This window comes from Protomyctophum parallelum (assembly GCF_964188405.1).
Source record: "Protomyctophum parallelum genome assembly, chromosome: 9".
Lineage (NCBI taxonomy): Eukaryota > Metazoa > Chordata > Actinopteri > Myctophiformes > Myctophidae > Protomyctophum > Protomyctophum parallelum.
This window is the reverse complement of record NC_139706.1, coordinates 36,592,645-36,664,733: the sequence shown is the minus strand read 5'-3', so window position 1 is coordinate 36,664,733 and position 72,089 is coordinate 36,592,645. Positions and strand designations below refer to the sequence as shown.

The following is a 72,089-nucleotide window of genomic DNA, read 5'->3' as shown; positions in this document are numbered from 1 at the left end:
AGGTTAAAAAAAAAATCAAAATTTCAAAAAACGATGGGCTATAACCCATGTTTTTGAAATTTTGAATTTTTTTCAAATCCTCAAAAATGATGAAAAACGGCGTGCTATAGTATGCCGAACGGTAGGGGCTATAGCCCATGTTCAAAAATGATGAAAAATGAGGTAATTTTTTTTTCAAATTTTCAAAAAACGATGGGCTATAACCCATGTTTTTTGAAATTTTGAATTTTTTTCTAATCCTCAAATATTATGAAAAACGGTGTGCTATAGTATGCCGAACGGTAGGGGCTATAGCCCATGTTCAAAAATAATGAAAAACGAGGTTAATTTTTTTTTCAAAATGTCAAAAAACGATGGGCTATAACCCATGCTTTTTGAAATTTTGAATTTTCTTCAAATCGTCAAAAATGATGAAAAACGGCGTGCTATAGTATGCCGAACGGTAGGGGCTATAGCCCATGTTCAAAAATGATGAAAAACGAGGTTAAAAAAAAAATCAAAATTTAAAAAAACGATGGGCTATAACCCATGTTTTTTTTTATTTTGAATTTTTTTCAAATCCTCAAAAATGAAAAAAAAACGGCGTGCTATAGTATGCCGAACGGTAGGGGCTATAGCCCATGTTCAAAAATGATGAAAAACGAGGTTAAAAAAAAAATCAAAATTTCAAAAAACGATGGGCTATAACCCATGTTTTTTGAAACTTTGAATTTTTTTCAAATCCTCAAAAATGATGAAAAACGGCGTGCTATAGTATGCCGAACGGTAGGGGCTATAGCCCATGTTCAAAAATGATGAAAAACGAGGTTAATTTTTTTTCAAAATTTCAAAAAACGATGGGCTATAACCCATGTTTTTTGAAATTTTGATTTTTTTTCAAATCCTCAAAAATGATGAAAAACGGCGTGCTATAGTATGCCGAACGGTAGGGGCTATAGCCCATGTTCAAAAATGATGAAAAATGAGGTTAAAAAAAAAATCTAAATTTCAAAAAACGATGGGCTATAACCCATGTTTTTTGAAATTTTGAATTTTTTTCAAATCCTCAAAAATGATGAAAAACGGCGTGCTATAGTATGCCGTAGGGTAGGGACTATAGCCCATGTTCAAAAATGATGAAAAACGAGGTAATTTTTTTTTCCCAAAATTTCAAAAAACGATGGGCTATAACCCATGTTTTTTGAAAATTTGAATTTTTTTCAAATCCTCAAAAATGATAAAAAACGGCGTGCTATAGTATGCCATACGGTAGGGGCTATAGCCCATGTTCAAAAATGATGAAAAACGAGGTTAAAAAAAAAATCAAAATTTAAAAAAACGATGGGCTATAACCCATGTTTTTTGAAATTTTGAATTTTTTTCAAATCCTCAAAAATGATGAAAAACGGCGTGCTATAGTATGCCGAACGGTAGGGGCTATAGCCCATGTTCAAAAATGATGAAAAATGAGGTTAAAAAAAATTCAAAATTTCAAAAAACGATGGGCTATAACCCATGTTTTTTGAAATTTTGATTTTTTTTCAAATCCTCAAAAATGATGAAAAACGGCGTGCTATAGTATGCCGAACGGTAGGGGCTATAGCCCATGTTCAAAAATGATGAAAAACGAGGTTAATCTTTTTTTTCAAAATTTCAAAAAACGATGGGCTATAACCCATGTTTTTTGAAATTTTGAATTTTTTTCAAATCCTCAAAAATGATGAAAAACGGCGTGCTATAGTATGCCGAACGGTAGGGGCTATAGCCCATGTTCAAAAATGATGAAAAATGAGGTTAATTTTTTTTTCAAAATTTCAAAAAACGATGGGCTATAACCCATGTTTTTTTAAATTTTGAATTTTTTTCTAATCCTCAAAAATTATGAAAAACGGTGTGCTATAGTATGCCGAACAGTAGGGGCTATAGCCCATGTTCAAAAATGATGAAAAACGAGGTTAATTTTTTTTTCAAAATTTCAAAAAACGATGGGCTATAACCCATGTTTTTTGAAATTTTGAATTTTTTTCAAATCCTCAAAAATGATGAAAAACGGCGTGCTATAGTATGCCGAACGGTAGGGGCTATAGCCCATGTTCAAAAATGATGAAAAACGAGGTTAAAAAAAAATCAAAATTTAAAAAAACGATGGGCTATAACCCATGTTTTTTGAAATTTTGAATTTTTTTCAAATCCTCAAAAATGATGAAAAACGGCGTGCTATAGTATGCCGAACGGTAGGGGCTATAGCCCATGTTCAAAAATGATGAAAAATGAGGTTAAAAAAAATTCAAAATTTCAAAAAACGATGGGCTATAACCCATGTTTTTTGAAATTTTGAATTTTTCAAATCCTCAAAAATGATAAAAAACGGCGTGCTATAGTATGCCATACGGTAGGGGCTATAGCCCATGTTCAAAAATGATGAAAAACGAGGTTAAAAAAAAAATCAAAATTTAAAAAAACGATGGGCTATAACCCATGTTTTTTGAAATTTTGAATTTTTTTCAAATCCTCAAAAATGATGAAAAACGGCGTGCTATAGTATGCCGAACGGTAGGGGCTATAGCCCATGTTCAAAAATGATGAAAAATGAGGTTAAAAAAAATTCAAAATTTCAAAAAACGATGGGCTATAACCCATGTTTTTTGAAATTTTGATTTTTTTTCAAATCCTCAAAAATGATGAAAAACGGCGTGCTATAGTATGCCGAACGGTAGGGGCTATAGCCCATGTTCAAAAATGATGAAAAACGAGGTTAATCTTTTTTTTCAAAATTTCAAAAAACGATGGGCTATAACCCATGTTTTTTGAAATTTTGAATTTTTTTCAAATCCTCAAAAATGATGAAAAACGGCGTGCTATAGTATGCCGAACGGTAGGGGCTATAGCCCATGTTCAAAAATGATGAAAAACGAGGTTAATCTTTTTTTTCAAAATTTCAAAAAACGATGGGCTATAACCCATGTTTTTTGAAATTTTGAATTTTTTTCAAATCCTCAAAAATGATGAAAAACGGCGTGCTATAGTATGCCGAACGGTAGGGGCTATAGCCCATGTTCAAAAATGATGAAAAATGAGGTTAATTTTTTTTTCAAAATTTCAAAAAACGATGGGCTATAACCCATGTTTTTTTAAATTTTGAATTTTTTTCTAATCCTCAAAAATTATGAAAAACGGTGTGCTATAGTATGCCGAACGGTAGGGGCTATAGCCCATGTTCAAAAATGATGAAAAACGAGGTTAATTTTTTTTTCAAAATTTCAAAAAACGATGGGCTATAACCCATGTTTTTTGAAATTTTGAATTTTTTTCAAATCCTCAAAAATGATGAAAAACGGCGTGCTATAGTATGCCGAACGGTAGGGGCTATAGCCCATGTTCAAAAATGATGAAAAACGAGGTTAAAAAAAAATCAAAATTTAAAAAAACGATGGGCTATAACCCATGTTTTTTGAAATTTTGAATTTTTTTCAAATCCTCAAAAATGATGAAAAACGGCGTGCTATAGTATGCCGAACGGTAGGGGCTATAGCCCATGTTCAAAAATGATGAAAAATGAGGTTAAAAAAATTTCAAAATTTCAAAAAACGATGGGCTATAACCCATGTTTTTTGAAATTTTGATTTTTTTTTTCAAATCCTCAAAAATGATGAAAAACGGCGTGCTATAGTATGCCGAACGGTAGGGGCTATAGCCCATGTTCAAAAATGATGAAAAACGAGGTTAATCTTTTTTTTCAAAATTTCAAAAAACGATAGGCTATAACCCATGTTTTTTGAAATTTTGAAATTTTTTCAAATCCTCAAAAATGATTAAAAACGGCGTGCTATAGTATGCCGAACGGTAGGGGCTATAGCCCATGTTCAAAAATGATGAAAAACGAGGTAAAAAAAAAAATCTAAATTTCAAAAAACGATGGGCTATAACCCATGTTTTTAGAAATTTAGATTTTTTTTCAAATCCTCAAAAATGATGAAAAACGGCGTGCTATAGAATGCCGTACGGTAGGGACTATAGCCCATGTTCAAAAATGATGAAAAACAAGGTTAATTTTATTTTTCAAAATTTCAAAAAACGATGGGCTATAACCCATGTTTTTTGAAATTTTGAATTTTTTTCAAATCCTCAAAAATGATGAAAAACGGCGTGCTATAGTATGCCGAACGGTAGGGGCTATAGCCCATGTTCAAAAATGATGAAAAACGAGGTTAAAAAAAAATTCAAATTTTCAAAAAACGATGGGCTATAACCCATGTTTTTTGAAATTTTGATTTTTTTTCAAATCCTCAAAAATGATGAAAAACGGCGTGCTATAGTATGCCGAACGGTAGGGGCTATAGCCCATGTTCAAAAATGATGAAAAACGAGGTTAATTTTTTTTTTCAAAATTTCAAAAAACGATGGGCTATAACCCATGTTTTTTGAAATTTAGAATTTTTTTCTAATCCTCAAAAATTTTTAAAAACGGTGTGCTATAGTATGCCGAACGGTAGGGGCTATAGCCCATGTTCAAAAATGATGAAAAACGAGGTTAATTTTTTTTTCAAAATTTCAAAAAACGATGGGCTATAACCCATGTTTTTTGAAATTTTTAATTCTTTTCAAATCCTCAAAAATGATGAAAAACGGCGTGCTATAGTATGCCGAACGGTAGGGGCTATAGCCCATGTTCAAAAATGATGAAAAACGAGGTTAAAAAAAAAATCAAAATTTCAAAAAACGATGGGCTATAACCCATGTTTTTTGAAATTTAGAATTTTTTTCGAATCCTCAAAAATGATGAAAAACGGCGTGCTATAGTATGCCGAACGGTAGGGGCTATAGCCCATGTTCAAAAATGACGAAAAACGAGGCTATTTTTTTTTTCAAAATTTCAAAAAACGATGGGCTATAACCCATGTTTTTTTAAATTTTGAATTTTTTTCTAATCCTCAAAAATTTTGAAAAACGGTGTGCTATAGTATGCCGAACGGTAGGGGCTATAGCCCATGTTCAAAAATGATGAAAAACGAGGTTAATTTTTTTTTTCAAAATTTCAAAAAACGATGGGCTATAACCCATGTTTTTTGAAATTTTGAATTTTTTTCAAATCCTCAAAAATGATGAAAAACGGCGTGCTATAGTATGCCGAACGGTAGGGGCTATAGCCCATGTTCAAAAATGATGAAAAACGAGGTAAAAAAAAAAATCAAAATTTCAAAAAACGATGGGCTATAACCCATGTTTTTTGAAATTTAGAATTTTTTTCAAATCCTCAAAAATGATGAAAAACGGCGTGCTATAGTATGCCGTAGGGTAGGGACTATAGCCCATGTTCAAAAATGATGAAAAACGAGGTAATTTTTTTTTCCCAAAATTTCAAAAAACGATGGGCTATAACCCATGTTTTTTGAAATTTTGAATTTTTTTCAAATCCTCAAAAATGATGAAAAACGGCGTGCTATAGTATGCCGAACGGTAGGGGCTATAGCCCATGTTCAAAAATGATGAAAAACGAGGTAAAAAAAAAAATCAAAATTTCAAAAAACGATGGGCTATAACCCATGTTTTTTGAAATTTTGAATTTTTTTCAAATCCTCAAAAATGATGAAAAACGGCGTGCTATAGTATGCCGTAGGGTAGGGACTATAGCCCATGTTCAAAAATGATGAAAAACGAGGTAATTTTTTTTTCCCAAAATTTCAAAAAACGATGGGCTATAACCCATGTTTTTTGAAATTTTGAATTTTTTTCAAATCCTCAAAAATGATGAAAAACGGCGTGCTATAGTATGCCGAACGGTAGGGGCTATAGCCCATGTTCAAAAATGATGAAAAATGAGGTTAATTTTTTTTTCAAAATTTCAAAAAACGATGGGCTATAACCCATGTTTTTTTTAATTTTGAATTTTTTTCTAATCCTCAAAAATTATGAAAAACGGTGTGCTATAGTATGCCGAACGGTAGGGGCTATAGCCCATGTTCAAAAATGATGAAAAACGAGGTTAATTTTTTTTTCAAAATTTCAAAAAACGATGGGCTATAACCCATGTTTTTTGAAATTTTGAATTTTTTTCAAATCCTCAAAAATGATGAAAAACGGCGTGCTATAGTATGCCGAACGGTAGGGGCTATAGCCCATGTTCAAAAATGATGAAAAACGAGGTAATTTTTTTTCCCCAAAATTTCAAAAAACGATGGGCTATAACCCATGTTTTTTTTAATTTAGAATTTTTTTCGAATCCTCAAAAATGATGAAAAACGGCGTGCTATAGTATGCCGAACGGTAGGGGCTATAGCCCATGTTCAAAAATGACGAAAAACGAGGCTATTTTTTTTTTCAAAATTTCAAAAAACGATGGGCTATAACCCATGTTTTTTTAAATTTTGAATTTTTTTCAAATCCTCAAAAATGATAAAAAAACGGCGTGCTATAGTATGCCATACGGTAGGGGCTATAGCCCATGTTCAAAAATGATGAAAAACGAGGTTAAAAAAAAAATCAAAATTTCAAAAAACGATGGGCTATAACCCATGTTTTTTGAAATTTTGAATTTTTTTCTAATCCTCAAAAATTATGAAAAACGGTGTGCTATAGTATGCCGAACGGTAGGGGCTATAGCCCATGTTCAAAAATGATGAAAAACGAGGTAATTTTTTTTTTCAAAATTTCAAAAAACGGTGGGCTATAACCCATGTTTTTTGAAATTTTGAATTTTCTTCAAATCCTCAAAAATGATGAAAAACGGCGTGCTATAGTATGCCGAACGGTAGGGGCTATAGCCCATGTTCAAAAATGATGAAAAACGAGGTTAAAAAAAAAATCAAAATTTCAAAAAACGATGGGCTATAACCCATGTTTTTTTTAAATTTGAATTTTTTTCAAATCCTCAAAAATGATAAAAAAACGGCGTGCTATAGTATGCCATACGGTAGGGGCTATAGCCCATGTTCAAAAATGATGAAAAACGAGGTTAAAAAAAAAATCAAAATTTCAAAAAACGATGGGCTATAACCCATGTTTTTTGAAATTTAGAATTTTTTTCAAATCCTCAAAAATGATGAAAAACGGCGTGCTATAGTATGCCGAACGGTAGGGGCTATAGCCCATGTTCAAAAATGATGAAAAATGAGGTTTAATTTTTTTTCAAAATTTCAAAAAACGATGGGCTATAACCCATGTTTTTTGAAATTTTGAATTTTTTTCCAATCCTCAAAAATTATGAAAAACGGTGTGCTATAGTATGCCGAACGGTAGGGGCTATAGCCCATGTTCAAAAATGATGAAAAACGAGGTTAAAAAAAAAATCAAAATTTCAAAAAACGATGGGCTATAACCCATGTTTTTTTAAAATTTGAATTTTTTTCAAATCCTCAAAAATGATAAAAAAACGGCGTGCTATAGTATGCCATACGGTAGGGGCTATAGCCCATGTTCAAAAATGATGAAAAACGAGGTTAAAAAAAAAATCAAAATTTCAAAAAACGATGGGCTATAACCCATGTTTTTTGAAATTTAGAATTTTTTTCAAATCCTCAAAAATGATGAAAAACGGCGTGCTATAGTATGCCGAACGGTAGGGGCTATAGCCCATGTTCAAAAATGATGAAAAATGAGGTTTAATTTTTTTTCAAAATTTCAAAAAACGATGGGCTATAACCCATGTTTTTTGAAATTTTGAATTTTTTTCCAATCCTCAAAAATTATGAAAAACGGTGTGCTATAGTATGCCGAACGGTAGGGGCTATAGCCCATGTTCAAAAATGATGAAAAACGAGGTAAATTTTTTTTTCAAAATTTCAAAAAACGATGGGCTATAACCCATGTTTTTTGAAATTTTGAATTTTTTTCAAATCCTCAAAAATGATGAAAAACGGCGTGCTATAGTATGCCGAACGGTAGGGGCTATAGCCCATGTTCAAAAATGATAAAAAACGAGGTTAAAAAAAAAATCTAAATTTTAAAAAACGATGGGCTATAACCCATGTTTTTTGAATTTTTGAATTTTTTTAAAATCCTCAAAAATGATGAAAAACGGCGTGCTATAGTATGCCGAACGGTAGGGGCTATAGCCCATGTTCAAAAATGATGAAAAACGAGGTTAAAAAAAAAATCAAAATTTTAAAAAACGATGGGCTATAACCCATGTTTTTTGAAATTTTGAATTTTTTTCAAATCCTCAAAAATGATGAAAAACGGCGTGCTATAGTATGCCGAACGGTAGGGGCTATAGCCCATGTTCAAAAATGATGAAAAACGAGGCTAATTTTTTTTTTTTTAAACGATGGGCTATAACCCATGTTTTTTGAAATTTTGAATTTTTTTCAAATCCTCAAAAATGATGAAAAACGGCGTGCTATAGTATGCCGAACGGTAGGGGCTATATAGCCCATGTTCAAAAATTATGAAAAATGAGGTAAAGTTTTTTTTCAAAATTTCAAAAAACGATGGGCTATAACCCATGTTTTTTGAAATTTTGAAATTTTTTCTAATCCTCAAAAATGATGAAAAACGGTGTGCTATAGTATGCCGAACGGTAGGGGCTATAGCCCATGTTCAAAAATGATGAAAAACGAGGTTAAAAAAAAATTCAAATTTTCAAAAAACGATGGGCTATAACCCATGTTTTTTGAAATTTTGATTTTTTTTCAAATCCTCAAAAATGATGAAAAACGGCGTGCTATAGTATGCCGAACGGTAGGGGCTATAGCCCATGTTCAAAAATGATGAAAAACGAGGTTAATTTTTTTTTTCAAAATTTCAAAAAACGATGGGCTATAACCCATGTTTTTTGAAATTTTGAATTTTTTTCAAATCCTCAAAAATGATAAAAAACGGCGTGCTATAGTATGCCATATGGTAGGGGCTATAGCCCATGTTAAAAAATGATGAAAAATGAGGTTAAAAAAAAAAATCTAAATTTCAAAAAACGATGGGCTATAACCCATGTTTTTTGAAATTTTGAATTTTTTTCAAATCCTCAAAAATGTTGAAAAACTGCGTGCTATAGTATGCCGAACGGTAGGGGCTATAGCCCATGTTCAAAAATGATGAAAAATGAGGTTAATTTTTTTTCAAAATTTCAAAAAACGATGGGCTATAACCCATGTTTTTTGAAATTTTGAATTTTTTTCTAATCCTCAAAATTTTTGAAAAACGGTGTGCTATAGTATGCCGAACGGTAGGGGCTATAGCCCATGTTCAAAAATGATGAAAAACGAGGTTAATTTATTTTTCAAAATTTCAAAAAACGATGGGCTATAACCCATGTTTTTTGAAATTTTGAATTTTTTTCAAATCCTCAAAAATGATGAAAAACGGCGTGCTATAGTATGCCGAACGGTAGGGGCTATAGCCCATGTTCAAAAATGATGAAAAACGAGGTTAAAAAAAAAATCAAAATTTCAAAAAACGATGGGCTATAACCCATGTTTTTTGAAATTTTGAATTTTTTTCAAATCCTCAAAAATGATGAAAAACGGCGTGCTATAGTATGCCGTAGGGTAGGGACTATAGCCCATGTTCAAAAATGATGAAAAACGAGGTAATTTCTTTTTCCCAAAATTTCAAAAAACGATGGGCTATAACCCATGTTTTTTTAAATTTAGAATTTTTTTCGAATCCTCAAAAATGATGAAAAACGGCGTGCTATAGTATGCCGAACGGTAGGGGCGATAGCCCATGTTCAAAAATGACGAAAAACGAGGCTATTTCTTTTTTTCAAAATTTCAAAAAACGATGGGCTATAACCCATGTTTTTTGAAATTTTGAATTTTTTTCAAATCCTCAAAAATGATGAAAAACGGCGTGCTATAGTATGCCGAACGGTAGGGGCTATAGCCCATGTTCAAAAATGATGAAAAATGAGGTTAATTTTTTTTTCAAAATTTCAAAAAACGATGGGCTATAACCCATGTTTTTTGAAATTTTGAATTTTCTTCAAATCCTCAAAAATGATGAAAAACGGCGTGCTATAGTATGCCGAACGGTAGGGGCTATAGCCCATGTTCAAAAATGATGAAAAACGAGGTTAAAAAAAAAATCTAAATTTCAAAAAACGATGGGCTATAACCCATGTTTTTTAAAATTTTTAATTTTTTTCAAATCCTCAAAAATGATAAAAAACGGCGTGCTATAGTATGCCATACGGTAGGGGCTATAGCCCATGTTCAAAAATGATGAAAAACGAGGTTAAAAAAAAAATCAAAATTTCAAAAAACGATGGGCTATAACCCATGTTTTTTGAAATTTTGAATTTTTTTCAAATCCTCAAAAATGATGAAAAACGGCGTGCTATAGTATGCCGAACGGTAGGGGCTATAGCCCATGTTCAAAAATGATGAAAAATGAGGTTACATTTTTTTTCAAAATTTCAAAAAACGATGGGCTATAACCCATGTTTTTAGAAATTTTGAATTTTTTTCAAATCCTCAAAAATGATGAAAAACGGCGTGCTATAGTATGCCGAACGGTAGGGGCTATAGCCCATGTTCAAAAATGATGAAAAACGAGGTTAAAAAAAAAATCAAAATTTCAAAAAACGATGGGCTATAACCCATGTTTTTTGAAATTTTGAATTTTTTTCAAATCCTCAAAAATGATGAAAAACGGCGTGCTATAGTATGCCGTAGGTTAGGGACTATAGCCCATGTTCAAAAATGATGAAAAACGAGGTAATTTTTTTTCCCCAAAATTTCTAAAAACGATGGGCTATAACCCATGTTTTTTGAAATTTAGAATTTTTTTCGAATCCTCAAAAATGATGAAAAACGGCGTGCTATAGTATGCCGAACGGTAGGGGCTATAGCCCATGTTAAAAAATGATGAAAAATGAGGTTAAAAAAAAATTCAAAATTTAAAAAAACGATGGGCTATAACCCATGTTTTTTGAAATTTTGAAATGTTTTCAAATCCTCAAAAATGATGAAAAACGGCGTGCTATAGTATGCCGTACGGTAGGGGCTATAGCCCATGTTCAAAAATGATGAAAAACGAGGTAATCTTTTTTTTCAAAATATAAAAAAACGATGGGCTATAACCCATGTTTTTTGAAATTTTGATATTTTTTCAAATCCTCAAAAATGATGAAAAACGGCGTGCTATAGTATGCCGAACGGTAGGGGCTATAGCCCATGTTCAAAAATGATGAAAAATGAGGTTAATTTTTTTTTTCAAAATTTCAAAAAACGATGGGCTATAACCCATGTTTTTTTTTATTTTGAATTTTTTTCTAATCCTCAAAAATTATGAAAAACGGTGTGCTATAGTATGCCGAACGGTAGGGGCTATAGCCAATGTTCAAAAATGATGAAAAACGAGGTTAATTTTTTTTTCAAAATTTCAAAAAACGATGGGCTATAACCCATGTTTTTTGAAATTTTGAATTTTTTTCAAATCCTCAAAAATGATGAAAAACGGCGTGCTATAGTATGCCGAACGGTAGGGGCTATAGCCCATGTTCAAAAATGATGAAAAACGAGGTAATTTTTTTTCCCAAAATTTCAAAAAACGATGGGCTATAACCCATGTTTTTTGAAATTTAGAATTTTTTTCAAATCCTCAAAAATGATAAAAAACGGCGTGCTATAGTATGCCATACGGTAGGGGCTATAGCCCATGTTCAAAAATGATGAAAAACGAGGTTAAAAAAAAAATCAAACTTTCAAAAAACGATGGGCTATAACCCATGTTTTTTGAAATTTTGAATTTTTTTCTAATCCTCAAAAATTATGAAAAACGGTGTGCTACAGTATGCCGAACGGTAGGGGCTATAGCCCATGTTCAAAAATGATGAAAAACGAGGTTAATTTTTTTTTCAAAATTTCAAAAAACGGTGGGCTATAACCCATGTTTTTTGAAATTTTGAATTTTCTTCAAATCCTCAAAAATGATAAAAAAACGGCGTGCTATAGTATGCCATACGGTAGGGGCTATAGCCCATGTTCAAAAATGATGAAAAACGAGGTTAAAAAAAAAATCAAAATTTAAAAAAACGATGGGCTATAACCCATGTTTTTTGAAATTTTGAAATTTTTTCAAATCCTCAAAAATGATGAAAAACGGCGTGCTATAGTATGCCGAACGGTAGGGGCTATAGCCCATGTTCAAAAATGATGAAAAATGAGGTTTAATTTTTTTTCAAAATTTCAAAAAACGATGGGCTATAACCCATGTTTTTTGAAATTTTGAATTTTTTTCTAATCCTCAAAAATTATGAAAAACGGTGTGCTATAGTATGCCGAACGGTAGGGGCTATAGCCCATGTTCAAAAATGATGAAAAACGAGGTTAATTTTTTTTTCAAAATTTCAAAAAACGATGGGCTATAACCCATGTTTTTTGAAATTTTGAATTTTTTTCAAATCCTCAAAAATGATGAAAAACGGCGTGCTATAGTATGCCGAACGGTAGGGGCTATAGCCCATGTTCAAAAATGATGAAAAACGAGGTTAAAAAAAAAATCAAAATTTTAAAAAACGATGGGCTATAACCCATGTTTTTTGAAATTTTGAATTTTTTTCAAATCCTCAAAAATGATGAAAAACGGCGTGCTATAGTATGCCGAACGGTAGGGGCTATAGCCCATGTTCAAAAATGATGAAAAACGAGGCTAATTTTTTTTTTTTTTTTTTAAACGATGGGCTATAACCCATGTTTTTTGAAATTTTGAATTTTTTTCAAATCCTCAAAAATGATGAAAAACGGCGTGCTATAGTATGCCGAACGGTAGGGGCTATATAGCCCATGTTCAAAAATTATGAAAAATGAGGTAAAGTTTTTTTTCAAAATTTCAAAAAACGATGGGCTATAACCCATGTTTTTTGAAATTTTGAAATTTTTTCTAATCCTCAAAAATGATGAAAAACGGTGTGCTATAGTATGCCGAACGGTAGGGGCTATAGCCCATGTTCAAAAATGATGAAAAACGAGGTTAAAAAAAAATTCAAATTTTCAAAAAACGATGGGCTATAACCCATGTTTTTTGAAATTTTGATTTTTTTTCTAATCCTCAAAAATGATGAAAAACGGCGTGCTATAGTATGCCGAACGGTAGGGGCTATAGCCCATGTTCAAAAATGATGAAAAACGAGGTTAAAAAAAAAATCTAAATTTCAAAAAACGATGGGCTATAACCCATGTTTTTTTAAATTTTAAAAAATTTTCAAATCCTCAAAAATGATAAAAAACGGCGTGCTATAGTATGCCATACGGTAGGGGCTATAGCCCATGTTCAAAAATGATGAAAAACGAGGTTAAAAAAAATATCAAAATTTCAAAAAACGATGGGCTATAACCCATGTTTTTTGAAATTTTGAAATTTTTTCAAATCCTCAAAAATGATGAAAAACGGCGTGCTATAGTATGCCGAACGGTAGGGGCTATAGCCCATGTTCAAAAATGATGAAAAATGAGGTTACATTTTTTTTCAAAATTTCAAAAAACGATGGGCTATAACCCATGTTTTTTGAAATTTTGAATTTTTTTCAAATCCTCAAAAATGATGAAAAACGGCGTGCTATAGTATGCCGAACGGTAGGGGCTATAGCCCATGTTCAAAAATGATGAAAAACGAGGTTAAAAAAAAAATCAAAATTTCAAAAAACGATGGGCTATAACCCATGTTTTTTGAAATTTTGATTTTTTTTTCAAATCCTCAAAAATGATGAAAAACGGCGTGCTATAGTATGCCGAACGGTAGGGGCTATAGCCCATGTTCAAAAATGATGAAAAACGAGGTAATTTTTTTTTCCCAAAATTTCAAAAAACGATGGGCTATAACCCATGTTTTTTGAAATTTTGAAATTTTTTCAAATCCTCAAAAATGATAAAAAACGGCGTGCTATAGTATGCCATACGGTAGGGGCTATAGCCCATGTTCAAAAATGATGAAAAATGAGGTTAAAAAAAAAAATCTAAATTTCAAAAAACGATGGGCTATAACCCATGTTTTTTGAAATTTTGAATTTTTTTCAAATCCTCAAAAATGTTGAAAAACTGCGTGCTATAGTATGCCGAACGGTAGGGGCTATAGCCCATGTTCAAAAATGATGAAAAATGAGGTTAATTTTTTTTCAAAATTTCAAAAAACGATGGGCTATAACCCATGTTTTTTGAAATTTTGAATTTTTTTCTAATCCTCAAAATTTTTGAAAAACGGTGTGCTATAGTATGCCGAACGGTAGGGGCTATAGCCCATGTTCAAAAATGATGAAAAACGAGGTTAATTTATTTTTCAAAATTTCAAAAAACGATGGGCTATAACCCATGTTTTTTGAAATTTTGAAATTTTTTCAAATCCTCAAAAATGATGAAAAACGGCGTGCTATAGTATGCCGAACGGTAGGGGCTATAGCCCATGTTCAAAAATGATGAAAAACGAGGTTAAAAAAAAAATCAAAATTTCAAAAAACGATGGGCTATAACCCATGTTTTTTGAAATTTTGAATTTTTTTCAAATCCTCAAAAATGATGAAAAACGGCGTGCTATAGTATGCCGTAGGGTAGGGACTATAGCCCATGTTCAAAAATGATGAAAAACGAGGTAATTTTTTTTTCCCAAAATTTCAAAAAACGATGGGCTATAACCCATGTTTTTTTAAATTTAGAATTTTTTTCGAATCCTCAAAAATGATGAAAAACGGCGTGCTATAGTATGCCGAACGGTAGGGGCGATAGCCCATGTTCAAAAATGACGAAAAACGAGGCTATTTCTTTTTTTCAAAATTTCAAAAAACGATGGGCTATAACCCATGTTTTTTGAAATTTTGAATTTTTTTCAAATCCTCAAAAATGATGAAAAACGGCGTGCTATAGTATGCCGAACGGTAGGGGCTATAGCCCATGTTCAAAAATGATGAAAAATGAGGTTAATTTTTTTTTCAAAATTTCAAAAAACGATGGGCTATAACCCATGTTTTTTGAAATTTTGAATTTTCTTCAAATCCTCAAAAATGATGAAAAACGGCGTGCTATAGTATGCCGAACGGTAGGGGCTATAGCCCATGTTCAAAAATGATGAAAAACGAGGTTAAAAAAAAAATCTAAATTTCAAAAAACGATGGGCTATAACCCATGTTTTTTTAAATTTTAATTTTTTTTCAAATCCTCAAAAATGATAAAAAACGGCGTGCTATAGTATGCCATACGGTAGGGGCTATAGCCCATGTTCAAAAATGATGAAAAACGAGGTTAAAAAAAAAATCAAAATTTCAAAAAACGATGGGCTATAACCCATGTTTTTTGAAATTTTGAATTTTTTTCAAATCCTCAAAAATGATGAAAAACGGCGTGCTATAGTATGCCGAACGGTAGGGGCTATAGCCCATGTTCAAAAATGATGAAAAATGAGGTTACATTTTTTTTCAAAATTTCAAAAAACGATGGGCTATAACCCATGTTTTTTGAAATTTTGAATTTTTTTCAAATCCTCAAAAATGATGAAAAACGGCGTGCTATAGTATGCCGAACGGTAGGGGCTATAGCCCATGTTCAAAAATGATGAAAAACGAGGTTAAAAAAAAAATCAAAATTTCAAAAAACGATGGGCTATAACCCATGTTTTTTGAAATTTTGAATTTTTTTCAAATCCTCAAAAATGATGAAAAACGGCGTGCTATAGTATGCCGTAGGTTAGGGACTATAGCCCATGTTCAAAAATGATGAAAAACGAGGTAATTTTTTTTCCCCAAAATTTCTAAAAACGATGGGCTATAACCCATGTTTTTTTAAATTTAGAATTTTTTTCGAATCCTCAAAAATGATGAAAAACGGCGTGCTATAGTATGCCGAACGGTAGGGGCTATAGCCCATGTTAAAAAATGATGAAAAATGAGGTTAAAAAAAAATTCAAAATTTAAAAAAACGATGGGCTATAACCCATGTTTTTTGAAATTTTGAAATGTTTTCAAATCCTCAAAAATGATGAAAAACGGCGTGCTATAGTATGCCGTACGGTAGGGGCTATAGCCCATGTTCAAAAATGATGAAAAACGAGGTAATCTTTTTTTTCAAAATATAAAAAAACGATGGGCTATAACCCATGTTTTTTGAAATTTTGATATTTTTTCAAATCCTCAAAAATGATGAAAAACGGCGTGCTATAGTATGCCGAACGGTAGGGGCTATAGCCCATGTTCAAAAATGATGAAAAACGAGGCTAATTTTTTTTTCAAAATTTCAAAAAACGATGGGCTATAACCCATGTTTTTTGAAATTTTGAATTTTTTTCAAATCCTCAAAAATGATGAAAAACGGCGTGCTATAGTATGCCGAACGGTAGGGGCTATATAGCCCATGTTCAAAAATTATGAAAAATGAGGTTAAAAAAAAATCAAATTTTCAAAAAACGATGGGCTATAACCCATGTTTTTTGAAATTTTGAAATTTTTTCTAATCCTCAAAAATTATGAAAAACGGTGTGCTATAGTATGCCGAACGGTAGGGGCTATAGCCCATGTTCAAAAATGATGAAAAACGAGGTTAAATTTTTTTTCAAAATTTCAAAAAACGATGGGCTATAACCCATGTTTTTTGAAATTTTGAATTTTTTTCAAATCCTCAAAAATGATGAAAAACGGCGTGCTATAGTATGCCGAACGGTAGGGGCTATAGCCCATGTTCAAAAATGATGAAAAACGAGGTTAAAAAAAAAATCAAAATTTCAAAAAACGATGGGCTATAACCCATGTTTTTTGAAATTTTGAATTTTTTTCAAATCCTCAAAAATGATGAAAAACGGCGTGCTATAGTATGCCGTAGGGTAGGGACTATAGCCCATGTTCAAAAATGATGAAAAACGAGGTAATTTTTTTTCCCAAAATTTCAAAAAACGATGGGCTATAACCATAGACTGTAAAAAATATGGACAAAGCGTTCCCCGGGTCTAACATGAACGTAAAATGAAGCCTGTAATAATATGCTAATTCCTGATGTAAGTCGCCATCTTTGGTACCAGCTGGCCATTGGCTGGCTCCGTTTTGTATACCAGCTGGTCATTGGCTGCCCAGACAACGAGGCGGGACTTCCCCCCTTCTTCTCCGTTGGTTTTTATTTTGACTCGAGTGGGAGGGGAATCCCGATCATAGACTGTAATGGTAGCCACGCCCCTCAGAACATACGCGATGGTTTTTTTTCTTTATGGTCATTTTTTTAATTAATGGGACCATAATTTTCCAAAAAGAATATTATGACATTAGAAATGAGACTTTAAACTAGTGACTGGAAGAAGAAAGTATTCATGACCATGTTTATTAAGGTAATACAGTCTAGGTGAAGTTGGGCCAAAATACATGGGCCTCTATGGAGCTATGGGGCTTTTTGGGTCCGGTCCAGCGCCACAACAGGCCATTATATGAACTACCGATTTCAAATGAGGCTTCACGAAATATCTGGCTGACTGCCCCCCTGGCTATAACCCATGTTTTTTAAAATTTTGAATTTTTTTCTAATCCTCAAAAATGATGAAAAACGGCGTGCTATAGTATGCCGTACGGTATGGGCCATAGCCCATGGTCAAAAATGATAAAAAACGACGATTTAAAAAATTTCTAAAAATCTAAAAACGATTGGCTATATAACCCATGTTTTTTTCCTTTTTTTTCAAAACCTCAAAAATGATGAAAAACTGCGTGCTATAGTATGCCGTACGATATGGGCTATTAGACAAGTGTCTAAAAATGGGATAAAAAACGTCTAAAAATAGACGTCTAAAACACATCTAAAAATAAACGTGTTTTAGACGTCTATTTTTTGATGTCTATTTTTACACGTTTTTTATCCCATTTTTAGATGCACGTCTAATAGCCGGCTATTGCTCAGTGGGATGGTCAAAAATGATGAAAAACGAGGATTCCAAAAAATCAAACAACGATGGGCTATAACCCATACGGTATGGGCTATTAGACGAGCGTCTAAAAATGGGATAAAAAAACGTCTAAAAATAGACGTCTAAAACACGTCTAAAAATAGACGTGTTTTAGACGTCTATTTTTAGACGTTTTTTATCCCATTTTTAGACGCACGTCTAATAGCCGGCTATTTCTCCGTGGGATGGTCAAAAATGATGAAAAACGAGGATGAATTATTTTTTTCAAAAATTCAAAAAACGATGGGCTATAACCCATGTTTTTTTGTTTTTTTCATTAATTTTTTTCGTCCTCAAAAATGATGAAAAACAGCATGCTACAGTGCCCTAACCCTAACCCTTGATCGTAGGAGATATCTGCTATCCAGTCATAAAGTTTGAACACTTGAAGAAACTACTACAGAAAACTGGAAACACCGCCAATGTGGCGCACTGCATCCTATCCGTAGGAATGAACAATCGACAGCAGGTGACAACAGAAACAGGACGGAAGACAATGAGGGCGGACACAAGTGTGGCCTACATGGGTCACATATAATTCGCCCAGCTGGTACCCACTTAAGGCCCAATCAGATCCCAGTTCAAACCCATATAGGCAAACACAGGTGGCGCACACACATGGTTCTGAAATAAAATGGCCCATTTGGATACCACCTAAGATCCAGTTAGAAACCCACGTAAGCCCATATGGGCTGACACGGGTGGGCCCTTTGTGAAAACTGGTTGCACGGCCCACTTGGAACCCATGCCCCATAGCCCATGTCAAAACCCAATTGGGCCCAGATGGACATGTTAGCTGGGGTATTGTCCATCATCAACAGCTCCCTTAGCTCCGGTTGTGTCCCTGATTATTTTAAACATGCCGTCATCCAACCACTTTTAAAGAAACCCAACCTTGATCCCTCCCTTCCTATTAACTATAGACCCATATCCAAACATCCTTTTATTGCTAAGATTTTAGAAAAAGTGGTATGCGAGCAGCTACTTTTAACAGTGGAAAATAACTCAACTTTTGATCAATTTCAATCAGGTTTTCGCCCAAAGCACTCGACTGAAACAGCACTACTCCGGGTCTCCAATGATATACAAATGCGTGCTGACTCTGGTGAGTGCTCGATCCTGTTGCTCCTAGATCTAACCGCCGCGTTCGACACAATAGATCACTCTATTCTAATCAGTAGGCTTGAGACATGGGTAGGTCAACGGGGGACGGTGCTCCAGTGGTTTGCCTCCTATCTATCAAATAGAAGTGTTGCGGTCTCCATAAATGACCATGTTTCTGCCTCTGCTCATTTAAATTGTGGCGTGCCCCAAGGTTCGATTCTTGGCCCGGTTTTATTTTCCCTTTATATGTTACCTCTTGGTGTTTTAATCAGTCGTTTTAATCAGGTCTCGTATCACTGTTATGCTGATGACACCCAATTATATTTTTCCTTTAAATCCCCTAATCATACTAAGCTGTCTATTTTAAAAGAGTGTCTAAATTCCATCAAGGAATGGATGGCACAGAATTTCTTACAGTTAAACCCGGATAAGACAGAAATCCTGATCATAGGACCTGAGAGCATCCAGGCAGAAATACAGCAGTCTATGGCTATTACGGCCAATTAAGACCTCTAAGAACTTAGGCGTTATTTTTGATCACCAATTTACCTTCGAACCTCATATTAAAAAGGTCGTCCAAACATGTTTCTTTCAATTGAGAAATATCTCAAAAATCTAATCTTTATTAACACCACAGGATCTCGAAAAACGTATACATGCTTTTATTTCATTCCGTCTGGATTACTGTAATTCTTTGTTCACCACCCTGAGTCGCGCCTCAATACACCGTCTCCAGCTCGTGCAGAATGCCGCTGCTAGACTAATGACAAATACACACAGAAGGTCACATATTACACCTGTGCTCGCTGCCTTACACTGGCTACCAATAGACTCCAGAATTGTTTTTAAAATATTATTAATCACTTACAAATCCCTCTTTGGGCTGGGTCCATTATATTTGACAGAGCTACTTCACCCCAGGGTATACACAAGGCAACTTAGGTCTTCTGATAAAGGCCTTCTTGTCATCCCTGCAACTAAGATGAGAACTAAAGGCGATCGAGCCTTCTCAGCTATGGCACCCACACTCTGGAACGAGTTACCTATGAACCTAAAAAATGCAGAGTCAGTCGACACTTTCAAAAAGCTACTTAAGACACACCTATATCATAAATATTTTGGTCCATTATAGTGAGTATCTCTATTGTATCTTGTTCTGCCTGTATTTATTTTTATGAATTGTTTTCTGTTGCTTGTTTCTTATTGTTTTCGCTGTTTTGCTGTTGACTGTGTTTTTCGTGTTTTACTTTTATTATTTTACTGTGTACAGCACCTTGTAACAAAGGCGCTTTACAAATAAAATTACCTTACCTTACCATTCTAGCCTACTTAGGTTCATCTTACGGTGGACATGTTTGCCTTAAAAGGAATCTTTGAAATGTGTCATTGTTTTAGAAATATAGTGCTTTCAAATTTGAAACTTTCACCTAGAAACTCCATTCACACTTTGTAAAATTCAGCTTACTGTGGAGACACATGCTGAATGCATGAGTGGGGTTTGAATCCACAACCTCCAGATCATGAAGCCAGTGTGCCAAGTCACTGATCTACTTGCTACTTGGCACAATGCAGTCTGCTGTTCCCTTTGAGTAACATTGATACAAAAATAAAATACATTCTTTTTTAATAAAATATTATATAAAATACAATCAATGCAGCCTAATCTGATTTCTTAGATTTTTACTCAAATAATTACAATCAATAGAAAGCTGAATTTTACCAAGCTTGTAGCCTTTACCCACAGGCTGCTGAATGAACAACCTGCCACCCGCCTCCCCCCCATCGCCGAGCCCCCTCTATAGTATTAAAAGGGTACTGAAAATAGACTTGGTCTTGCACTGAACTTTGCACTATTACATTGCACCAGCACTATTGCACTTGGGTTACTGTACAGTATGGATATTTATTTGATGCCAGTGGTGAAGCTCTAAACTGAATTTCATTGTTTCATGCAAGCAATGACAAATAAAGATATATCTATCTATCTGTATAATTTCTAACTTCGTCCCTTATAAATGAAATAAAATTTGTTTGGAATGGATACCAAACAAATTGTGTCACTACATTGCTGAGAAATGCTTGTAAAACACATGGTTACGCTTTTATTAACAAGCAGTACAATGGCAGATATGAACAAAGTTGACTAGATATTCTCACATCAGGTTTATGGCATAATAATGTACACATTGGGGATTTTTAGGCTTGGTACATACATGGTGATTTACAATGGTTAAAAGCAAACTGAGTGAGTGGTATCCCATATTTTCCCTGAGTGCAAATGCAAAACCTGGACTGGTTTTCATTTGTCCCTTTCTGAACTGGCAGCTGTTCTTATGGTGCAGGATTGTGTCTACTGTACATAACATCTAGCTCTGCATCTGATCAGGGCCAGCACAGTGGGTTTGATGGGTGGTGCTATCACCTTACTCTGACCACCCTTCATTTAATTTATTTGGACTTAAAAATGATGTACGCTGACAAACAAGTTAAGCCACAGCTGGGAAAAGACACACACACACACACACACACACACACACACACACACAAACACACACACAAGATTCTAAGGGGTATATTTGTATATTTACTCTACATCTGGCAAAGGCACCTATGCTCAAGCCATATGCCAATGGCCAATGCCTGGCTATCATAGTCACTTACTGTATACGACACATTTGATGAAATTAACCTGCTATAGAAAAATACACAATAGATTATCTTCTGTAAGCCAACACCACAGATGGAAATATATAAACAATATGGACAATCTGACATTGCCCAGATGAGCTTTCTAATGAGATATAATTAATGGTCCTCTCCTATTTACACAAAGTGCTTTGGGCTTCTGAGAATGGATGGATTCATTTCATTTCCAATTCAACATAAACTACATTCAGTTGTTTAACAATGTCATATACAGTACATACATAGCTATGCATGCTGTTGTACATGATATGTGGGGGTGTATATATATATATATATAAACAGATAGCTTCTCATGCACATCCAGGTGGTGCTTCTCATGCACATCCAGGTGGAGGAGGTGCTGGTATATATATATATATATATATATATATATATATACATACATATATATATATATATATATATATATAAGCCGATATGTTCATATAGAAAACTCATTTCATGTTATTGGCTTATTTTCACCAATACTATATCATGACATAACATATTCATAACCTCATATACAGTATGTCACATATCATCTGCCTGGGTGGAAACCTCATGTCCAAAACTAATGCTTTTTATGATTCAAAATGTATTAGTAGCAGATCGACAAGCTCAAAAGGTGTTGATTCGCTCTGCTACTTTTGTGTGACCTTGTAGTATGATCAAGTAGGGTATTAATTCACGAAGAAACACAAAAAGTTAAAATATGGAGATAAGAGGTTTCTGCCCAATTGAAACAATATCTGACACACATGGCCTATGAGCCTTATGAGTCTTTATGAGCCGAATGAGTCTTTGAGTGGTACGAGTCTTTATGAGCCGAATGAGTCCTTATGAGTTGTATGAGTCCTTATGAGCCGAATGAATCCTTGAGTCGTACGGTAACCTCCTCAGTGTCCATTTAACTTCAGGTCCAGACAGATATATTAGCACTGAGGACTGTACTGTGCCACAGTGGCACTGTAGTTGTACAACTGCATTTGCGCACCACTCCAAGCACGCTTTTTGGCAGCTGATGTTTCCAAAAACGTCCCCAAGTGTGAATGATATGAATCCCTCCTGAATATAGAAGAATGACAATTAAAAGTAGCCGGCCCATCCATTGTTCTTCTGGACACAGCTTTTCACATGAAGCCACAGATGACAGACTGCAACATTGAATCCCACCCAAGGATGGAAGACTGACCATTAAAAGAAGCAGGTCCAATCCATTGTTCTTCTGGACACGGCTTTTTGCTTGAATTCACAGCTGACGGACAGCAATGGATGCCTGCCATGTCGGAAGCAGACAGTACTGTAACCCTTTACTGCCAAAACAGTCACCAATGATGGTTTCAGCATGCTAGAGTGACAAGCTAGGTGCTAGTCAACACAGACAGCAGGTCACTGCCACTATTAAATGATGGAACAAGCTCATTAGATGGGTGTTGTTGAATGTGGGTCATACGGGCAGAGCTAGTGCTCACCAACTGAGAGCTCTTACAGCGGCAGACTCTCTTAAATCATACAAGCCAATCTTGTTGGGTTCACACGTTGGTCTCTACACCCTGGAGGCGGTCCATCCTCTGCATGTTGCGCTCAATGGTGGCCTGGCACGTGATCGGTTGGGCACATTCCGACAGGAACCATCCTCTTTCCCCGTCACGTAGTCTCTCACCCTCATACCAGCCTGAAAGAGGAGAGCTCAAATTAAAACAGTGAAAAGAGATATGTGTGTGTGTGTGTGTGTGTGTGTGTGTGTGTGTGTGTGTGTGTGTGTGTGTGTGTGTGTGTGCACTGCCGGAGCTAAAGATGACTTTTCTTTTCATCTATGGCATAGGGAGATCAAGCAGCATAGATTCTATGCTGCTTGATCTCCCATTACCCTTTCAACATGAAAGACAGTTGCCATGTATGGACACATACAGGGATGTGACCTTTGGCCTCAGAGTGTGGTGTATGCGTGTGTGCGCGCGCGTGTGCGCATTAGGAACGTGCACAATGACTAATATCACTCAACATGGTGAGAGAGTTTTTGAAAATGGGGGAGTCCTGTTAGAAGAATGGGAACAAAGAATGTGGATGAACATGGTAAATGAACACAGTGGAAAGAGGTGGGAAGGCATACCATCTTCTACTGTCTCTGACACGAGAACCACGTCAGCCACCTGCAGGGACAACTCATCAGGCTGCTTGGCTGTGTATGTCCTGGTCACTTCCACCTGCATGGCATCTAGGACACGCAAGAAGGAAATCACTTTACAATTTAGGCATTTAGCAGACACTCTTAATCCAGCGCAATTTACATTAAGCAAGATCAAAACATGGCGAGACATCATAAAGACTAGTCATCATGAAACATACGTAAGCTACGATCATAACAGTGGAATATATCTATAATATAATGAAACTATGCATATACACTATATGGTGATATGTCTACATAAAATGCAGCAGACCTTATTTGGGTGAAATGTAAACTTGTCTTATTATTACTGTATATATAAAATAGATCAGGGGCACTTTGATTAAACCACCACACGGTGGTGCTGTAGGCTACAATTACTGCAAGTTAGAATGCTTTGTGAAGTGAATGGTGTGTGTGTGTGTGTGTGTGTGTGTGTGTGTGTGTGTGGGTGTGTGTGTGCTCACTCACTAGTTCTGTCCTGGTTTTTCTTGTCATTGTTGCTCTGACCCAGGGCTCTGATCCATCGAGCACGCTCATTCCTACACAGATATTGGACACAACACATGTTTCACACTTGGGTTACACCTTTGAACTAAAGTACTGGAACAGTTACAGTATGAACAGATGCCAAGAGGCTTTATTGACCTACAGTGACATCTCTCCCACCATGTGTCCTCATTACACATTCTTAATGTATTCGCCTGTCTCTCCCCCTCCCCTGTCTGAACCAGTCTATGCTATGCCCAGTCACGACTGTTCTGTGTGAACATGCATACACACATAGGCCATTCAGAAATGAAGAAGAACCGTCTGGCAACAAGAACTATGTCACACGGCCCGGACGTTTAGCTCAACCGTCTGGGCACCTACTGTAGGTTGCTGAGCCAGTCTAACGGTGGGCACCTAGGCTGCTGAGCCAGTCTAACGGTGGGCACCTAGGCTGCTGAGCCAGTCTAACGGTGGGCACTTAGGCTGCTGAGCCAGTCTAACGGTGGGCACCTAGGCTGCTGAGCCAGTCTAACGGTGGGCACCTAGGCTGCTGAGCCAGTCTAACGGTGGGCACCTAGGCTGCTGAGCCAGTCTAACGGTGGGCACCTAGGCTGCTGAGCCAGTCTAACGGTGGGCACCTAGGCTGCTGAGCCAGTCTAACGGTGGGCACCTAGGCTGCTGAGCCAGTCCCTCCTGTCTGTCCACAGCACACAGTAAGTGAGAGAACAGAGGTGTGTTTTGAATCGGAGAGCATTCTGCAGGACCAGGAACAAAAGGCCAATTCTCATGAGGGACAGACCTGCTTTTGCTCACTCACACACAATCTTGTGTGTGAGAATGGGTGGAGACTGGAGAGACACAGGTCATATTCCAGGTAACTCTAGAGTACCTCTAACCCATAGAGAGAGAGAGAGAGAGAGAGAGAGAGAGAGAGAGAGAGAGAGAGAGAGAGAGAGAGAGACAGAGCAACAATGAAGATGAGATTAAACGGGCGAATAGACAGAAAGGGCAAATATATACAATGTACAGGAAATTATATGTATACACACACACAGCTGACGACTGCAGCACAACACACTTGATATAGAGGCCACAGTGAACTGTCACAAAGTAAGACTATGACCTCTCGTGGAGCTGAGCAATAATGTAAGTTTACAGCCTTTCCTCCCTGTGCAAAGGTTGCCTATTGAATTGATGGCAGATTCCTCAGCTCTGCAACAATCGGACATATTTCCTTGTGGCTTTTACGAGTCATTCATTCATTCTACAGCCATTTGGGCAGCTGTGGATCAGGAGGCCTTCCAATGTTATTCATGTCCTCACTGTATTGCATCATGTCCTCACTGTATTGCATTACTGCTCTTGTTTTTTAATGTTTATGCCTTGCTTTTCTTTTCTTTTCTTTCTCCATTGCTCTGTAAAGCACTTTGAGCTGCATTTCATGTCATGAAAGGTGCTATACAAATACAGTTTTATTATTATTATTAATAGGGATGCACCGAAAGGGAAATTCTTGGCCGAAACCGAATACCGAATATAGGAAACAGTTGGCCGAAAACCGAATACCGAATAGCCGAATACATCTTTGTTGTAAAGCTACCTGATTATGGCAAAATACATGATTATGGCAAAACCTAACTTAAATAATAAACACTTATGGGTCCATTAAGAAAACATCTAATTAATTGGAGGCTTTGTGATTAATTAATCTCAATTAATCACATTTTAATCACATATCAATAGGCCTATTTGACCTGAGCAGTGAGCTTTTTTTTCTACATAATCATAGGCAATAAAACAAGTAGTAATAATAATAGTGATAATAATATTATTTATATAATGCTTCTCTGAGTACTTAAAGATGCTTTTCAAGGGGAACATGAGAAAACAAATAAAAACAACTTTATTAGGGAAAAACTAAGACTATGGAATAAAATAAATGAAAGTGGAATGAGATAGCTGGGGAAAGTAATATTCAAGAGGTGGGTTTGAACTTGTGGACACTGAAACTAAACACGGGCAGACGCAAGGATAGTCTATCATTCATTTATAATGGAAACCAGCAACATGTTGATGCAAAGACGTGTAGCTGCTCCAAATGATATTCCCATTCGTCTTTGTGTCTGCCCGTGTAAACGCATCGAGTGTGAGGGGTTTAGTTGGGGAACGGATGGAAAGTAGGCTACTATAGTGTTATTAAGGAGGACTCCTTCTAACGATATGGACCAGAGCTAAACTAATGTTAGCTCCCATGCTAGCTATAGTAGCTACCCTCGTCAGACAACACCACCACCATCCAGATCGGGTGGAAGGCAGCTGCTGATATCACTTTGCTTGTGCCCGTGGATGGGAAATAAGATTTAAAAGGCTATGGAAGCGTGAATGAAAGCACAGATGTGTGCAGTAAAGTTGTGTCGGACTCGGATCTGTATGTGCATTCCGTCTGCTGACTGCTGCGTGTGTTGTGTGAGTGACTGTCTTAAAGAGCGTCATAAGCATGCGCCCTTCCTGCGCTGGAAGTAGCAGATCTACAAGTTATCTACCCGTCGCAATGCACAGCACTTTGGGCTTGTACATCTGTGTTTTTCCCGCAGTTTAGTTGAATTATATCGATTCACAACTTTAGGACCACTACTACTATTCGGTGATATTTTTCGGCTTATTTGAGCCGAAACCGAATAGGCCGAAAATACATTTTTAGCCATTTTCGGCCGAATATTTTCGGTGGCCGAATTTTCGGTGCATCCCTAATTATTAATGATCCATGGGTCGGCGGTTCGAATCCCAGCTCCTCCTGTCAATATGTCGAAGTGTCTTTGGGCAAGACACTGCACCCTACATTGCCTCCACTGAGTCGGTCGGTGCCTCACATGGTAGCGTGCCACCTTTGGTGTGTGAATGTGGGAAGTGAGGACGCTGGCCTTGACTGTCCGCCGCTTCACCTCCCAGTGTATGAATGGACCATTGTAAAGCGCTTTGAGTGCCTAGAAAAGCACTATAAAAATGCAATGAATTATTATTATTTCAGTGTCATATAGTAAGTCCCTTAACACATGGAATAACAAACATATGGATTAATTGAGAAATGGTTTGCTTACAGTATGTTCAAGTAGTGTATGCCTATCTCCTCTCCCTGACTACAGGAGAACACAGCTTTTCATCGAAACTGCTTAAACGTGGGAAAGGCAGCAGTTGTCCTTGACAGCCAGGCACACATGCAAACACATACAGTACATTGTGTGTGCACACGCATACACGCACACACGCACACACACACACACACACACCTGCCAGAGTCTCATGGAGGACGTGAGACACACACAATGAACCAAGTTGGTACGACACATGGATCTCCATGTGGAGCTGACTATCATCACCTGGATCTCCATATATGAAGATCACGACACTGACTGGTATTATGGACTATGAACTTTAAACAAAAATGTCCTGTGTAATTTTGCAGAAACTGCGATTCCCTCTTATTGCGACCATACAAAAACCTGTCAGTCCGTCACACCACCATATATGGCCTGTGTGAGTACCAGATCTTCTCGGCTGCAAGAAGTTCCCGGCAGTCCGTCATGCACGGGCAGGGCGTCTTACTGGTATATGATACTGTAGTGTGTGTGTGTGTGTGTGTGTGTGTGTGGTGTACTGAACATGTAGGCGTATGAACCGTGCATAAGCGCAACCAGGTGTTTGTCTTCCTCTCCCACAGATGGAGCGGTGTCTGTACAGGACCTGGCTATTCAGGGTAGAGAGCCTCCTGTCTGTCTGTACAGGACCTGGCTATTCAGGGTAGAGAGCAACCTGTCTGTCTGTACAGGACCTGGCTATTCAGGGTAGAGAACCTCCTCTTTCTGCCCATTCATCCCTCTGAACAGAAGAAGTCCATGCATCATAATTCTATTCAAGCTCTATTGTCAAAGGGTCCTATTTCACCTCTGAGAGCATGTGAGAGGGGAGGCCTGGCTGCAATATGAGGCTCTCGCACACAGCCATAGAGAGGCTGATGACATTGTCTGTCTGTCTCTCCCTTCACTGCCAACTCCAAATCACTTACAGACTGATGTTTTTCATCAGTTCCTCCGCCCCCCTCCCCTCCCCTCCCCTCCCCTCCATAGCTCCCCTGTTCCCCCGGTCTTGTTTGTTTACTCTCAACCACGTTCCTCCTTCCTTCCTTCATACACTTAACCAGCTGAATTCCCACTACGAGAGACCAAAACACTCCACTCTGTTTTTACATACAGACCATAGTTACTACACATTAAAATCCTCAGTCCATTTGGCTACATTTGTAACTCTCAAGATACATGAACAATGAGGATTTTACTGTGTAGCCAAGAGTAGTGTGCATGTTTCCAGTTTAATGGTAACTAATCTTTTATAAAAAAGGCAGGTCTCGGGTAGGCCGAAAGAGGGAGTGATTTCAGTCAAGTTCTTTAATAATTGAAAGCAGACATGCTTTTGTTTGTGATGTGCTGAATGAAATGCCACAACAGTGTGTGTGTCCAACAGAGAAGGAGAGCTTGGCTGTTATGTAAGCAGGGCTGCACTGTATCTCTCTGACCCATGGTTGTTTTGAGCAGACTTCTGTGGCTGTACTGTTCTCCTAATAGAGAAGCACTGTCGACTGTCTCAAGTCAACAACAACAGGGTCAGCACACACACACACACACACACACACACACACACACACACACACACACACACACACACACACACACACACACACACACACACACACACACACACACACACACACACACACACACACACACACACACACACACACACACACACACACACAGTATAATTGTATAAATGCTTTTTTTACTCTTTTTGCCATGTCTGACCCTCACCAGCTTTAATCCAAAGCCCTTAATTTACATAGATTGTGATATACTTGTGTGTGGATGTTGCGGATCAAAAATAGATCTAAAAGCTCACAGCGTGTTGCAGCTTGTAGATCTGGTATTTACGGTGTACGACAACAGCACACGACTAAGTACAAATCAGGCATAACACTAACCCTAGCCTTTAAATGCCTAATGTGAATATCTTAGTAAATGTAAGCCTAACTCCCCAAATGCTTATAAACTATAAAACAACGTGTATGTGTGCGCGCGCACACAGTCACACACCTCACTTTTACTCTCTCTACCTACTAAGGCCAGTATCTTCAGACTGGCCATTGTTTTGTCCTCTGTGTGTGTTCTGAAGTCCTGCTGTTTTTGTTATTTAGATACTTATCCTTGTGAAACACACACACACACACACACACACACACACACACACACACACACACACACACACACACACACACACACACACACACACACACACACACACACACACACACACACACACACACACACACACACACACACACACACACACACACACACACACACACACACACACACACACACACAAATAGAGCAACACACACACCACAGGAAAGGAACCCGGATACATACACAGACCAAAGAACAAAACAATGTTAAACAGGCTGTCTGGGCCACAGAACAGAGGCATCCTTGTGCCAGTCCTATTCCAGCTGTCTGTTTGTCTGGCTTAGTTATTATGTCACTGTTGTGGTCGGTGCCAAAACGAGTGGTCTACTGCAGTTTAACATTTGCAGTTGCTACAGTACTTCCCAGATAGCCTACACAGCCTGGACCCTCGGCCGCACACAGCCCACACAGCCTGGACCCTCGGCCCCACACAGCCCACACAGCCTGGACCCTCGGCCCCACACAGCCTGGACCCTCGGCCCCACACAGCCTGGACCCTCGGCCCCACACAGCCTGGACCCTCGGCCCCACACAGCCTGGACCCTCGGCCCCACACAGCCTGGACCCTCGGCCCCACACAGCCTGGACCCTCGGCCCACACAGCCTGGACCCTCGGCCGCACACAGCCTGGACCCTCGGCCCCACACAGCCCAGACCCTCGGCCGCACACAGCCTACACAGCCTGGACCCTCGGCCCCACACAGCCTGGACCCTCGGCCCCACACAGCCTTGACCCTCGGCCCCAGACAGCCCACACAGCCTGGACCCTCGGCCCCACACAGCCTGGACCCTCGGCCCCACACAGCCCACACAGCCTGGACCCTCGGCCCCAGACAGCACCATACAGCCTGGACCCTCGGCCCCACACAGCCCACACAGCCTGGACCCTCGGCCCCACACAGCCTGGACCCTCGGCCCCACACAGCCTGGACCCTCGGCCCCAGACAGCACCACACAGCCTACACAGCCTGGACCCTCGGCCCCAGACAGCACCACACAGCCTACACAGCCTGGACCCTCGGCCCCAGACAGCACCACACAGCCTACACAGCCTGGACCCTCGGCCCCAGACAGCACCACACAGCCTACACAGCCTGGACCCTCGGCCCCAGACAGCACCACACAGCAAACACAGCCTGGACCCCAGACAGCACCACACAGCCTGGACCCCAGACAGCACCACACAGCAAACACAGCCTGGACCCCAGACAGCACCACACAGCCTGGACCCCAGACAGCACCACACAGCCAACACAGCCTTGACCCCAGACAGCACCACACAGCCTGGACCCCAGACAGCACCACACAGCCAACACAGCCTGGACCCCAGACAGCACCACACAGCCTACACAGTCTGGACCCCAGACAGCACCACACAGCCTACACAGCCTGGAACCTCGGCCCCAGATAGGCACAGACAAGTACAATACAGCAGTGGACGAGCTGAAGGCAGTCAACCACCAATACATACAGGGAAACCACAAAGTCAATAAAGTCCAGCTCTGTGAAGAACAGCGGAGCCCCGCCTCCTGTCAGAATGTGTGGAATTTCACGTTTGAGCCACAAATGCTCAACAGCACTCCTTTTCTCGTCCGTTGTGGCAGTATTTGGGACTGGTCTCTTAATACCTTTCGGTATGAACTTGGCATTGCTGTTTAGAAATGTTTTGAGGCAAAACATCTCAAAAGTAAAAAGAAAATAGCAGACTTAAATCAAATTAATTCGAATTGAGTTTGCACATTTTGACAAAGTATCGTCAAAACATTGGTAATCAGTAGGACAAAATCAGGATCAGATCCAAAAATCGGGCACTGGTCAGGCTCTACTTTAAACATCCTCTCTCTGTGAGAGTGCTCGACGCTGGATAATGTGATGCCACTTGCACCCGTCATGTTAGGATTAGACCAGTCATCTGGGATGAAGTGCTGGAGGAAGACAGAAGTTATGCCACGGCTATTAAGAAGACAATACGTATACAGAGCACAGTGTAACAGAGGAGACAACATGGGGCACGATGGGACAGTCATAAAAGGGGAAGTGGGGACAGTCGTGGGAACGAGCCTGCTCGACAATGGTCCGGTGCTAGGCAACCAATGTAACAATGCCTAGCAACCGCTATATAACAATGGACGGTCGCCAGGGAGTCCTTTTGTCAACTCATTCAGTCAGCAATATAGTGCTTAGCTCCATTAAACAACACACACACACACACACACACACACACACACACACACACACATCTTAGCCAGGGGCCCCACCAGACCCTTGCTTTCCAAGGGGGTCGAGGGGCTTTCCAGGCCAACAAATACACTTGTACTGTAGGGACAGTTAGAAGAGACCCCCCTACCCCATCCTGTATGACTCAGGGTTCTGTCACACAACCTAATTTCCTCACTTGTTAACCCCCGGTTTTCCCCTCTGCAACACTCTGTCTGACTCACATCAGTAGCCCCAATTACCAAATCAATATACACCCCTCACATTCTTTCTACAGAAAACGTCCTCCCAGAGATATATAGATGCCACATCATACACAGGGTATAATTAATATATAATCAAATATATAATTAAGATCTCGTGGCGACTTCAGAGCCAACAGAAAGTTGAGACACGTTCAACATTGTTGTGGTTTGTGAGGGTAGGATTACTGTACTGCGTAGCCCTTTAGTAATGAGCACACTGAGGGAGGTTCTACATCCTTAAAGGAATGAGGAGGAACAGGCCCTGCGTGTGAAAACACTTCATAACAAAGACACCTTGAACCACAGCAAATACACAGTAAAATCATCAGCGTTCATTTAAAGGTATTATGACATGATTTATAACATAATTTTAACAACATTAAAAGTCTTGGCCATGGTCCTTCAAACGTGTCTAAAAAGTTTGAACACTCAACTCCACTCCAGTATTTCTTGACACGAGTGTTTGTGCATGTGTAAAGTTCATCCTGAGAAGCCATGGAAAAACACATTATTTTAGCCTGTAGATGTCGGTAATTCCCCCTTTCCTGTCAACCCAAGATGCGCTTCTTTGACAACGTGGTAGGAACGTCGTCAAAAATAAAAGAGTCATCTAGGCCAGTTGGTATCCAGTGTAAGTTGGTATCCACAGCCAACAACAGAGCAGATTGAGTTTTCTCTAGAAGCCATTATTAGTAAGTATTACAAAGAAACAAAGTCGCGGTCACAATGAGGAAGCGAGGGTAGGCACTAGGCAGGGAGCAGAGGGGAGGGGGTGGAGATTTAGCAGGGATCTACGTATATGCCTGCCGTCCAACCAGATGAGACATTTTTGCATAATTATTCACAAAAGTCCAGACAGCAGAGAATACACTGAATGTTCAAATTTCGGGGTTTTTTGGTGAAATTGATGTCAAGAAAAGCCAAAAAAGCCAAAAAATCTACAAAAATGTGTTTTAAATGTCACAATCCCTTTAACTCTGAGTGTCAAAATGAACACATACTTGTACAGTTAACCACTTAAACACTATACTTCATTGTACGAGTGCCCCAGGAGTCTATACTAGGCTGCCATATTCTTTTCCCCCTCTACACCATATCCCTTTGCCAAAAATATCCAATCTACAAGCTCACAGTGAGCTTGTAGATTGGCTCCATGTGGTTAGATTAACACTGAGGATTTGACTGTGTAGTTACAGCACAAAGCAGTGCGTGTGCATGTATGTCTGTGTGCGACAGATTACACATTACAGTACTGTACAATGCCTGCTAGTTTATAAACAATAGATAGAACAAACACACCCAGCACTGAGTCTAATAAAAGGACAGATCTGTGTTTGTTGCTGTGCGTTACATAATCTGTGGATGATTGTTCAGACAGATAGAGCCGTTTAAGCTTCACCAACACAACCAAATTACCAAACCAAACCGAATGTCAAGGAAGTAAAGCACAAGCTGATTTAATTTCTAGCTCATATGTGCAAGTAATCATTCACACCCTGCTACAAACTTCAGCATATGCCAGCCAACTTTAAACAGTCTTGCTGCCTCTGGGGAGATTCCTGGACTGTGGAGACGCCCAATCAGACAAAACCATTACGGTGACAACTTTTTGATAACTTACAAATGTCTCCGTATATCATGCAGCTAGTACACGGACGAATTATTTCAACCTCAATAGCATGGTTTAATGGTTATATGTTGGTGTCATATTTTGAAGTGAACAAACACATCACATTGATTTGTATTTGAACGTACACATGAAAAAACGTAACTAAACTAAAACTAAAAAATAACGCAGACAAGTTGGAGAGGAAAAATAAACACTCACATCAGTTCCACCCCCAGGATCATCAGCACTTCACCAGAGTGGTTGCTGTGGAAACGCAGGCGGAAGAGGTGGTTGGTGCCAGGCTGTCGTGAGGTCAGCATGCTGGCAGTAGTTCTGATTGGTGACAGACAGAGATCCTCCGGCTGGCAAGGACCCACCGAGATCTGGTCCCTCAAGGCGTAGTCTATCACTGTATAGTTGTCTTCGCTGGGAAAGAGAGAAGGGAGGCTAGATAAGATTGAGTCCAGTGTATTCTAGCTATCAAGGGACGAACAACAACTATTCGAGTGAAAAGTGGACCTTGCAAGATTTGGTCTACAAATGGCCACTTCTCCACTATGGCTGTTACCTTAATGCTTGACTACATTTCCCATAAGCACCATTTTAACATGATCATCCACCCAACAGTTATTCCCGTTAGCTGGAGACATCTGGAATGCATAACAAAAAAACTCCCATGAGACCTCTAATTCATTGCTGTACTGAGAAAGAGAGGGAGAGTATTCATTCCATGTGGCCCCACTTCATGATAGCTGAAACCTACCTGTGTTATGTCATTCAGGAGTCCAGAACAGCAGTCGGGCAAAGAGAGTGCTGGACAGGAACTAGCTTCCTGTGAGCCAGCATATGGCATGCACTCTACTGCACACGCACACATGCACTGCACTACACACGCACACATGCACTCTACTACACACGCACCCAAGGCTTTTGTTTTCAATGCAGTTTAGTTTCAGTGTGACTCATTGGTGGCTCTGCTAGTTTTAGTTTTAGTTGCGCTTCATCCCCCTGCTTGCTGTATTGACACATTTGATGACTTCTGAATTTAAAAAATATATATAAATCTAAAAACATATTTGGTATATATCGTTTCAATATAATTTCAATTAGTTCCCCCCCCCCCCCCCCCCTCCTAGTCTTTTATTTATGTTTCAGTTATCTATTTATTTATTTTTTCACCTAGCTTTAGTTTGGTTTTAGCTAACTCACACAGTCGCACACACACACACACACACACGGTCACCAGGCTTGGGAATCGATCCTGTGGCTCACTGACAGGTTGCACTGGAGCCTATGTGTGGTATGCACCGTAACCGCTAGGCCATCAGCTGCCATGAAACAGGTTGAGTTAGTGGAGGTGAAAAGGTGAATGGACTGGAAGGTGTGGAATACAGTACTGGACACAAGCCTGACAATGAAACAGAAAAGGATATTGTCCCCAGATTTAGTCAACCTGTCTCTGATCAGCTTTATAAAGAAGGACCAAGAAGGGTATATTTGTCAGTCAGTCACACAAGTAGCAAAATGTAACATACCGGTATTATCCGTAAAACTGTATGTTTGTTTAACAATAGAAGCAGCATAATATACAAAAGACAAGACTGCATTTCAAATAAACAAAAATAACAAGAAAAACAGGAGAAGATTAAGACTGTTACTGTTACATGATTCTCTCACCGACTCATCCGGTCTCCATTCCTAAAGCTTATTAGTTTTGAATGAAAGAGAGAACCAATTGAAATGAGGAATAAAACATAAGACATAAACAATACTTTCTGCAACAGAGGCTTCGATCACGGATATGACATTTCAAACTTCAAGTTTGTCTCCTTTTGTGCCACAGAAACGTTTAAACAGCTGGTGCATGGCATCTCTGACTGAGTGTCAGATTCCTTTTGGGGGTCTAGGCATTTCAGGCTCATACAGCCCATGTATGCAGACCCTCCTTGCAAACCCTCCAGCCCAAAATGTCTGGAATGCCATTTACATTACACTGTGGAATGGGATGGGTGGATATTCTACATGTGGGATGTGTGTGGGTGTGGTGGTGGTGGTATGTGTGTGTATGTGTGTGTGTGTGTGTGTGTGGGGGGGGGGGGGGGGGGGTGGGGGGGCAAAGGTATGAAAATGTGATGTTTTCCAGAGAAATAGGGAGAAAGAACAGAGAGAAAGTACTCAGCACAGGTCAGGAACGAGTAATATAAACGTGTGTGTGGTTTTTTGTTTGTTTTTTACAAAAATGTGCCTCCTGGTGGCACTATAATAGGGCAATGTTAAAAGGCCCAAGGGTGGCATTAATTGTTCCTCAACATAGTAGAAATGTGCGTGCAAAGTTTCACAGCAATTGGACGCTGCGTTCATGATTTGAGGCATTTTGTTCAAAACGGGCCACATGTGTAAAGTTTAGATGTAAATCGTAGTCAACCACAATGGAATATTATCATGACACAGATCTGTGTTGATCACATGACTATAGAGATCATGTGTACCATCATGTGTACCGATTTGCATGACGTTTGGATAAAATCTGAAGGAGTAATATAAAAAATGTGTTTTACATAAGTCAGCCTCCTGATGGCGCTATAAGGGGCAATTTTTCCTTGTCCTCTAGGGGTGGTACATACAAAGTTTTACACAGATCTGTGCTGTTATAGGTAAAAACACGAATCGGCCTGTTATAGCAACACCATGAGGATGATCTGAAAATTCGTAAGAAAATTATGAAAAACCTCTTCCTCGGCCTAGAGGGAATGTGCGTGCATAATTTTACGGAAATCGCACGCTGTGTTCATGATTTGAGGCATTTGATATAAAACCATGCCATTAGCAGAGAGGAATAGAATGGGAGTGATAAAGAAAGAAAGGAGAGAGAGAGAGAGAGAGAGAGAGAGAGAGAGAGAGAGAGAGAGAGAGAGAGAGAGAACTGTTCCACACATCCTCAACAATAACAGTGGTTGGATGTGAGGCCCAGCAGTATGAGACAGGAGGAAAAGGGGGTGGGCTGAGTAAAGATGAGAGAGGGGCCAGCTGGTGTAGTCAGTGTTATATAAGTGTTCCAGAGTGCCAGAGCTCTGCAGCACATTGTCCTGCCGTGAGACGCCATCACAGTGGAGTCTATTCTCACAGGACACGACTAACCATAACCAAGCTGAGCTTACTGGTTCTCAAACATTTTCATGTCAAGGACTTTTATGGTTACGGTTTTCACGGTTTTAAATAAGACCAGCCCCTGTGCTGTGAGAAGTCGGGATCATGGTCATGTGGTGTTTCAAGTTCAAATAAAGGAGGGGTTAGCTCAAAAGTGACTATAAGGCCTCAATTATAAGAGGCTCTGGAATATGAATTCCTTGTCAGAGAGACAATTAAATAAATAATAAATGAGCATTGGGCCCGTCACAGACATGCGCAGAGCAAGTTGCTGCCGGCCGTTAATTGGGCCGCCTCAGCATCACGTTCTCATTCACATGATTCACTTCATCCAATCACGCACTCATTCCAGTTCCATACCGGCTATTTAAACTGGAAGTTTGCTCTGCTCAATCTGCTTGCTTACTTGCTGCTGCACACTGATACTGCTGCGCTGCTGCCTGCTTAAACTTTGCTGCTCACCCACCTCCACCCCAGCTACCACCTGTCATTTTGGATCTTCTGTTTAGGTACGGGGGATTTGGAGTCCCTATGGTTGGGACTGATGCACTTGATCTCAGTACCTAAAAAGCAGATTCATCGCCAAACCATAATAAATATATTGCTAATTTTATATTCAATAAATATATATTCCATCCATTCTCGAGTTGTCCTGACTGAAATAAAATATTGGCACTTTGGCTATTAGCATGTGCGGCCTTTCTTGTTTATACAAGATTCCCTCTGCATTTCATTGTCATTGACCATATCATTGATTCTGGTGACGCACGGTTATAGATTCATGTTCGAGGAAAATTTGGGATTCCCTTCTCGCGTACCAGTGGTACATGTCCTGCGTACCAGCACAGGTATACGTACCAGTGGTCACTGGTTGGTAACCTCTGTTCTAGGAGAAGCGTTTTGGGCAAACACCATATAAGACATCACACTCTTGAACCTCTGACAGGCCAGGCAGAGTGTACCTTTCTGCAGTGGAATAAAGCAAGATACATTTTACCTGCATTGTTCTTGCTTTTTGCTTGGCTATAGTTCTACAAACTTAGGAATGTTTATATCTATTGTCTGTGTCCTGTGGTTTTGGGCCCTTGAGAGATTTAATCTTATTCAGTTGTTCCACTCGTAAGTCGCTCAGCTAAATGCCTAACATGTAAATACAAATGGGACATGGAATCCCACAGAGCTATTAAGTTGCTTTTGGCATCCATGTGGGTTTAGCTGCAAAGTGGCTTTAACTGCTCAAGTCGAAATGCCAAGGGAGAGAACAATTATGCATTCTCCGACCTGTGCTTGCCCAACCTGCTCTATAGCCTCATGTACCCCTGGAGTGTTTTGGTTTTGGTTCCTGCAGATGGAGTGCAGTGCAGTAGAGTAGCGTGCCACAGCAGGACTTCCTTTTCTCCACGGAACAAACCAATATTATAACAGCTTCTCCCATTCTCAAGCATAGAGCACGCACACATACACACTCTAATTCCGGAGCATTCCCTATCCACAATCCCTCCTCCAAACACGCGACTGCCACCGCACACTGCTGGAGCCTGCTATTGCGTATCAGATTCCCAGAAAAATATCATATGGAATGTTTTTTATGATTCTTAGGAATTCTGAGTAGCGAGTGGCAGGACAATCAGTTCCAGGCACTGTGGGGGATGGAGGGGAACTTTCCCCCCCCCCTTGTTCTTAATGGAGAAAATAGACACATGTGTGGACTGTGCATACCACGCACAATCGAAAAATGGCATTTCAAGGCAGCCCTCTTATGTGGCTTACTTCTTAACGTTGCAAGAAACTATGCAAAACGCGGGGGATAAACTCCTTCTGACAGGGCTGACAATGAACAGCTCCACTCAGCTCACACATATGACAGCACATGTGCAAAGCTCTATGTCTGTCTTGACTGTCTATCACATGAAAGGTTCTCCAAAAGAAGCCCATCCATACAGGCAATCGGGCACACATTCCAAACAGCAGCACTGCACTAGCAGTACATACAAAGAAAGAATCAATGAAGACATCCATAGAATCAATAGGCAATGCTGGAGCATGTTCAGGTGGAATGACAGTCCAAGGCCTTATATAGCGCCTGTTCAACAGTCACACACCTGTGCATGAGTCTACAATACAGTGTTGAAAAGTACTTACATTTACCGTCCAGTTCGCCAAAACGTTGCTCAAAAGGAATGTTATTGCCGTGTTACGGCCTTCGCGCCATGTCTGTGAAATGACGCATTTTGCGCTTTCTTGACGGTTCATATGTTTCAAGGGTCTCACACATTGAGTGGACTGGAAAGTTTAGTCCGTCTAAAAACAACCAGGCACACATGCACTCGTTTCCCAGGACCAGGTCCAAACCCATTCGGTGAATGGAGACAATATGACACACCAAGACCAAGACCTTAGTTCTTACCACAACATAATTGTGCGCATATGGTAAATGGTGCATTCATATAGCACTTTTATCCAAAGCACTTTACATGTGCATGTACATGTGCATTACATTCACCCATTCATACACCGATGGCAGAGGAAACTATGCAAGGCACCAACCTGCACATTGGGAGCAATTAGGGGTTCAGAGTCTTGCTCAAGGACACTTCGACACCGACTCTGGGGAATACCGCGATCAAACTCTATCTGCCTGCTCTACCGGCCACTCTATTCCTGAGCCACCATCACTGCAGTGCCACCCCTATACATACGGCACACATACCCACCCACATCCATACAGGTACAGGCTTTAGTTCCGACACGATTATTGATCCGACAGTCATTAGACCGACAACCTACCTCAAACCCTAACCTAACCATAACCGCAAGCACAGGAGCAGCACATGTTCGAGCGCTAGTCCGACCGTTCCCGCATGTCGGACTAATGCTCCGTCGGAATTACCATCAGATCCCCACCCAAACACCCACCCCCACACACACACACACACACACACACACACACACACAGCCGTTATCTCTCGCTAGGCTAGTAGTGAATAGCTGCTGAGTGAATATAGTTGCCAGTAGTGATATAGGCTCACCTCTTCTTCCTGGTGATGATGAGGACGTCATTGAAGAGGAAGAAATAGACTTGTTGTCGTGACACCCTTTTGGAGAAGATGCCATTCTCCTCCCCTAAAGCTGTGAGCTCGCCTCTCTTCACCATCCACCTGGAGGACGAGACCAGAGGGAAAGCCTGGGGGCAGCAAAGTGAGAGAGAGTAAATTAAGATTAGATCAGAATTATAAAAGCTCTAAAACCAAACAAAAAAAACATGTATGGTTATGTGGTAAGCACGATATAAATTACACACCACTTGGGCAACAGTGGCTCGGGTGATAGAGAGAAGCCGCTTGGGAATCGGAAAGTTATAATTTCGATCCCTGGCTCACCCTGGATTAGTGTTGAAGTGTCCTTGAGCAAGACACTGAACCCCTCCCGATGAGTAGGTTAGTGTCTTGCATGGTTTCCTCTGCCATCCCCACATCGATGTGTGAATGAGTGTATGTATGGGTGAATGCAATGCACAGTGTCAATAACATTGGATAAAGAACCTTTTACCATTTATCTATATAAGGTTTGGTGTTTTGTTCAGCTATGTGTTTAGCTACGAATGGCACTGGACCACGTGGACGGACCACATCAGAAATGTCGTCCTCTATGGGGACGTTCAACAGGTCTCAGACAAAGTCGGAGAGAGAAGGATGAGGCTGGCAGGGCAATGCATCGGGCACCTGGAAGTGGAACTAGAGTAAAGGAAATACTATGGGAACAAACCCAGGACATAGCCAGGACAGAAGCGCACCACCTACATTATAGAAGCACTGCGGTGGCGTGACAGCTTAGCTGACAACACTGTAGAGATCAATAACCTGATGTTAGATATCTATGGACTCCTATCCTGGATCGCTGCCCTCCACTCTCTCCTATCATAGGAGAGAGTGGAGGGCAGCGATCCAGGAGTCCCGAGTTGGTATTGACTAGACCGCACTCTCACATCGCGCATTGTGTATGGCTGCGTGCACGAGTGCATGAACAGCTGGCTATGCAGTTTGAGGATATGTTCAGACATCTGTTAATTCCAAATGTGCCAAGAGGTTTTTCCCACAGTGCACACATGCGCACACACACAAACACACACCTGTGACTGTCTGTATGTGCACATACGTGTGACCATGCTGCATATATGTTCTTCTACATGTGTTATGTTGTACATGTGTCTGTGCATGGTTGTATGAAATAAAACACTCCATGTCCGTATCACAATATTAGAGACACCTGTCAGCACATCCATGCCAATTGCTAACAAGAATGAATAATATGTACCGGTATGTTTCAAAAAGAATGCATGGGAAACAGCTTGGGAACAGCCTGTGTGTGTGTGTGTGTGTGTGTGTGTGTGTGTGTGTGTGTGTGTGTGTGTGTGTGTGCGCGCACACGCACATGCATGTGCCCGATTGCAAACCACCAAGTGTACCAAGTACAGAAAGGCAGAAAGAACCTTTCATGTTTTTTGTTGCATTTTCCTGCCTGGTGTATTCTAGCCTGGTTAATAAACCAGACTAATATCGCACGGATCCACGGGATATTAGTCTGGGGAGGCTCAGCTTGGATTTCATTTCCAGGGAAACATTTTCTCTTTGACGCAATTGGTCAGAGCTACTGTCAGTCAAAGGTCTCAAGCATTGAACGTCACTGTACCAAAGCCCGCCCATATTGCATACCGTGTCCCTATTGGGCGCACACGTTTTCGTGTGTAGAAAATGGGCGTACAATTGAGCCTCTCCAGACCGAAATCCGCCGGTAGGCAATTTTTTTTTGCCAACGGCTGATTCGGCTAGGTGTATTCTTCACCCCGCATCCTTACCTTGATCTTGAATTCCAGCTGGGAGTTGATGGTGTACATCATCTCTGTTCTCTCCATGGTGCGAGCTCCTTCATTACACTTCCTTACCACCTACACACACACACGCACACACTTTAGTTCTTTATTTGATTCCACAAATTACAATTAATTTTACAAGGAAAACAAAAATAACGGGGTTGACAGTTCATGTTCACGTAAGGGTACGGTACACATGGCACCTCCTCCTCCACACAGACAAACTGCCTATAACAGCCAAAACAGAACAGTATTTACTATTTGGCAAGTTGTTTGGCTTTGCTCTTTGTCATGCCAGCTATTCTTAGGCCACTCATGGTCAGTTTATGCACATAGCCAGGCTTCCGAATATCAGTATGGCAAATCTACAACTAAAATGTTCAAACATTTTAACCATCCCATTGGTGAGTGTGTATGAACATCTAAAGTTCACCCCTAGCTGATTTCCGAGTGACTGACCTTGCTGATTGCTTGTAATGCCTTCTTACATTCCTCATATCGAGGAGAGTCTTTTGGCGTCTTCTGACAAATAGTCTGCAAGAGAGGGAACAAGGGAACAGGTCGGGTATGTTGATATTCCACCCTAAAAGAATCATGTTGGTACATTTGCACGGCAAAACCTTCAACATTGAACGCATGGAATTTCAGGGCTCAACACGCCTTGACGTTATCAAAATACTGATAACACATTGAAGCCTAAATAAAGTGAAATCTAAAACTTTCTCAGGGTCCACAAAGCCTCTGAGGAAGTCTACAAGCTTTACAAACCAGAGTCCCCGGGGAGCCTCTGACAGAGCATGAGAATGGAGACGGATGAAAGCAAGGAAAGGAAGAGCAGGAGTGAGAATATGAGGGGTAGAGGCTAGAAGAAATCAGATAAAAGGAGCGTGATAAAAGGGGAAGTAAAGGAGATGCAGTTCTATTATTCTGGTCTGGAAAATGGAGGGATAAACTAAAGTAAAAGCTACTTTGTCTAGGTATGGGATGTTGGATTGATCGTAGGGGAACGAAATGTGCAGACAGTCTTTTTGGAGGAAGTGTTCAACAAAGGATGCCAAATTGTCTCCGAAATGTAATAGTCTTGGAGAGGAAAGGGGACTTAGGGGGAAAGTAAATGCCAGCGCAATGAATGATGCTAAAAGAAAAAAATAACAGATTGGAGAGCAATATAAGTCATCAACTTCTATAGTATAGTAATCGTTGCGCAAGTTGAGAGTCCACAGAGCCAACATCCTGGGCTGTGTCTGGCAGTCAAGTACAGTTGAATCTGTGTACTCACGTCCATGAGTAGCGGCAGCCGTGTGATCCTCTGCATGGGGAGGATAAGGAAGGAGATCATGGGGAGGTTCTTGCAGTCAGGGTGGCCTTCTATCCTGGTCAGAACCTCTTTAAACGCTGCGCTCTTAGACCTGCAGTGGGAGGAATTCATTGGTTGGAAAATAATTCTGGTTCAAAGGCTCAGAACAGTTCACAGTGTATCTGTGTTATCAGTCACTGATAAGATAACACATCGCTGAGGGATATAATAAGGGCAAACGTGTCGTGCATCATGCATGCGTGTGTGCATGTATGTGCATTTGAGTGTGCATGTTCACTCACACTAGCCTCTGCAGGCTCCTCTGTTGGTAGACCTCGTTGGAGCAGTAGGTGATGTAAGGATCAAAGTTGGCCTGGGCGTGTTTGAAGACGATGTCACTGATGTCGTCAATCACTATGTTCTGCTGGTGTCTGTCTTCCAACTCGTTAAAGAACCTGGGTGGTGGGGACAGAGTGGTGGCTAGTAGGGTTAGTAGCAGTGTTGGAACTAACTCCCTTACATTAAGTTACTTTACATAAAGTAACTTGTAACGTAACTCTTTACATTTTTCCATTCAGTAACACCATTATAGTTACTGTGTTTTCAATGGGTGAGTTATTAGTTACCCACGTTACGTAATATAATACAAAAGAACCGTCTCCTTCTCCTGCCAGTGCAGAGTCTGTCATGTAAACTGACATGGTGCGCTGAGTGCGCTCCCAGAGTGAAACACATTCCACCTGAGAAAGAGGCTTCCACAGGGAAATTCCCCTCTGTCAGGTGAAAAGAAGCAGCTTGGACTCCTCATGCATAGAAGGAGGCATGAGGTCAGTCCGCCGCCCCCCCAGGTTGTCAGAGGAAGTGTAGCGCCCAGGATTACATTAGATAATTGGCACTGGGTGAAAAGAAAACTGGGTTACAAAATCGTGGGATAAAACTTTAGATAAAGTAGAGTAAAGTAACTAGTTACTTTTATAATTTAGTAACTAGTAATGTAATTAGTTACTTTTTCAGACTAGTAACTATAACTATAACTAATTACTTTTTAAAAGTAACTTGAACAACACTGGTTAGTAGTAGTACAGTATGTCAGAGATGTGCCATACATGGAAAATACATTAAGTCAAAAGCACCGGACCACTTTCATCATCCCACTAAAGGAAAATGAATATAGGATACATGGTCAGACACAAAGTCAGGAAGCGTAGTGTCAAACATGTTTCTTCTAACCCCCCGTTGCCCGTTATAAGATCACAGAAGAGGAACTCCTCGGCCGCCTAAAATAGGAGGGAGCGGCTATTAAACGTGTAACACCAAGGCTTTCCTCTTCCTGCACACGGACAGATGGCTCGTTTAATAGCACGCCATTCCAGCCACCCTGCAAGTGAGTATGTGTCGCTATGTTTCAAGGTGACAAACAGGAAACTCTGACACAGGCACAGGAAGCTGACCTTGACCAGATGGAAGTTGGTTTGAGCTCATCTGTAGAGCTAGGACCCATTTCATCACTGTGTGCACGCACATGCAAACACGCACACACACGTTTCCATCACTGTGTGCACGGCACGCGCATGAAAACACACACACACACACACACACACACACACACACGGTTCCATCACTGTGTGCACGCGCATGCAAACACGCACACATCACTGTGTTCACGCGCATGCAAACACGCACACACACGGTTCCATCATAAGTCATGAACCAGGCACCTATTTCTAGGTAACAGTTGTGTAACATATTATTCTCCTGACATGACCTTGTGCACACATATGACCCTATAGCCTCTGAACTTTGATCTTCCTAAAGATGTCACAAGGCCCCATGATAGCCATAGCACCACACACACACACACACACACACACACACACACACACACACACACACACACACACAAGGGAGGAGGATGGGGGTGATAGAATGAAGGGAGGAGAGGTCAAGGCTGCTATGGGGTAGTGGTGGTAGGCTGAAGTCAGACTAAAGTATGTCAGCCCTCAGGAGAACATTCTCCCTGTGACATTCTGCCCCTCCAGTAGTAAAACGTGCTGTGAATGTGATTGTGAATCAAGTTTGATAAACCCGGAGGCTGCCAGTGAAACCTGATCAAGCAAACCACCTGGCATTATAAAATGATAACCCGCCCGGCGCCCACACACACACACACACACACACGAGTCTGCAGCCTGCAGCCAGAGAGGAGGAGCTGCTGTTTAGTCTGAGGAGCTGCGTTCTAACCATGGGATACAAGTCAAACATCCTGTTGAACCAGTGCTACAGGCTACTGACCGAGGCATCCTTCTATTGTCTTCAGTGTCTCTGTATCCGTCTACCTACCCATCTACACTCTAAATTTGTTTGCTCTTGTTTTGGTTTTTTCCATGGGGAGGGCAGGGTAGAGATTTGATGCAAATGGTGTGAGAGCACCAACCCTGATAAGTAATTAGTGGACCATCACAATCTCAGAACATAAAACCCTAAAGGTAAGGATGCCAAACACAGAGCAGAGAAAGTGACACACAATAATGGTATTATGTTTGTTTGCTTATTGCGGCCGTAGGTCGCATATACTATGAAAACCTGCATCTGCCGTCCGTCCGCCACCCCACGTCTCCATATATGGTCACGCCTCATGACATCATGGAGACCCTTAGATCTCCATATTGTGACATCATATCGTCTCCATATATGGCCGTCTCCATATATGAAGATCACGACACTGACCGCTCCAAAGTTATTAGTAGAGTTCTCAACAGGCCCAGCCCTACCTGGGCCCCCTGTACTCAAGACACTGTCCCCACTGCCACCCTTAGATGTCCATATATGGAGCTGACCTGTTATGACATTCAATATGTTGATCTGACCTTATCAAACCCTGTACACTCAAGATACGCTCCATATATGGCCAGTACATAATTCATGCCATATGTTGATCCCCCCCATGCCAAAGCGCAAATTGATGAAAAGATATATCCCCCCCCCCCCACCCCCCCAAAAAAATAATCCAGTCTAATATTCTGTAATTGGTGGGCTAGGACTCTGGATTGGCATCAGACTCAAAGGTCTGGCATCAGTCGATCTCTAGAAATTATGACTTAACATTAGTGGGTGATTCAGGCAGTAGCAGCCAATGTGGGGGAAGGTTCAATAGACAGTGGCACGGGAGGGAAAGGGTGTGGTGTGGAGGAGGATGTCACACAGCAGTTGTTGGAGAGTTAACAAATGTTAAAGAACAGTTGTGGTCCTGGTCCTGCATGCACAAAATGTTACAGCACATCACCAAAGTGAACTTGATAAAAATGAGTCAGAGCCTCACAGAAGACTTTTAACAGCTTTCAGCAATGGGAGAGCATGTTCCATGACATTAATCGCTGAAGCAGCAGTCCTCATCTGGACTTTCATGTTCTCTCATGCGTGTGTGTTTATAAGATCCATGGAAACTAATGACTAACTGACCAGACCAATAAGCCGGCAAATATAAAAAGGACATGTGTCTTGTAAACAACACACATATAAAACAATTTCATGATGACTCATAATAATGCATGGATATAATGTATGTTATTTTTTTCTACATGATTTGCCCCTGGTTTCTTGCCTGGCTCTGTACTGTGTCTATCACCAGATGCAGCCGAACGGTGACATCACCCTCCACCAAGAAAATACCACTTCAATTACCTCCGAAAACAATTCAGAGGGGTACGTGAAGCGTCAGGCTTAAAGAATGGTCTCATCATCAAAAACAATGAGTGTTTACACATGGACAGGAAAAAACAAACAGACACACACACACACACACACACACACACACACACACACACACACACACACACACACAGTTGAATCAACAGTCACACTCATTAGCGGAAACAGTGCAACAGCCTAGGAAATATGCAGGCATGATAAAACAAAGACTTCAGCACTGCATGCTGATAATAAATTCACAAGACATACTACAGTATATAAACCTAACATGTGCTGCCAGGCATAAAGGTGACAGCTCTGTAAATTGCATGTCACAAGAAGCTATAGGACTTTCTTGCACATAAAGCCAGACACCCAACCAACCAACCCACCCACCCACACACACACACACACAAACATACTTCTTGCTGGCCTCGCTGACGTCTGTGATGTTGGAGAAGAGGTGGTGGCACTCTGTCTTGGTCATGGCGTCGCTGAGCTCCACAGAGTCCTTGAACATTCGGATTAGGATCTCCAGACTGTGTAGGTAGGAGTGCTCTGAGGAGATGACTTCAAAAATGGCCTAGCGGGGGGAGAGTAAGACAAAAAGTGAGACTTGCACAAAGGAGAAAAGCAAGAGAGTATAGGTGACAATGTCACCTGCCAAAAATCAGCTAAGTTATAAATAAAAAAGTATAAATGAGACTTGAGTGTGTGTGTGTGTGTGTGTGTTCATACTAAGCAGTTTCTTTACATCCATTCATGACTTCCTGGCATGAATCACGTGGCAATAGGCTGGTCTCCATCTTTACCATGCTTGACATACCTGCATTCTACTACAGTACATTCATGTTCCTGGCATGTTAATGAGCAATCCCATTTGCCTCTAAAACATTTTTTATCACTGTGATTGACTGCAGGTCATGCACATGCACAGTAAAACCCACTGAGTTCATTTAATTCTGAGACTTCATTCGCTGGGGATTTTATGTCTAATGAGCTTGTTGTTTGCTGTTTATTGCCTTAAAGGGCTTTGTTTACTGGTCTGGTGGAGTTTACAGCAGCCAAAAGGATGGTCATATACTACTTTACCGCCTAGAGATGCTTCACTGTGTGTGTGTGTGTGTGTGTGTGTGTGTGTGTGTGTGTGTGTGTGTGTTGTGTGGTGTGTGGTGTGTGTGTGTGTGTGTGTGCCCAGATTCCCACCTCTTGTCTTTTGCGTTCCTCTTGACTCAATTTGTCAGCCAGACCACATTTCTTCACCTGAACAGAAAATATGATGATATGGTATAGCATAAAAGTCACAGGTAAAGAAAAAAATCTCCCCCCCCCCCCAAACGATGAATCGTTAATATTGAATTATACTAATCGATTTTCATTTTGGACACATTTACACATCCCTAGTGTGTGTGTGTGTGTGTGTGTGTGTGTGTGTGTGTGTGTGTGTGTGTGTGTGTGTGTGTCACTAACAAAGGAGCACTTCTCATACCAAACTCAAGGAACTGAACTAGAGCTCCACTAAGCCGCTTTAGACAAAAAGGGGAGGAGAGGAAAGGCCTTCACACAGAAAAACAGAGAAAAGAGTGGGAGGGTATACAACACAGAAATATTGTAGGGCTTCTTTTTTTTTTTTTTTTAATCGGCAGCCTTTGTAATGAAAGCTCTTGTTTTTTCTCTTTCGACTAAATGGTTTGTCAGGGAGACAATGTGTGTGAATTTTACAAATTCTGTCTCATTCATAAATACAATACCTTCTTCAAAAGTAAGATTTTGATCCAGTTCCAGAGAGCTCTCCTGTGACGACACACTACTATTTTCACCACTGACTAAAATGAATGTAATATCTGTTTTCTTAAGAAAATAATGTAGTTGCAATTCAGTATTTTATAATTCCAAGAATCTGACCACGATGGTCTTTCCCCTGAGAAGAACAATCCTCCAACACCATAAGACTGACCCAACCCCCCACACACCCACAAGGGGGGCACAAGGAAGCGATACTGCTTCATTAGTAAGGTACTGCTCTCCAGTCTCTGCCCTGTAGCCCTTTGCAAACACTGAGAACAAACAAGACTTTGGACAGACTAAACAGCTCTCCAGGTCTCTTCCACTTGTTTTCTATCTCACCAGTTAATTCACCAAACTTGTTCCAAGACCAATTCCTGATGGAACAAGCTATCCATGAGAATGTGTATGATTACATTTTTCAAGAAGCCAACCAGAATGACTGGCATCACTTCCTGCGTAGGAAAAACAAGTCACTGGAAACCAGATATCTCTGGGACACTGTGTGTATTGTAGTCAAAAGCGAAACCTTAGTCAACAGAGAAGTAAGTAGCCTACCTATCAGGTGCCAGCGAAACGGAAGGGGTCAGTGTGTGTGTGTGTGTGTCTGTGTGTACAATTAGCTTAATATTGTGCGTGAGACTATTTTGAACGGCAAAAGCAAGGACTGTGGCTCTCCACTCCATGTTTATCCATTTCACATGCAATTATCAATCTGAATCAGATTCCAGTAAAGCCTATCTTATGTGAGGAACCCCTACCCCACAGTTACATAATTTACTGGCCAATCATAGTGTCAACAGCTGCAGAAGAAAATGAAAAAAACCAGACAGTGGTAATCGACAACAGAAGCAGAGCAGCTCCCCTCGCTCAGTAATGTCTGCTGGTGCCCACTGTTCTGTGTTCCCTGCAGTGCCTTTACTTTACTTGCTGAGACAGCCAGACACACGGTAAACAAAGATGCCCTAAGACATTCCCTGAATATTATCCATTCTGAAGCCAATTTCCACTTCATTCGTGTCATCCTCCAGTTCTCTGCCCCTGGAATTTGGCAGCTCAACTTTGCAGTCTCGGTCGCACTGTTCTTCTATCTCTCGTCCCGAGCTTTCCCTCGACAGCAACCCCAGATAAGACTGAGCATCAGCAGGCTGAAAGGAACTCCTAAGTAGACAACTACATTAGTCAATTACCGCTCTATATTCTATCACTCCATTCTGAGCCTAAACTATATTATGCAATGCAGAGCCACCAGACTGCTGCTCTTGTTAAAAAAACAACATTCTTTCACTCTAAAGAATATCAAGTTTGCCAAGAGACTAGATTTGTGCCCCTAAGTCTTCCTGTATTTTTACTGTATGTCTGTCTGTCCCAGCCCCAGACTGGACCCTGCGTCTTCACTCCGAACCATGAGGACAGTGAGATACAGAGAGAGAGAAAAAGAGACAGAGGGAGGATGGAATGGGCTGTTGCCAAACCGGATAGGACGGCATTCTTCACAGCACTGGCATTCCAAACCAGAGAGCTATGTGTTTGTCTGTGTACTGAGATACAAGTGGGATAAGGAAGAGGCAGCAGTTGCTACATCCATTCTGTGTGGCATTGTGCCTGTGCTATGGCTCACCACACTAAGCTGGGCCCAGGAGATCCGTATGGGCCGGTACTGCACCACGATGCGCTCATCCGGTTTGGGCTCTCTAGAATCGGCATCCTCGTCCGAGTCATTGTGCAAGGCCTTTTCCTGGTAATTTTGATACAGCTCCTCCTCTGTTGATCACACATATAAGAGATCTTTTAAAGTTTTGATTATAAGCCACATGCATCCTAGCATCCTTAATATGGGCATGTTATAATAGGCAACCATCCGGCGAAGATAACCATCTACAAGTTCACAATGAGCTCGTAGACAGGCTATTTTCACAATTTGATGTACAACAAGGGTTTAAGTGGTTAAGACTATTTTGTTCATGCAGTTTATTAAGATGGGACAGCATATAGACATGAAACAGAAGGGGAAATGAACAACACCAGGGGACATTGTGATTATGTGGTGAACAGATAATCCGGTTAGCCACCAGCACACTCCCTAGATATCAGACAAACATGAAAACATGAAAGCATGGCCAATTTAGGCAGCAAGGGAGAGTAAGATGTTAAGAGACATTCAGGGAGCATCAGGTATGGAGACAAAAACAGACAGGCAGACAGGAAGGAAGGACGATTATAAGAGAAAAGCTGAGAGAGAGGGTGTATCTTTCACCTTCACTGTCAAACGTGCGCTGACTGGTTAATACTTTCTTCTTATCAGGACTCTGAAAGAGAAACAACAATGGAACCACTGGCTATTTCTGAGGCACAAACCTCACCTAAGTGTTTTCTTTATTGTGAAAACACCGATATTACAGGGTTGACAACGTTTTGGCCATTGTTGACCTTCATCAGGTGAAACACTGGAGCAGAGCTGTGTGCAGACTTTTTATCCTTTCGTACGGTTATCTAGTGTCCAGCACCAGCAAGGAACTGGATGTGCGTAACTTACTTGTTTTGAACAAATCTCCCGTAAAACACATACAGTACACTCACAATTACACCAATTATTTACAATTACACAATTAAACATTAACCTAAAAGAAAACATGTGCGCGCGCACACACACACACACACACACACTCACACTCACCTTGTACGTGTCGTGTATGAATACATGTAATGTGATACTGCCCCTCCTCTGTCCAGTATAGTGTGTGTGTGTGTGTGTGTGTGTGTGTGTGTGTGTGTGTGTGTGTGTGTGTGTGTGTGTGTGTGTGTGTGTGTGTGTGTGTGTGTGAGAGAGAGCATTACTTTTCTCAAACAATTGCATCCACCGTCTCCTGGTCAGGACTGTTTCATTGTTTGATGGGATGCTGCCTTGTTTGTTGTATTATATTTCACACATATTGCTGGTGGATACTGTATGTTTAGTTCTGAATTAGCCATGATTCATGACTCTCGTATTCATACGAGAGTCATGACGCAACTTCACCCTGGTTTTTGCGAACGCTACATTTACAAATAATTTAAATATATAAACATTCGCATTTCAAATATAAAGTACTCACAAAGTGTCCCACGGGTGTTGGTTAGTAGCAGTGCCAGCGATTAGAATTTCTGCATCCCCGTTGTTTAATAAAAAGCATTTTTATCCGAGGTGTTATTTTGCCATTGGCTTTCAACTACGCGCCCCTATCGGTCGGGAGGAGGGTGGCACTCGGTGTGTTCGATATAGGTAGGCTGACCGCCCTGCCAATACAGACTAATAGGCGAGTGCGCTCCCGGTGTGCAACTGTGGATTTCCCAAACGAACCCCGTTTGAAAAAAGTAGCCGGGGAGCTCGGACAAAAATGCTTTTTATTAAACAACGCAGGACGCAGCAATTCTAATCGCTGGCGCTGCTACTAACTAACACCCGTGGGACACTTTGTGAGTACTTTATATTTGAAATCTGAATGTTTATATATACGGAAATCTTGTAAATGCAGCGAGCGCAAAAAACAGGGCAAAGTTACTACATGACTGTCATGATAATCATCATGGCAGTCATGTTCCAGGGCTAAGTTCTGAATCTGATTTTAAATGTTTTACTACCCTTTGCCTGTACATTTGTTAGGCAGACCATGACAAAGCTTTAGTGTCTGTCAGACACTAAAGCTTTGTCATGGTCTGACTAACAAATAATGAAAAGATGCAGTATACAAATCTAATCTGCTTCAGAATTCTGTGTAAAACAGAACATCTGTGCTATTGAACATTCTGGTGCCTACTTCAAATATTATGTAGTACCAACCTTGTTCTTCGCAGGGCTTGTAGACTTAGCAGAGCTGGGACTGCTGGCTTTGACAGTACCAGGAGGACATGTAGTCTTAGCAGGGCTAGGAGTGCTGGGTTTGGCAGAACCGGGAAATGTAGTCTTGGCAGAGCCAATCCAGTGGCAAGTGCTACTGGATTTGACACAACCAGAACCTGCAGGCTTGGCAGAGCCAGGGCTGGTGGGGCATATTAGTTTATTATTTCCTTCTTCTTGCAGCCCTTTGAGGGCAGGCTGGGACAGACGATGGGCCTTGGGGTCAACAGATGGTACCTCCAGGTCTACGCCACTAACCACTGCCCTCCTGTAGGATGTACTTCTCAGCCCCCTCTGTATAGTTCCTGGGCTGTCACCCTCAGCATCTGTCCCCTCTCCACATACCCGAGAATCTCCCGTAGAAAAGAATGCTCCCGTCTCCACCATGCTGAGGGATTTCAAGGCCCGCTTTGAGTGATCTAGCCCAAGCAACCCTGCCATACCTTGGCCCTGGTGCACAGCAGAAGCTGACTTGTGGCGAGAATCGGAGGCCAGTCCTTTGGGAATCAGCTGCTGGGTGCCCATCTTCAGGGCAACCGGGCTGTGAGTGCTTAGGACAGGCGGGGAGACGGACATGGACGGGGTCAAGGAGGGGGAGGGAGAGGCAGTGCACGTAGCATCCTGAGAGGAAGCCAGCGAGGACGAGGACTGTCTGTGGCTCACTGACCACCTGTCTGCTGGGGATGGCGAGCGCGGGGTAGGGGGGTCCGAAGAGTTGAGGGAAGACAGGGAGGGGATGCTGGACGTGGAACTGTGAGAGGGTGTGGGGGTGCAGCTGCCAGGGGGAGAGGAGTCGCTGTGCAGGTACTGATGATTGTGGTTGTAGTTGTTATTAGAAGTGAGAAGAGAGAGGACAGCGGAAGACTGCTTTGGAGGAGCAGATTCAGAGCTCGTTCCTAAAGCCATCTGGTCTCTCCGGGAGTCAAGTGACGTGCGCTTCTGTTGGTGGTCGAGCAGACGTCGGTCATGCCATGTTGAGACTCCGTTAGTGCCTTTCCCATTGTACACCTTATTGTCCAGGGACGCCGACCTGGTGTCCTCCGTCCTGAACCTGGACAAGGGGAAGCGCTCATTGCCATTGGACACATGTCCAATACTGATACTGCCATTGGACATATGTCCAATACTGATACTGCGAACCACTCGTGACTTCTTGGCAGGTTTGTTCAGAATGTGTTTCAGCACTGCAATGTTCCCACTCACTCGTGTGGTCACCAGTCTCTCGGCAGGCTGGGTCAGGGTGAAGGAACACCTGTCCTCCACAGGGAAATCCGTCACCATAACCCCATCAATTTGGTAACTAAGGGGTCGCGGTTTGGGCTTCCTGGAGTCCCGCGGGCCAGTCCCAATGGCTGTGCGTCGTTTCCACAGTGGAGTGATGTTGTTGTTGGACAGATCCACTTCATTGCTGCCATCCATGGCTCTACTGTCTGCCGCCTCTTATTCTCTGTGTCGCTGCTCAAAGCAGTCCTGTCCAAAGCCACAAATCACAATGTAAACATGGTAGCCCTGCAGGAAACTGATATGACCTTTGGAGGTAAACAAAGCCAGGGACATCATTTAGAAGTTAGAACCTAAACCCCAGTCCCCAGAGCCGTGTTCACAGTGAGTGCAGTCCAAAAGTTTAGGCTACTGATTAACGCAGAGTGCTGACCCAAGATACTCAACTTCAGGGTGTAACTGTCTGAATAAATTGGGGAATACTATATTGAAATGTAATAAACCCTAGAAAGACCAATTCGTGCCAAACTCGTAATTCTGTTTTAGCATATTCGGTCAGTTAGTGGCTAATACCAAATCACAATAACAGAAAACAAACATTACACTAGTAGTTGACTAAAGCAACGTGTCTTTATTATACTTTAGGCATTCAACTTACCTTTAATCAATCGTTGTTTGACAGCAGACTGATCATGATTGTGCCTGCGCTGTGTGGACAAACTTTGTTTCGCGAAACAAAAAACAAAAACAAACTAATTGTTCTTTTCTGCTGTGTCAAATATATATACGAAGTTGTAAACCGAACACGCGCTTTGGGCTTGGCTGAAAGTTAAAGTTTAATTAATTCAACTTGGCAGCGGAGTTGAACTGCTGTCTGTCTGCTCTCTCTACACTAGCCTACGGACGGACTGAATAACGCTTGAGTAGCGCGGGACCTTGCATGGGAGGAGGAGGTAGGAGGGGAGGGGAGGGAAGGAGGAGGAGGAGGAGGAATGCCATACTAGAGGGGCAGACTCCCAGTGGTCCAGACCGTTGAAGCCAAGGCTTTCCAAGTTAAGTAGCGAAGTACACCAGGTTAAAAATGTGCTTCTTCTACAACTTATGGCCCAACCCACAGGCTCTCAGGCTTGGGTAAATTACTCAAAGAAAGTCATAATAGCTTATAGGCTACTGTTGGTGGGAGAATTAAGTAAGAATGTGGACACGCAATGAAATAAATGGCAGTGAGAGTGAGCTAGGTTGCCTGAGGTTAAATAAATATTTCTCTACTGAGAACACTACTTTACAGAACATCCCATCATGCCGAGGAATCTTTTTTAATATAACTTCCAGTGATTCCTGTGTGTAGGCCTACACTGACAATCTCAATCTGAGCTGCCAATATGTGGCTGCCCTGCATGTCACCAAGATAAATACATTCCTGTAGTTATTGGTTGTACATGAATCATTCATTGTCATTCAATAGCAGATGATGCTGCACTCAAGAATCTGCTTTACGCAATGAGGTTCAATTTAGGCTGGTAGCCTAATAATCAGTGTCACCACCACAGTCCACAGAGATGTTACGCAACGCGTTTTAACGAGCATTTTAAAATTAAATCACATAAATAACACTGCTCCTATTGCTATTTGTCCACAGCAAATGAACGGCATAGTCAGTCACTTAACACAAACTCATGACATGATCGTGCATGCATGAATCGATGCAGCTGCTCAACTGCGAGGCTCTGCAATAAACAGTGACCCATTATATTGTGTGGATAGTGCGCCACCATGTGGTAGCCTACTGGCGTGCTACTATTTCAACCACTTCGCCGCTAAGGGGCGCGATTGCCAAGTATATCATGACATACTGCACCAGCAGAATGCAGTGCTGCTATTTTGTATTGACTATAAAGTATGACAAGCTCAGCTGGTCTCCTATATGAGACAGCATGGAATGATCAACAACACATTATATTTGAGTGTGTGTGCTCACACACACACACACACACACACACACACACACACACACACACACACACACACACACACACACACACACACACACACACACACACACACACACACACACACACACACACACACACACACACACACACACACACACACACACACACACACACACACACATCATGCACTCATGGTATGCGCGTGACATAATCGTACCTGGAAGTTATGCGGGAACGCCCACTGAGTGGCAAAAAACTACTTTCTGGTCTTGACAGCCCATTCATCCAAACAGAAAAGTCCTGTTTGATTGCATTGAACAATGTTAAACTCACCAACATTGCAGCTGTACGAAAAGCTTGAATTATCCTTCTATCTGCAAAGTTATTGTTTCATAAAAATCCACCATAGAATTAAACGTTATGAGCTACTTTCTGTCAAGAAATGCCCTGCATTTGATTCTTTTTCTAAGTGTCAGAGTTACAGAGCTACATATTATAGCCTATAATCCTACATATAGGGTAGAATGTGAATGTATGCCATGTTTAAGTGCATTGCTGTGAAATTAGTTTATAGGCATTTTAGCTATAGCCACTGTGGACGCCACCTTGAAAACGATGCCTTTCTGGTTGTTCGTTTTTCCTAAAGATTTAGTATGTTATTTTATTATTTAGCACACCCAATAGTAACAGAATCCAATCTCTTTTATCAATTATTTTGGATTACCATACCTATTTGAGTCTGTGCAAACACCCATAGGCCTACTAACACCCATACCGAACACCCATACCTGATTTGACATTCTGATATAGGCCTATCTCTTGTCAGCTGCAGCTCCAACACTCTTGATTACTTTTCTTGCAACATAGCTAGTTGTCAGTGTCTGACTCAAGTACCATTTACTGACATTATGTTAGGAGTGTGTTGAGCTGCAGCATGCATCACAACTCATTTATTAGCCTACTCTGTGGGTGTTGAAGAGGGAGAAGTTGATGGGTGAATGCAGTGGACCACACCAAATGTATACACACACACACACACACACACACACACACACACACACACACACACACACACACACACACACACACACACACACACACACACACACACACACCGCAGGGAGGAAGCAGGAACTTGGAAGCCATATGGTGTGAGTGAAACACAAATCAATCTTTGATATCAAGCTTGTATTTAATTATTGGCTTATTTGTTAATCTAAAAAAAGTTACATAAACTAGTCCTTGGGCAAGACACTGAACCCCAAATTGCTCCCGATGTGCTGGTTGGTACCTAGCATGGCTTCCGCCGCCATCGGTGTATGAATGTATGGGTGAATGTAATGCACAATCTATGTAAAGTGCCACAGGCACACTGCTGAGTGCTGCGCCAATCTGCAACAAATGTCACAAACAATGTGTGTTCAGGCGTCTGCCAGGAGTATAGTCACACATCAGGGGTCCCTGCGGCGGCCACAGGCACACGGTTGTTCCAATCATCATAAAATTTGGCTCAAATGCTGTTCAGAGGTCTGACGTGATCGGCCATGTAAAAAAAAATACATTAGTCGGAAGAAACACACCATTGACAAAGTTTAAGGATTTTATTGACATGGATGAATGAAATGGGGGGGTGTAGGTTTCGGGGGGGTCACCAACCCTCAAGTCTTTAGGGAGGAAGTCGTATGGCGGTCGTATCATGGCGGTCGTATGGCGGTCGTATGGTGGTCGTCTTGCGGTGCGCATGGACAGCAGGAACCTGAGAAATGGAAGAGGGAGAGAGAGTAGGAGAGAAAAGAGAGTTTTGTATTGTTCGTTTGTTCCACTTTAGCGATGTGAATGTAGGTTTTCTAGTGCCGATAAGGCTCCTTTGAGGGGAGCATGGAAAGGAGCTACTATGGAGGTGAATGGGGTGGAGGTGGGATGCAAGAAGCCTGTAGGAAAGTGGCTTGTGTGCGACACATGAGGCGGGCGAAACATGGAGGATTCGGGTATAATAGGGTCGGGTAGATTGACATGGAGGGCGGAGAGTGGCGTGGAGGGCATGGATCAAGGTGTGTTCCTCCACCTGAACATCTGCCGGTTCCGGTGAGCCACCCCACGTCCGATACGGTAGAGAATTACATGCAAACGCGAATGCGATGCGTCAAATATGTTTAGATTGTATAAACTGTACTGACGTGCCACTTAATTTTTTTGTTATGAGTTGAGATGTCCTCAACACAAGGTACGCAACGCAAGCAATATGGTTGCGTAGGCTCGGGATCAGATCTCAACCCGACGGAACGAGACAGATCACGTAACTGACGCGATGCAAGGGAGAAAATTATCTCACCCTCCATTGTGTATACTCTTGCTTCGATTACGTTCGACTCTGCAAGGCACTTTAGGTTGCGCACAGGTGGTGAAAAACAACCATGCTGTTTTCGTGCTCAGACCCAGGCACCCACCCACACACATAGCTCCGTAAGGGAGTGGTTGCACCACTCAAAAAATGCACACATATGGGGCATTACAGCAGTGTTACAGCAGTGTTTAATAGTTGAAATGGCATAACTCTGTGATCTTTGCTCTGATAAGCACATTAGGACTGGCTAGTAGCCTAATTACTCTCTAACCAGCAGGCCCAGCTTAATACTTACTACTTATTATGGAGAATTTGTCAAAATTCAGAAATAGCAGATCTACAAGATCACAATGTGTTGCGATGCGACATGTTGTGAGCTTGTAGAGCGGCTGGTTTCGTATGTGGGTTGTACCTCTTTAATGTTAATAACAGCAGCTCCAATGAGTCTCGCTTCAGTTCAAACATGTTGATTTGGGGGATGAATTTTGCATTGAAAAAGCATTGTGTGGCTTACTGGCTTCACGGAGCTGCACATTACTCATCATTTGAATGTCAGTTTATTTGTATAACCTATAGCAAGTGTTTACATGCAACAATACGCATTAAAAGGATCCCTGGCTAATAAGACAAATATGCCTTAAAACATTATACTTGCCCTCTATAACTAAAATGAAAACATGAAAACACCTTAAATATTTGATTTCTTTCAGAAAAAGAGAATCGTTCACTCAATAGGAACTGCTTCTGTCGCAAGTTGATGATTTCCCTAATTTAATGTCTGACTGTACCTTGTGCTGTTTACACAGACTAATAAAATATTCAATCAATCAATGTCATCAATGTCAATGTCAAAAAGGCTATATGGGTATGGGATAAACAAATTATCAGCACATTTCCCGAGCTTATCCAAGCATGGACAAAGTTTGCATAAAAATAAATTTCCATGGAAAAACAACCAAAAGAGATATTGATATGTGCAGGTGCCAGGTGTACAATAAGCAAAACAGTGATAGGAGGAGCAGAGACAGGAATGGTTAGAAGAGGAAACGCAAAGACTACATCATTTGGAGGATGTGGCATCAGGAAAACAGTGACTGAAGAAGAGACTTCACCGAGAAACACCCGACTCCGAGATCTGAGACACTCTGCTGGCATCCAAAACGTGAGATTACTTTAACCATGTGTTCATTGTTCTTTTGAATAGTTTTTCAGTACAATGTTGAGACGAGTTGTTGGCAATTTTTGGTTGAGCCATTGTTATACGGAATGCATGCAGTCAACTGCACTCAAATCCAGCCATTATGTCTTGCTCTTCTGAACAGGTTACAGGGCAAACAGAGTCTTAAGATGAATGACACACTGGGAAACTCCCACATCACCTTCATTCCCCCAGAAGTACAAATTGCTATGTACTCTATCTACCTCATCCTGACTCCCCCCACCAACAGCTACGTTGTGTGGCTGATCATGAGTGGAGCTGGTGGGACGATAGCCTCAGAGTTTTTTTATCTCAACTTGACTGCATCTGCGATCATCTCTTCACTGGCTGCTGTCTTTTACTTTGCATGGTTCTTCACAAGCATCTTTTTTTTTGACATTGCTTATAACATTACTGTTTGTATTTTCTTCTACTCGATTCCATCGTTCCAGTGTAGTATATGTGTGGAACGTTACATAGCAGTGGTTCACCCTGTGGTGTTTCTCAGGTACAAAGCTCTTCGGTACAGGGTGGCCTGTTGCTGCGTTGTCTGGCTGATGGTGTTTGCCTTCAGCTCGTTTGTTTTATGGTCAATCACAGTGTCGATATACATCTTACTGGGCTTTTACATTGTGTGCATTTCTGTGGTGTCTTTCTGCTGCTTCTCGGTCCTCAGAGCTCTGAAACAGCCTGGACCAGGAGAAGGACAGAGGGACAGTGGGGAGGGAAACAACATGAAGAGAAGGGCTTTTAACATTATTCTGATCAGCTTGATAGTAATGGTAGTGACTACAATGAGCTATTTTACCTTTGTTCTGTTTGTACTACTCAATTATTACAGCCCAGTTGCTATAATAGCATATATAATATCTGTGATGTCAGGATTGGTTTATCCTCTGCTCTACATCCACAAAGCTAGGAAAGTGCCATGCTTCAAGAGGCTCTGAAAGCAGGATAAATCTTACCAGACCTATGTGTGACATTATGTTTTAAATCTAATCTAAACCATCCACTGTCAGATAAACTAAAATTATTCAGCTTTTTGTTAATTTGTTAATTGAATTACTCATGTTAGAGAAAACTGTATTTTGAAAAAATTACATTACACAATAATAACATCATATTATTACTGTAAATGTTTTTTATATAAACAATAATTTATGTTTATCAGGCTGAATGCATGTGTCTATTAATTATTGTAAAAGTTTACAGAACCTGAAATGATTTCTCCTTATGTTAACTCTGTTTGACACCACTTTATATTAAATGATTGGTATGATCCATCATATCTGTGCTATGTCTATTGATCAGGGGTGTGATCAAATGGTCCTTGCAGGTGGTTAAGTTTAGATATTAGTTTGATGTGGTTTAATAACTTACTTTTGTACAGGATCTGGGAAGGGCATCCATCAAGCTTTCTCTAGCAGTTAATAGCATTGTATTTACCAATACTGTACTACGGATCCACTATATAAACTAGAAAAAGTGCCCTTCTGGGCACAGGTCTCCACCAGGATTTCTTCCTCAGCCTAGTGGGAATATGCGTGCACAGTTTCATCGCAATCGGACGCTGTGTTGAGGAGTTGTGGCGATTTGTACAAAGCGGGCTACTCCTGAAAACTGTAGGAGCCAATCGTGGCCAATCAGGATGGAATATGAGAAATCAAACAAACCTGCCTTGATCACATAACTATGGAGATCATGTGTACCGATTTGCGTGAAATTTGGATAAAATCTGAAGGAGTAATAATAGAAAATGTGTTTTACATATGTCGGCCTCCTGGTGGCGCTATAAAGAGCAGATGTGAAAAATTCCAGGCAAAGGTTTTTCCTTGGCCTCTAGGGAGTTGGCATACAAAGTTATCCACAGATCCGTGCAGTTAGAGGTAAAAACACTTTTCGGCCAGTTATAGCGCCACCTTGAGGCTGAGTTGAAATTGTTCATGTGGCATTTCGTCCTGGGCCTAGTGGGAATGTGCGTGCACAATTTCAGGGAAATCACGCGATGTGTTCATGATTTGCAGCATTTTGTTTGAAACTGAAAACTCCTGTGAACTTTGGAAGCCAATCTTAACCAATCAGGATGGAGTCTGAGAAATCTGAAAGACCGGTTTCGTTGAATGGCTCTAGAGAGACTGTGTACCAATTTGCGTGATGTTTGGACAAAATCTGTAGGTGTACTGTGCAAAAACTTGTTTTGCACAAAGCGGCCTCCTGGTGGCGCTATAACAGGCCGTTCTGGAAAGTTTGGGGCAGAGGTTCATCGTTGGCATCCAGGGAGTGTGTGCGCAAAATTTGGCATCGACCGGGTTAACGGTGGCCGAGATTAGCTGCTCACGGACACACGGACGGACGGACACACGGACGGACACACACACGGACGGACACACACGGACGGACGGACACACTGACGGACGGAATGCAAAACATACTCTCCCCACATGCCTTCGGCCTGGTGGAGACAATAATCTGACCAGTTCATGAACTACTTTTAATTGATGCAGTTTCATGTGATTTCATATTATTAAAAATATATATGTTTCTGTCATAACCTCGCAGCCGTTGTTTGCGTTCATTTCTGACGTTCTGTTTGTGGTTCAATCACCGTGTTTTGTTGTGGCTTTCCTACTGTTCAATTAGCTCATAACATTAGCAGAAAGCAAAAAGGATAGAAGGTGGGATCCTGAGAAGATTCCCACCCTGGAGAATAGATTTTCAAAAATCACATCTGTGTGAAGTGAGGGGCGCTAATATATTAAAGTCTAACTTATGTTGCTATATGATTAGGTGATGTAATGGTGATGTAAAACAAACACAGACAAACATTAAACTCTTTATTGTTAATGGAATTTAATGTTTGTGTTAGCGACTAAACAAACATTAAACAGATGGTTAAAACGGGTACTATGGATATAACGGGTATTGCATAGGGTGAGGTATGTATTCCTGATTGTCATCATTACCAAGTAGGCCAGTGTCCACAGGTCTAGTCAATTTTAAAGAAACTACAACATGCATTTTAAAACTGGTTTTAATATTTAATATATTGTTTATATCCCCCAAACGTTTTTCTAATGGTTTGAGCCTAAATTACCACTATATGATATAACCAGTCCATGTCATTTCTTTCTGGATTCTGAAGCAGTTTTAGCTGCAGTACCACAATGTCCTGAGGTGGTGGGGGAACTCATGATATTTGAGTCATTATAATACTGCTGATAGATAAACCCAGGCTTGTTTCCATTCCATGCTCTTGGAAAATCAAAAATGGCGGACATTGTAAACAAAGTGGAAATGCACATTTGGACATTTGGAACTGAAGACTGAAGAGGGGGAGGAATTATACAAAGTAGGGTGATACTAATGACATCACACATACGACCAAATCAGTTGAGCTGTTCCGAGCAATTTCCATAAAAGCCTATGATAAAAAAGCATATATGTAAAATATATAAAAGCATGTGTGTGTGTGTGTGTGTGTGTGTGTGTGTGTGTGTGTGTGTGTGTGTGTGTGTGTGTGTGTGTGTGTGTGTGTGTGTGTGATGTGTGTGTGTGTGTGTGTGTGTGTGTGTGTGTGTGTGTGTGTGTGCGTGCGTGTGCTCGTGCGTGTGTGTGTGTGTGTGTGTGTGTGTGTGTGTGTGTGTGTGTGTGTGTGTGTGTGTGTGTGTGTGTGTTTGCATGCGTTTGAGTATGTTTAAATGCCATTGACAATGAATGGACAATTATAACCATAATGGAGGTCTTTGTCAAGCATGCCAAATGAGGCTTTTGTGCTGGTTCTGGACAACCGGAATGCAAAGTACCCTTCCACCCGTCTGTGTCCCTTTTATGCCCATACTGTATATGAAGATTTCTGTATGTGTCTCTCTGTATCCCTTGTGTCCCTTTATTCCTATATAATGGAGTTCTTTCTGTGTCAGGGATGCCCAAATATATAGTGGTGTGATGACAGAACAGGCCAGTTTATGGAGTTCTGTGTCAGGCATGCCCAAATATGGAGTGCACTCAGACACTGACACTGCACTCCCTGTGGGGGTGTGAAACGCTCGTGTCAAATTTGAAGTCAGTGGGGCGAACGGTTCTCGAGTTACGTGGATTACACACGTACAGACAGAGACATGGTGCATTTATAGATAGAAGATAGATAAATGCATATACAAACCAAATCGTTAAAATGTTGTTGTTGTTCATTTGAATACAATTAAGAAATATTTACAGCCTACAGACCCCAGTTTGAGAATCACTGGTAGCCTTAAGCTTGCCATATTGGTGGAAGTATTTTTACTTTTTACCATTGAACTTCACATTCACAAGTTCACAAGTAGGACATTATTTTTGTACAAGCTCCAACAGTCTAGGAGTCATATGGGTAAAGAATATAGAGAAGAAACAAATTAAGTATAAGTCATAGTCTAGTTCAAAAAGAATATGATGAAATACACACATATGTTTAAAATAGGAACAAGATAAGACAGAATATGCTTCTCAATTAAAGATATGCTGTAGAAACTCTCAGAAGTCAACACAAAGAAAGGATGAAGTGAAGGAAGGAATATAGAGGTGTTCCAGTGCCGTGGAACAGCTCAGATGACAGAGGCATTTGTTAGGGTGAGCGCTGAGCAAAGACGAGTAGCGCTACAATGCAGAGAATTCATTAACAAACAATGGCGTTAACAACTGTGCGTATAGAGTCAAATGACAGCGGTCGGGAATGCAGGGTTCAGATGATTCCTCACCATGGTAATGACAGGACAATAAAAAAGTGTCAATGGAGAGGGAGGAGATGACATCAAGTCCTACGGTTTTATTTACAATGAATGGACAGGAATCGCAGTGCCTTGTGCCTTGTCGACACACTCATACATGATATGTTGTCTTTGTTTGTTTGTTTGTTTGTTTGTTTGCTTGTTTCATTTATTTTCGTTTTGACAAAAAGGTGATGCGGTACATCATAGTTTAGACTTAGGCATGTCTTAAAGTTGGGCAAGCTTGAAATATGCCAAAAAGAATATAATGTTGACAATACAAAGAAAACAACTAAAAGCATCATAGAAAAAGATGAACATGGACACCTTCTCAAGACTCAAGCCCAGTGTAATCTATCTATAATATAATTATATATCATCTGTATAATGTTATACTGTATTATAATGTGTGCTTGAACAGAAACGTAATGTTATTTTATTCCGTGATAATATCTCTCTCTCTCTCTCTCTCTCTCTCTCTCTCTCTCTCTCTCTCTCTCTCTCTCGCTCTCTCTCTCTCTCTCTCCAGTGTGATTCAACATTCTGAGGTAATCACCTATTCAGTTATCGAAGGTAAAGCTGGCATTTGAAAAGAACCCTCTAAACACGCTGACCTTTGCAAGACTCTTTCTCACCATCATGCCTGACTCAACCTGACTCAATCACTGTGATCTGTTCTTCTCCAACTCAATAGCACGTTCTGCTTCATGTCCTTGCCTCCCGCCACCCTCTTCTACTCATCCGCCCTCTCAGAGAGCAGCCGTGCTCTCTCTGCCCTATCATTACCATAGCACTGTGTCAGTGTCAGTGGAACTGGAATTGACAATGGTACAAAATGTGTACTACTTTCTATTGTCTATATCTAGTGTCTAAACAATCCACAGTTAATGCATGCACAGTAACATTCTCGGTGTTAATTTAACCATTTAAACTCTATACTTAGTTGACCGGATTCCCAAGGGCTCTAGTCTACTGTACTGTATACCAAGCCCCCAAGCTCCAACTTTTTTCTCTCACTGACAGCTTGCAGATTGACTATTTGTGTAGAACGTCCACCCCCAGAATAGGGACGCTGGGGTTCACTATCTCAGAGATAAATTAAACCCTGATGGTTTGACTATATTTGTTTTATGGCATTAAGTATATAGGCCATAGGTCATAGAAGTATGATTATGTCTTTGTATATACTTTACAGGGCTGAGTAGGTTGACCTTCTCCTAGTTCACTGCATGGTTCTCAGCATGAGGACCGTCAGGGTCCAAATGGGTCTTGGTTCCATTTGTACACTTTCAGAGTTAAATGAACACATGGATTTTGCATTGCAGATGTAGATTGGGGTCCCAGAGAACTATTATATCAAATGGCCCATGTCCATGGCCTTAATGCACATCAAACTGCGGGATCAATGAAAGGGTTGATAATCACTGTCCTAGTTCCATTGTAATACAGTCTGTTATAATGTTCTGGCCTCATGCATACTTCAGTCACCCACATGATATGATGCATTCAGTGATGTCTATGTGAGTGCATATGGGACCCACACAGGGGGCATCTGCCACACGTACGCATGTTTGAACCCAGGCTCATTGCTATGGTTACAGGCCCCCTGCCTTCTTCTGATTGGCTGACATCAGTGCAGTGACCCGCGTTTCACTTGCCCCCTGTGGTTTCCCATTGGCTGGATGCCCCAAAGTGATGATGTCATTATCTGTGCCATGCTGCAATAGACGGGGCATGAAGGCAGAGGGGGTTTATATTATAGACAGCCAGAGTGAGAACAAAACCAAGTTAGTGTAAAGAAATTGGTGATGGCTGACTTCATTATTGGCTGAGATTGTTAGCAATGATTCACAGCAGTGTTCTGACCTATCAAATATAGGCCCCTTCCCAAAGCTAGCCAGATAATGCCTCCATGGATCTGGAAGATATTACTAATAAAACAAAAATCACACCCTTGTGAAGTGAGGGGTGCTCTTATCATCGTACATCATCATGATGTAAAATAGACACTACGAAGTAAAATTGTCTATTCATTGACAATGGGAATTTAATGTTCAGGTAGGACAAAGTTTGTGCACACACACCAAAAGCTGGTTGGCACATAATTGAGTATACTGTATGCTGGATGTTTGCAAAACCACTATCAACGAACTTGGATATTTTGACTTTTAACCAGTAGAGGGCACATCATCAACAGACATGTGCAGGCACTAGGCAGCCCCAAAATGATTTATGAAAATCTATTGCATTTCAAATGTGTGAAAGTATCTCAAAAGCCTGCCTCAACATGTTTCTTTGACTATAATTATTGTAAGTTATGGCTCCAATTATCAGAAAGTTCGTCTTTGATATAATAACTGTAATTTCTGTTCTATTGACCATTATTGGGATGCCTGGTGGCTCAGCCAGTGCAAAGGTAGCCGAAAATAAAAGCCCATGGGTGCCGAGGCAAGTGCACAGACCATGTATTCCGTGTGAACTTGAGTTATAAATCAATTGGATTGCATGTCTGTCCTCTCTCCTTGGTTTACTGTCTCTCTTATTCTAGACAATCCTGCCTTGCAGCCTTACCATCAGAGGGTGGCCTGCTTTTATCTAGCCTCCAACTGTGATTGCAGTCTAGTCATCCTGAAACACCACCCCGCACTTATGACCCCCCTCTGCCTCACTGCGTTCATCAAGCAAACTAATTACTCTACTCAAAGCTGCTTAGGCCTCATTCACACGTACCAAATGCCAATCAAGCAAATGTTTGGTTGTTTTTTAGTTTTTTTGGGCCACCACAATGCTTTTCAAATGGGAGTCACATGGTTTGACCAAACATTTTTGTTTGATGAGGGGGGAGGGGCAGAACACCACCAGCAATCAGCAATCAAACACAAATGTTTGATCAAACCATGGGGCTCCCATTGGAAAAGCATTGTGGTGGCCCACAAAACCAAAAAAACACTGAAACCACTGAAATCTGCCGTTGCTCACTGCATCGGCTGAGATGTCCCCGTAGCCCCCTGTGTCAGTAGCTAAAGCTGAGATGTCCCCGTAGCCCCCTGTGTCAGTAGCTAAAGCTGAGATGTCCCCGTAGCCCCCTGTGTCAGTAGCTAAAGCTGAGATGTCCCCGTAGCCCCCTGTGTCAGTAGCTAAAGCTGAGATGTCCCCATAGCCCCCTGTGTCAGTAGCTAAAGCTGAGATGTCCCCGTAGCCCCCTGTGTCAGTAGCTAAAGCTGAGATGTCTCCGTAGCCCCCTGTGTCAGTAGCTAAAGCCACATCCGCTCTACAAAAATCAACAAAGAACGGGCAAAGTGTCCCCTTTGTTTCACTTATATTTCGTCAAACGACAAATAGCTATATACAAGCTAACAGTGAGCATGTAGATTCGCTATTGTCACTTGTTTTTAACATCTTTGGAAGTTTTGTGAAAGGTTTTGGGGAAAAAAATGTTTTTAAAGATTTGCCTCAAATGATGATGCATTAGTTTGAAAGCAGTTTAAAAGCTGCAAAGGTGACAATGAAGTTTAGGCATTGGTGCGTTTCAATAGAATAGAATATGGGTAGCTAAAAATCCACAGGGTTAAAGGGATATTTCACTTAAAAAAAAAACATTTGGTCATTTCATCGTCTACTCAGGCTTATGAACACCCGCAGACAATTTTTAAGTTAAGTATTTAGATATTTGATGTTCATTTTCGCTGGCCCGCCCACTTCCTATTCCTTCTAATTCCATTTTAACCATGTTAGATTCAGTTATAGAAATTACCAAAAGCTTTATTGAAAGTGAAATTTCCCTTTGACTTAAATTAAATTTCCCTTTAACTTAAAGAAGAGTGTACAAATGCAACCAAATGGACCCCATTGTGCACTGTTTAAATGAAGTTAAATTAATTCACTGTGAAGGATCATAAACAGGAAGTGTAATTTCAGAAGTATTTTTTGTCTCAAATGAATGTAAAAACTACCCATTCCCATAACAAAGATTTATATTTCATGTAGCCTAATAAATAACAATATTAACTGCGCCCTATATAAAATGGCCGATCAGCCCAACCTACAACAACTTAGATCTTCTATTTTCCCTATTGCATTTTTTAGATTAGACATTTAGAGTATAGGTTTATAGGGTTTGTGGTTGGAATTATGCCTGATTTAGATTTAATTGCAAGCCGGTGTTACAATATCAAAAATAGCAGATCAACAAGCTCACAACACGTTGCACTGCAACGTTTGCAAATTGTGCGAGAAATGAGAAATTGTGCGAGAAATGAGAAATTGTGCGAGAAATGAGAAATGAGAAATTGTGCGAGAAATGAGAAATGAGAAACTGTGCGAGAAATGAGAAATGAGAAATTATGCGAGAAATGAGAAATGAGAAATTGTGCGAGAAATGAGAAATGGTGCGAGAAATGAGAAATGAGAAATTATGCGAGAAATGAGAAATTGTGCGAGAAATGAGAAATGGTGCGAGAAATGAGAAATTATGCGAGAAATGAGAAATGAGAAATTGTGCGAGAAATGAGAAATGAGAAATGAGAAATTTTGCGAGAAATGAGAAATTGTGCGAGAAATGAGAAATGAGAAATTGTGCGAGAAATGAGAAATTGTGCGAGAAATGAGAAATTGTGCGAGAAATGAGAAATTGTGCGAGAAATGAGAAATGGTGCGAGAAATGAGAAATTATGCGAGAAATGAGAAATTGTGCGAGAAATGAGAAATGAGAAATGAGAAATTGTGCGAGAAATGAGAAATGAGAAATTGTGCGAGAAATGAGAAATTGTGCGAGAAATGAGAAATGAGAAATTGTGCGAAACAATGCAGCGTTGAGAGTTGATTTGGAGCAGCTACATGATCGTTCCGTCTTTGCAACGCCATGTCGCTTCCATTGCCAATGAATGGTAGACTGTATCGTTTAATCTGCCCCGTGTGAACGCAACATCAGGCTTGTTTTAGACTAGAGTAAGGGAAATTATGGTTAGTGTCGGCTGTGGATAGTTTACGGTTAAGGTTAATGTTAGGTTAACTACTTTAATTCAGCCCTAATTTAAACTTGGTCGTGGTAAATGGTAAATGGTGCATTTATATAGCGCCTTTATCCAAGGCGCTTTACAGAGATTACCCATTCACACACACATTCATACACCGATGGCAGCGGAAACCATGCAAGGCACCAACTAGCACATCTGGAGCAATTAGGGGTTCAGTGTCTTGCTCAAGGACACTTCGACAGTAACTCTGGGGGAGCCCGGGTTCGAACTGGCAACCTTACGGTTACCATCCAGGCACTCTACCCCTGAGCCATCGCCGCCGTCGTGCAATGGTGTCATTCAGCAAAAATAGCAGTATTTTAAAACTGTGAAAATGTTTGGCTATACATTGTCATGTTGTCCGATTGGACAACATATTAACTCCTGGTGGTTAGGGTTAGATTTTGGTTAACCAGCTCAATGGCCTTGTGGTTAGAGTATCTGCACTGAGTCCACCTGTTCAATCAACACTAATTTACCACTGTAAATGAAACAGTCTTTCAACTATGACCTTGGCCAACAGGATTTATCACAGCCTCCGGATAAATCCCAAAGCTCTCTTTCAACCACACACAAACGCACCTACATACACACACACACACACACACACACACACACACACACACACACACACACACACACACACACACACGCACACACACGCACGCACGCATGCACGTACACACACACACACACACACACACACACACACACACACACACACACACACACACACACACACAGAGACCCAGTTTCTTTCTCAGCTTTTTGCTGTCAGCTCTGTGAGAGGAAGTGAAGCTAATAGCAATCAATGTTTCCTGTTGGAATGTCCAGCTTACTGTCTTCCCTGGTGTATATATTTATGTGTGCATACATGTGTCTATACATGCGTGGGTGTGTTGTGTATAGCATGTTTTACTGTCTTTGTGGGAGGATAGTTAAACCCCATGAGGGACTGTTCTGGTCCCCATGTGAAAAGTTTAAGTTTAATTTGTTTTAGCCTCCCCACCCACTCACCCATGCACACATTCTCATTTCTCATTTCTCGCACAATTTCTCATTTCTCATTTCTCGCACAATTTCTCATTTCTATTTTCTCGCACATTTTCTCATTTCTCGCACAATTTCTCATTTCTTATTTCTCATTTCTTATTTCTCGCACAATTTCTCATTTCTCGCACAATTTCTCATTTCTCGCAAATGTCTCATTCTCTCACGTACACACACACACACACACACACACACACACACACACACACACACACACACACACACACACAGACACACACACACACACACACACACAGCTCACAGCACCACAAAGAAGAAAAGAACACACATGAAGCGATATAGGAGGAGAACTATGGAGAATCCTGCCCTCTGGGTGCTAATTACATGAAAAGTATAATGATTGTATGAGATGTGGAGACAGACAGCAGCCAAATGTTTAGAAGATGGAGAGAGAGAGAGAGAGAGAGAGAGAGAGAGAGAGAGAGAGAGAGAGAGAGAGAGCAGAGCTAGGAATGTGTTGTTTAACACAAAGGTCTGTTCAAACACTGTTCAGTTTACCCTTGGGGATAACATACACAGATTCCTTGGTCTTCTTACACACAATGTATGGTTTTACATGCTCGTGCACATACATAAGGGGTCAGCACAAGCACACGACCACACGCACACGTGCACACTCTCACACACACACACACACACACACACACATGCACACGCGCAACACATTTTGAAAGGGCTGACAGATAGATCAGTGAGAAAATAGTCGTTTTCTCAGTCATAGAAAAAGAATTGGCTGGTCAGCAGTAGCTTTGAATGGTCCGCGCACGCAAGCACGCAAGCACGCAAGCACACACACACACACACACACACACACACACACACACACACACACACACACACACACTATAGAGAGGGTCACCTCCCAGTCCCTCTGCAATTAAAGTCTTAGTCACACTGCGCCAAATCTATTTCAGCCCCACGTCTTCCATCCCAGTGTCCCTTGCAGACCTCACAGCAGTGTGATGTCTTTTCTATTCCATATCTTCCATATAGTCCATATAGTCCACAGCTTCTCTCTCTGTCTCTCTCTCTATCTCTCTCTATCTCTATCTCTCTCTCCCCCGGTCCCCCCTCTCTCTATCCCTCTCTTCCCCCCACTCTCTTTCTGTCCCTCTTTCTCTCCTCTCTCTATCGCTCTCTTTCTCCCCCCACTCTCTCTTCTCACACTCTCCTTCACAAAATTGTTGGAGATTACATGCAAACGTTTGCCAACCAATGAGAGGTGTTGTAATCAACAACATTCATATATGCACAAATCCCCAAAACATCCACTATCACTATTTGTTATCATGCATGTACAGTACAACTACATCATTCAGTATATGTAAGATATTCTGTTGAATGACAGCTCTGGTGAACATGCCGGTAACAAGAAGACTCACCCCGGTGCATGCCCGTTTTTCCTCACGGAATTTTCCCCAGTGAGGGGGATAACTTTGTAATATGCTATTGGCTGTTTGTATTCTTTTTGGAAAAATATAAAAAGATACTCCTGTGGCTATATTATATTACTTATATTGACCCTATAAACAATTTAGTATTATTTAGTATATGTAAGGTTTTGCCCCCTCAAATGGTACCTCGTCAGATAATCCCCACATATCCTAGCCTACAACAACTTCTGTGAACAGACTTCACTGTAGTAGCTTTTCATAAATTATATTTGTACTTAGGCTGTCTGCTGTCATGAAAGTTTAGTTAGAGAAATTCAAAATCCAGCCGTCTGCTGTCCAGCCTCTCCCACCCCTCACTGGGGAAAATTCTGGGAGGAAAACAGAAACGGGGTGAGTCTTCTTGTAATCAACATGCCATGTCTCACTCTGATACTGACACTTTCTCTCGACTCTGACAGACTCTCAAGCATTGTTCAAACAGAGCATGATAAGTTGACTTAACTATAAATAACGATAACAAAAAAATATGTTATTTTTATAGTTTTTCTTAAGCAGATGGCACAGTCCTTTTTACAACTACAACGACAGCTTTGTACTAACAATATCGTTTGGATCACTTTCAGAATGATTTCATGTCAGTGTTTGAAACCCTGACAGCAATTCGAAATCCACCAAGACATCTGGGATGCAATTTCGGTCTCACTCACCTTCTGAAGGTTTTATGATTAAGGAGATGAGGAGATGATTGTGAATAGAATAACAGTAGCTGGTAGGCTAGCTGGAATTACCTCAGACTACCTATCTCGCCTCGTCATAATTAATAATCAGAGTCAGATTATCCTTTCAG

General features: G+C 40.9%; 1 protein-coding gene across 2 annotated transcripts; it reads right to left on the bottom strand.

The window, feature by feature from the left end:
• Nucleotides 1–21,987: 21,987 nt before the first annotated feature.
• Nucleotides 21,988–54,417, bottom strand: LOC310864362 (rho guanine nucleotide exchange factor 26-like). Of its 2 annotated transcripts, none has more exons than XM_083773019.1 (15): nt 54,182–54,417; nt 52,246–53,831; nt 50,683–50,734; nt 50,047–50,189; nt 47,847–47,903; nt 47,063–47,223; nt 43,256–43,408; nt 42,936–43,065; nt 42,116–42,190; nt 41,642–41,731; nt 39,816–39,970; nt 33,859–34,065; nt 24,251–24,321; nt 23,723–23,827; nt 21,988–23,284 (listed from the first exon to the last, which is right to left on the bottom strand). In XM_083773019.1, exons 2-15 carry the CDS (start codon nt 53,719–53,721, stop codon nt 23,142–23,144), a joined length of 3,018 nt encoding a protein of 1,005 aa, XP_083629145.1. In that variant the 5' UTR covers nt 53,722–53,831; nt 54,182–54,417; the 3' UTR covers nt 21,988–23,141. The 2 variants fall into 2 exon arrangements, with proteins under 2 accessions (XP_083629145.1, XP_083629146.1); XM_083773020.1 differs by having other exon boundaries at nt 52,246–53,772.
• Between the last annotated feature and the right edge of the window lie 17,672 nt (nt 54,418–72,089).

Coding starts and splice junctions, on each gene's coding strand:
- LOC310864362 (XM_083773019.1), bottom strand. CDS start 53,721: ATGGATGGCAGCAATGAAGTGGATCTGTCCAACAACAACATCACTCCA. Junction 39,971..41,641: donor AGCTGGAATTCAAGATCAAG/GTAAGGATGCGG, acceptor TGCTGCCCCCAG/GCTTTCCCTCTGGTCTCGTC. Junction 23,285..23,722: donor GTCAGAGACAGTAGAAGATG/GTATGCCTTCCC, acceptor CTCCTCTTTCAG/GCTGGTATGAGGGTGAGAGA.